This window comes from Saccopteryx bilineata, chromosome 8 (assembly GCF_036850765.1).
Source record: "Saccopteryx bilineata isolate mSacBil1 chromosome 8, mSacBil1_pri_phased_curated, whole genome shotgun sequence".
Taxonomy (NCBI): domain Eukaryota; kingdom Metazoa; phylum Chordata; class Mammalia; order Chiroptera; family Emballonuridae; genus Saccopteryx; species Saccopteryx bilineata.
The window spans coordinates 10,661,257-10,733,345 of NC_089497.1; the positions used below are offsets into that span (position 1 = coordinate 10,661,257).

Sequence of the window (72,089 nt, forward strand, 5' to 3'; positions counted from 1 at the left end):
TTAAGTAGTATCTTATTTTTAATTAAAATGAATGTAGTCTGACAATTTTTTTGTTGTTGTTTTCATCTTTTTGTGTGGAAAGAAAATTTCTGAAGCTTATATTTAGTATTTGGTATTGAATTTGATAAATGTATAGTTTTAGAAAACTATCCTTAAGCTTTTTATTACTAATTTGATTTAACTTATAGAATTGTGTTTAGTAGTTATTTTAAGTGTTTTGAATAATACTTCACCTTTTAACAAATGCACAACACTTTTAAATAGTTTAAAATTTTTAATAAAATTATATAACTTATTTTGTTTTGAAATGCTTCAACTTTCTGACAGCAAAAATCTTTAGGTATCTAAATAACTTCTAATAAGTAAATTAAATATATTGAAACAAAATTTCTTGTAGGTATTTTAAAAATCATATAAACAGTAAGATATCAACTATGCCTAAATCAAGCAATTAATTGCATGGTTTGACTTTGAAGTTATGAAGCTATTCTAATTTCCTGGCATTTCTAAATGTAATATAGCCTATTTTATTTTTTAATTTTTCTATGTCAATAAACTAAAATTTCCTGATAATTTTATTCTTATAGAAACAATCCATATGGTGAACCCAAAAAAATTTGCCAATGTTCCAATACTATTCTTGATAGTTAAGAAATTTAAAATCAAATATCTATATCAAGTACTCAACTGTGCATTTGATATTCCACCTTTAAATTGTTATTCTCATGGCTAAGATCTCTTAAATACTGCAAATATATAAATTTTCAAATACACATTGGCTCTTTTATAATGCAAAACTATGTTCTATTATTTTAAATCTTTACATCGTTTTATATTTATTATAAAATATTCTTGTGTGGAAGGAAGGACATGCCCACTAAGAATGTAATCACCATCCCGGTAACTGGAACTACTCAACATACCCTGTATTGAATTCTAAATCTTTCTGCTGAGGAAGATAATGTCATGCTATATGACTGTGATTTATTAGGCCTAGTGACCCTGACCAAGATATTGACTATTTTTTTTTCTTTTGTATTTTTCTGAAGCTGGAAACGGGGAGAGACAGCCAGACAGACTCCCGCATGTGCCCAACCGGGATCCACCCGGCACGCCCACCAGGGGGCGATGCCCTGCCCCTCCGGGCGCCGCTCCACCGCGACCAGAGCCACTCCAGCGCCTGGGGCAGAGGCCAAGGAGCCATCCCCAGCGCCCCGGCCATCTTTGTCCAATGGAGCCCCGGCTGCAGGAGAGGAAGAGAGAGACAGAGAGGAAGGAGGGAGTGGGGGTGGAGAAGCAAATGGGCGCCTCACCTATGTGCCCTGGCCGGGAATCGAACCCGGGTCCCCTGCACGCCAGGCCGACGCTCCATCGCTGAGCCAACCGGCCAGGGCCGACTATTTTTTTTTTGAGCTACTAATAGAAACCTATTTACAGTTGATGTCAGGGAATCCAAACCTCAGTGAGGAAGTTAAATAGCTTACAACCCTGGGACTCCATGGGCCCAGATTTCCTGATTCTCCTGGCGAATCCTAGAACTCTGCCTTCCTCCCACATGGTTCCCTTGTTTCTATATTGAACGTGTTACTATAGGTCTTAGAAAATGTTTATGTACATTCTGAATAAATTTTAAAACCTGTTGAAATCTCAAGGACATTCTTTTTCATCTAACTTGAAAGAACTTTCAACTGGATGGAATTTTCTATTCTTCCATACCACAGACCACAGATGGTAATATCATATGAATTGACATCTGCATATATCGTATAGCTTTTTCTGATTTGGGCTTAAGATGATAAGGTCATTCAGTTGACATTTATTTAATTGTTGCTTCTGACATTTTTTTATGGATTGAGCCCTACATTATTGGTTTTTAGAAATAAAGAATGCTGTAATTTTTTCTGTAATAACCAAAACACTGTCGTTTATTGACATGAGTGTTCATCAACTTGAAAAGATGTCCAGCTAATGCTTTCATGTTTCTTAATCATCTGAAACCTCAGAGTTGTCAGCATTGGGTGTGGTGTGTTTGTATGTTTGTCTGACACACGTACACACGCACACACAGAACAAGAGCAAACCTGAATTTTTCTGAGATTTTAAAACCTTAAGAAAACCAGAAAATCTTCCCTGGCTGGTTGGCTCAGTGGCAGAGCGTCGGCCTGGCGTGCAGAAGTCCCGGGTTTGATTCCTGGCCAGGGCACACAGGAGAAGCGCCCATCTGCTTCTCCACCCCTCCCCCTCTCCTTCCTCTCTGTCTCTCTCTTCCCCTCCCGCAGCCAAGGCTCCATTGGAGCAAGGATGGCCTAGGCGCTGGGGATGGCTCTGTGGCCTCTGCCCCAGGCGCTAGAGTGGCTCTGGTCGCAACAGAGCGACGCCCGGATGGGCAGAGCATCGCCCCCTGGTGGGCGTGCCGGGTGGAACTGGTCGGGCGCATACGGTAGTCTGTCTGACTGTCTCTCCCTGTTTCCAGCTTCAGAAAAATACAAAAAAAAAAAAAGAAAACCAGAAAATCTTTGGCAGGCAAAGACTGATGAATATCTTCTACAGCTAATTAACCTGGAAGAAAGTGTGCATGTGCACACACGCATGCACACACATACATGCACACACACGCACACACACATGCACGCACACACATGCACACACACGCACACACATGCACACACACACAATAAGAAAGAAAAAACAAAACCCCCAGAATATAGTAACATGGCAGAAATAAATTAAGATATTAAAGATGAGTTACTTTCATACGAACTTTAAGTACAGTCATTTCTTGTTTTTGAAAACTTGGGTAAAGGCGTCTGAAAAGACAAAAGAATGGAGTATCTGATTAGTATAGAAATGTCTTTAAAGAGCTAAAATAAGCAAAAGACTTGATTTTTAATGCATGTCACACAGGTGTATAATAAAAACTGTGATGAAAATTGTCTTCTAAAAAATAGTACCAGATGTTTCCAGGTGTGAAGAGGGGTATATGAATATCAAAAATTAAAATGGAAAATGAACAGAAGTGCTACTATGGAAAATTATTTGTTTCAAGATTTATTAGTTCTATTGAGGAGGTATTTTGATGTTGCATTGTACAGTTTTTCACGTGCTTAAGTGTTTTTATTTGACTTTCACAAAATTTGTTTTTATTGCTGTCTTGTTTTTTTTACCTTTAATATACAGTTTCTGAATCTTGGAAGTGAGAAAGGATGGAATATCCAAATATCTAAAAGAATGTCATCGACTTTTAAGAAGTTATTAAAATTTTACACATAAAAGTGTTTAAAGAACACTGATAATTCTAGCCTGCTGCATTTGTCCTAAGAGACTATAGTCCCATAGATTTTGTCCATTAATATGCAGCCCTGATACGAAACCAAATGATGCCTTTATACTTTTAGGTATCTTTTTGTCTTTTCTCCCATTGTTTCCTGGAATATTCTTTCCCTTTTCCATTGGGTAGTGTGTTAGCTTGGGCTCAAGTTTTATTGGCCTTCTTCTAACACTGCTTTGTTCTTTCTCCACTTCTGCATCTTGCGGGCTCCACTGTAATTGAAGAAGTGGCCACAGCCCCAATGCTACTGAATTACGGGGGCCTAAAATCATCCTTTAGGTCGTAGAATTTTCCTTAGTCCTTATGAAGCTCTATCCTCTATTCTCCAAAGACACGGCCGTGGAAGAGATTACATTCCCTGCAGCCGGCTGGATGGCTCAGCCTTTGAGGACAGGGTTTCGAGATGGAACCCTTGTACTCCAGTTGGTTCTGCAGTGATAGAAAACATAGCAATACCTGGGACCGTGTGGAGCCTGCCCCTGGGTCACGTGACCCTGCGGTGGCATCCACGGCATCCTGGGACCATGTGGAGCCTGCCCCTGGGTCACGTGACCCTGCGGTGGCATCCACGGCATCCTGGGACCGTGTGGAGCCTGCCCCTGGGTCACGTGACCCTGCGGTGGCATCCACGGCATCCTGGGACCGTGTGGAGCCTGCCCCTAGGTCACGTGACCCTGCGGTGGCATCCATGGCATCCTGGGACCGTGTGGAGCCTGCCCCTGGGTCACGTGACCCTGCGGTGGCATCCATGGCATCCTAGGACCGTGTGGAGCCTGCCTCTGGGTCACGTGACCCTGCGGTGGCTCCTGTCCACCCCACACAGCTTTTCTATCTCCCACCCTGTTGCTTCTTAAAGCTGCATCATGTTACTGAGTACATAGGTTTAAAATGTGATTCTCCATAAATACCTTTAATATCCCTCTATTAGTATTGATGATACTTATAAGTAAATTTTGTATTTAGCCTATAATGTTGGGGAAAAAAATAAAGGAACAGCCTGTTGTTCCTATCATAGGTGGGGATAGAAAGCATTAAACTCCTTTAGGATCTCTTTTCTGCATTTCTACCTTAACAAGGGTAAGCACAGAGCAAGGCAGCAAAGATGCGGGGTCTAGAGCAAGGACTAAAAGCTATGACAAAGGTATAAATAAGTAGACAAGTGTCACAGCCTGCCTTAAATGATCTGTTTTCTTCCTAAGCCTCGACCCCACCCTCTCTAAAAAAAGGACAGGTTACTTTATTTTTTTCCCTTTTCCAAGTGAGAGGAGGGGAGATAGTGAGAAAGAATCTTCCATGCGCCCTGACCAGGCTCCGCCCTGCAACCCTGTCTGGGGCCAATGCTCTGTCCATCTGGGGCCACTCGCCATTGAACCCGAGGTGGAGGCTCCATGGCATCATCCTCATCACCCGGGGCTGATGTGCTCAAATCAATTGAGCCATGGCTGTGGGAGGAGGAGAAGAAGAAGAGGAAGCAGAAGAGGAGGAGGAGGAGGAGGAGGGAGAGGAGGAGGAAGAAGAAGAAAGAGAGAGAGAATAAGGAGGGTGTGTGTGGGGGAAGCCAGTGGTCGCCTCTCCTGTGTACCCTGACCAGGAATCGAATCTGAGACTTCCACACGCCTAGTTGATGCTCTACTGCTGAGCCAACTGTCCAGGGCCTGGACAGGTTTCTAAACAAAAGAGAAGCAGTGTTGTAGTCAAGAGTGCACCAGGTCTACACTTAATGCTACAACCTCTGGACCAGTTCTCAGGTCTGCTCTTATTATTTCTGTAGAGATTTACACAGGTGTAGAAATTGGTTGAACTTGTGGGTGAGGGAAAATAAGCAACAATCATAGGGATTCACATTCATTCATTCATTCATTCATTCAGTTATTCAGTACGTAGTATTGAGATTCTACTATACTTGGCTCTGGGAATTAAAAACAGCCGGAAAGATAGGGTTTTAGCCTCAAGGAGTTCAAAGCACGTGTAGAAAATAGGCAAACTTCACTAGAAAAACGCATAAATAAAATACTTACAAATTGGTATAAGTGGCATGACTGAAATACACAGGCTAAAAAAGCAGTATAAAAAGTTGTATGTTGTGTGAGAGAGTCTTTCTTGTGTTAGAAAGGGTGGCGAGGTAAGCTGCCTCTAACGAAACTGCATTTGAACCAGGACCTGGCACACTAAGGTGGGGTCACCGGAGCGTCCTTGGCAAAGATAAACAGGATGTGCAAAAGCCTTTACATGAGAACATTTCGACACCATTTGAAATCTTGATAGGGGCTAGGCTGGAGGTAGAGAATGTGAGAGCAAGTCAAACAAGCTGTCAGTTTCATTACAGGCTAAATAAGGAGTCTGTCGATATTTAGGAAGTTAGATTCTTGGTCATCTTTGAGAGAACATCATTTTGTTTTCAACAAAATCTTGCTTTCATGAACTCCTTTCGCATTTTATTTTCATGTAAGAAAGCTATCTATTGCCCCCGTGTGGCCTATCGCTGAATTTCGTGTCATGCTTTTATGCTGTGAAGTCTTGCTTCCAAAGCATGCTTTTAGTCTAGCAAAACCCGTGCAGACCTCTCCAATCTGAGTCACCTCTACCTTCTATTAGTCAGGTCTAATATATAAAAATCCTCTTTTATTCCTTTAGTCGTTGAGTTTCTATTTCACCACTTTCCCACATCTCACCAGGTAACAGACATGCACAGGGGGCAGGAATTTAATGGTTTCAGGACCCAAGGGGCTTAAGAAGAAGTGAGGGAGGCCAGACCAGGTCTGATACAATAGGGTGAAGTAATAAGGTCCGCGGGAAGTTTGAAGACATAAGCTCTAGACAAAGACGTTCCCCAAATTTCTACTTTAAGCCAGGGTACGTGATTAATTTCTCTGTCAACACAACAAATGCTTCAGGTCCTTCACTTGAATAGTCTCTAACGGAGCGTTTCATGTATCTAATTCCAAGTTCAACATTTTGCCGCACGTTTATTTTGGAATGTATTTCAGGAAGTTTTCTTTTGCTCAAGTTTAGGTACCCTCTAATTCAGGGGTAGTCAACCTTTTTATACCTACCGCCCACTTTTGTATCTCTGTTAGTAGTAAAACTTTCTAACCGCTCACTGGTTCCACAGTCATGGTGATTTATAAAGTAGGGAAGTAATTTACTTTATAAAATTTATAAAGTAGCGTTACAGCAAGTTAAAGCATATAATAATAATTACTTACCAAGTACTTTATGTCAGATTTTTGTTAAGTGTGACAGAATAAATCCTTTTTTTTTGTATTTTTCTGAAGTTGGAAATGGGGAGGCAGTCAGACAGACTCCCGCATGCGCCCGACCGGGATCCACCCAGCATGCCCACCAGGGGGCGATGCTCTGCCCATCTGGGGCGTTGCTCTGTTGCATCCTGAGCCATTCTAGTGCCTGAGGCAGAGGCTATGGAGCCATCCTCAGCACGCAGGCCAACCTTGCTCCAATGGAGCCTTGGCTGCGGGAGGGGAAGAGAGAGACAGAGAAGAAGGAGAGGGGGACAGGTGGAGAAGCAGATGGGTGCTTCTCCTGAGTGCCCTGGCTGGGAATCGAACCCGGGACCCCTGCATGCCAGGCCGACATTCTACCACTGAGCCAAGTGGCCAGGGCCAGAATAAATCTTTATAAAACAACTTACTATAGTTAAATCTATCTTTTTATTTATACTTTGGTTGCTCCGCTACTGCCTACCATGAAAGCTGGAATGTCCACTAGTGGGCGGTAGAGACCAGGTTGACTACCACTGCACTAGATAATCGTTCCTTCACCTCTACCCTGATTCCCCCATCTTTTCCTTGTTCTTCGGGTGGCCGTCTCTACCTTGTGTGTCTCAGCAAAACCATTCACCTCCATGTTTATGGAGTGTGGCTCTGGGACTCGACCTCCCCTGTCTCTCTGCATTGGAGGAGCCCCTCCCACATGTTGTTTCCGAGGAGACCCTTCGCTCTGACTGCTGGTTCTGCCGGAACACAATTTTAGTCAGAAATAGAGTGGTCTTCTCATGCTTGTCCAGTTCCACTTAACGATTCATACAACTGACTTGACTTTTACAGTGTGTGGTTCTCTTTGCAAATGGAAACAAAATGACAGTTTTCCTGGTGCCTGACAGGGACCATCGTCTCAAATTCCCTGCCGCTCAGTATCGTTCAGTTACTTGGCTAGGAGAAATAATATTTATGGAAGATGGCCTGGAGGAAATGCAGTCACCCATTTTTCCTTATAATCTAAAATCTATTTCAGGATTAAGGGAGACAGACCTTCAGAGAACTGCCTCACTGGACCACACACTGGGCCCAGCACAATTGCTTTTTTCTGAGCTGGGCTTTAGCTAGCGTGACAGAATATTCTCTACACGGGCCCCTCGGAAAATATTTTCTCCTACATCGTGTTGGCATTTGTCCCACATAACTGGTATGTTTTATGCACGTTCTTGTTACTGGTTATGTTTTTTTACATTCTACATGTCAATTACAAGTTCATTGTCACATTTGTGTTCTGCCTCGACTCAGTGCATAATTTGTCACGACATGCGCTTGTTCAGTAACCACTTTCCTGGCCCCATTTTGCTTTCTCACTTTTATTTTCCATAGCATCCTTTAAAAGAGTTTAAATATAAATATTTTATCTCACTAGATTGCATGCATCTATAAGCAACTGAAAGCACTTTGGACCAAAGTGATGTATAAATAACCAGACAGTCTGTATCGATAGTATACTTAATTACAAAAATATTTTGTGGCTGAACAATCTGTTAAGTAAGTAGGAATTAGAGAAAACTCCATGGTCCTGGCTGGTGGCTCAGTGACCAGAGTGCAGCCCGGTGTATCTGACACCCTGGGTTTGATTCCCAGTCAGGGCACAAAGGAGAATGACCATCTGCATCTGCCCCTCCCTCGCTCTCCCCTTTCTCTCCTTCTTCCCCTTCCACAGCCAGTGGCTCAGTTGGGTTGAGCATGGCCCCAGATGCTAAGGACAGCTTTATTGGAGTGGATCAGCCTCAGGCACTAAAATTAACTCTGTACTCAAATACTGGCCCCAGATGGGGTTGCCAGGTGGTTCCCAGTCAGGGCACCTGCAGGAGTCTGTTTATCTTTCCGCCTCCTACCTAAAAAAATGAACAAAATACACTGTAATTCCACAAGAACTGAAGCTTCCCCACAAATAACATGGATTTAGAAACCATGCTAATTGAACTGCTCAGAGTAAATTTTTTTTTTACTTATTCATTTTTATGGGGGGGGGAAGAGAGAGACATAAAGAGAGAAAAGGAGGAGGAGCAGGAAGCATTAACTTCCATATGTGCTTTGACCAGGCAAGCCCAGGGTTTTGTACCGGTGACCTTAGCTTCCTGGTCGACACTTTATCCACTGCGCCAGCACAGGTCAGGCAGTTTTATTTCTTAATATAGAAAGACTGAACTTGTAGACTATTTTTTTGTGTGTGTGACAGAGACAGAGAGACAGAGAGAGGGACAGACAGGAAGGGAGAGAGATGAGAAGCATCAATTCTTTGTTGCAGCACCTTAGTTATTCATTGATTGCTTTCTCATATGTGCCTTGATGGGGGCTTCAGCAGAGCAAGTGACCCCTTGCTCAAGCCAGTGACCATGGGGTCATGTCCATGATCCCACACTCAAGCTGGTTGAGCCCATCCATATTCAAGCCAGTGACTTCGGGATTTTGAACCTGGGCCCTCTGTGTCCCAGCCCAATGCTCTATCCACTGCACCACTGCCTGGTCAGGTTGAACTTGTCGACTCTTGATGCATTAGTTTTTCTCATAAAAAATATTGCTAACTGAAGGGAAGGATGAAGAATAAATTGAAAAGGGCCCAAAGTATCATTTGTTCAACAGCATTTGATCCAGTACCTCTCTTAGATAAAGCTGGTATACCTCCCATCCAACTCCCTCTCAGTTTTGTAATGGAAGGATCCAGACCTCACTAAGTATATATTTATGACATCAGTGCATGTTTATGACATAAAGATTTTCACCAGTGATGACTGGCACCCACACTGTGTGGTGATACATACCAGGGTTTCATACCAGCGACCTCAGCGTTCTGGTTCGACACTGGTGATGACCTGGTGATGACGTAGGTCAATATGGGTGAAAATGCGTTTGCTTATCACTTGGGATCTGCATCTGTGGTCTAGTTCATCACCCAACCCACTCATTGTAGGATTTTGACTGATGATGAGCTTCAGAGATAATTATATTAAAATGCTTTATCTTCATATAAACATAATTGAATAAAACCTAGATGTTGTAGTTGTCCAACATTCTAACCTGGAATTTATTCTTGAGCCCAGAGGAAGGATGCCTTGTGTGTGACGTCTGGAAGGTATGTGCGTTCTCAGACCTCAGTTTATTGCTGCTGAGAAGTGTGCTCTTTTTGTCCTTGACCTAATCATCATTTTTGCAGATCCTTATTCTCTTATTACACCAAAGCATTCTTGAGGTTTTTCAATACCAATAAGATTATCTTACTTGAAATATTAAATACTATTGAAGTCAACATAAAAAGGACTGTGCTTGTTTCATGAACATGGCTGTTGACTATTTACTAAAATGACCCTAAAACAGTGCTTTATCAATGAGTGGCTTTTGAGTAACAATAGCAAAAATGTATTGACTGTCCATTTTATGATGAGCATTTTAAAATGCTCATCTATTACCTCATTTAATTCCCATAAAACATGTGATGGAACGCATCATCAACAGGATATAGAGGAAACACTGAGAAACGTGTTTGTATCCCCAGCAGGTTTTTGATGATTATGAAGGGTTGCCTTTCACATCTCTTCACCGGTGTGCACACTGCCTCGGGACAGGGGGATTTTAGAAAGTTCTTTCTTCTGCGAGTCCTAGCGCAATTCTGATGGAAAACATGGCATTTTAGGTAAATGAAACCAAAATTACACTTGTATCTGTGTGACTTGAAAAATGTGAATCTTTTATACAGCGGAAGAGAGGCACGATTTATGATTGGCACTCAGGTTTATGTTACAGAGTAGGCAACAGCCAGTATTAAATCACGAGAGTGGGTTTGTCTGTGAACTGCAGAGTTTCACCTGATGTGGTCAACAATGAGGAATGAGTAAATGTGCTTGTTCCAGTGAACAACAATTGGAGCATAAGAAAGACGCAGGTCTTACATTCTGCTGGTGCGATCGTCCGTTGTCACAGCAGGCTTGGAAAACAATTTGGGATTATAAATGTGAAGATGCATCTATCCTTTAACCCAGGATTTCACTCCCAGGCACGAAGCGAGGAAGCTCGTGAACACGGCGTGGGGATACGTGTCCGACTGTGCTCATAGTGGCTGTGCTTTTGCTGGAAGAACACTGGGCACTGAGTAACCAGTGCATGTAAGTGCTCGCTGCCCTGTCACAAAACTAGCGGAACCATCGGTTATTTGATAGAAATAAAGAGTTAAGTGTTTATGGTATCTCATCATAATAACCATTGTAATGAAACGAGGAATGAAACAGTGTTCTTTGAGGACCTGCTATGTTTACAAAATGAAATACTACTCAATAGTGTGAATGAGTAAACCAACTTGCAAAAGCCAGCAGGATGAATCTCAGAAACAGAATATTGAGTGGAAATAGCACATCGCAGAAAGATGTATACTTCTCGAAGTCCAGTTGAATAAAGTGCAAAAACATACAACACTAAACAACTTACCAGTCAGGGGTAGATAGTATGGTGAGTTATTAAAGAATAAAGAATAAAGAAACACAAGATGCAGAGTAATGGTCACCGCTGTAGGGGCGGACAATGTGACCGTGTGCCTGTCACCTGCAGAAAGCTTCGTGGGTTCTGGAAGTGTCTTAGCTTGTGCTGGATGGTGGATACATGGGAACGCTATTTCAGTTGAATCTTATACCTTACACATTTATCATGTGTGTGTGTGCATTCAACACCCTAAAAGGAAAAGAAAAGGAAATTATTTTGACCTTAAATAGTTAAATATCTAGTCCTGGGCTTTTCTTTCTACATATTCTTCTCTGAACTTCATTAATCGAAGGTCACTGCCCGGTGCCTTTTGTTTTTTATTCTTGTCACCTTTTCACCGAACAAGGGAGACAGTGTAGTAGTGTGTGTCTCCGGCCAGGGGCCGATGTGTTGCTCACACCTTACTCCTGGCAGCCTCTAGTCTCTCTCTGGAAACAAGGCCAAGTGGCAGAGTTCTTTCCTTCTGCTTCCTGCCTGAATTTATTAAAACTGAAAGAGAGTTGTACCTCTTTTTCTTGGCTCTGTGATGCTAGCCAAGCACGGCAGAGCGCTGATTGAGTGGGCACAGGCGTTTCCGGACTGTGGTCGGCAGCTGACAGTGGGCGTTTCCTGGGTACAGGACGGTCATGGCTACACCTGCAGCAACAGGCGCCCGCAGGTCCTTGTTGCCATGGCAGCTCTCACAGGGCCCGTCTCCCACCAGGTCCTGCAAAGTCCGCCTCCGCCTGGCCTCTCCCTCTTCCCTGGGGACGCCTAACGGCTCCAGTTGCTTCCAGATCTTGACCCTGGAGTGTTCTTTCTTTTCTCCCACAGCTAAAACTTTCCAACAGAACTCAGCAGGCGAGGGGGAAGTCACAAAAGCGTTCTCTAATGAATGCAGCTAGGTTCTGTTTTGAAATTCCTGACATTTTTATAATTTTCATTACACAGTGGAGCTACAAGAACAAAGTGGCCGTTTCTACTGAAGAGTTCTCCCTCGTCCATTGTGCATACTTTAAATGTGCAAACTTAGTGAGATATTAATATCCTGTGATTAGCTGACCCAACATTATTTGTTGAGTATTCTTATTTTCTTTCTTATTTATATGTTGAAAGGCAGAAACCATGGGCCAAACCGCTACTGTGTTCCAAGAGGCAAGTTTATTGTCAAAGTGCCTGGGTGCAAGCCGGCCGAGACCAGCAAAGGAAGTCAGCCCCGGGCTGTGGCAGAGAGCGCGTTAGATTTAGGGGTTACTGCCGGCATTTGCTGGCGTGGGGTTGCCTGCGCCTGGACATGTCCAGATTAGCATATCTTGGTTTGTTGCCTTTGGTCACAGATTGTTTCCCTTTCCCAACCCTCAGGTCCCTCCTGATGGCCTTGTTTCAAGGACATGTTTCAGAACTTCCCAGGGTGGGGGGAATTGCTTAAGTGGAAGGGGCGGTTGGGCAAGGGCGATGGTTAAAGAAGTTTCCATAGTGGGAGGTTGAGCGAGGGAGATTTGAGTTTTAGAGGGGCTTTGGATTTAAAGGAGTCCTGAACCCCAACCTAACATATGTGTATATATTATATAATTTCTCTATAGATGAACTTTATATTGTTACATCTAACTTGTTATAATTTAAAAGAGCCACTGTATAAACACAAGAACAATATATTCATGTATTTAGTGTTCAGTCTGAAAAATAAATTTAAGTTCCTTGAAACTCTAAAATATATTTTCATCATGCCTATTTTATTTATTTTCATATTGAATTACTTGGCTGTGAAGCTGTGTACGTATCACAACAATTATAAGAAGTTGCAATACACAGCCCATCTTAGGGCGAAATTACCTATGAGTCTCTAGGAATTTAGCTGAATTTAGTTCTTTATGTGTGTGTGTGTGTGTGTGTGTGTGTGTGTCTGTGACAGAGACAGAGAGAGGGACAGGTAGGGACAGACAGACAGGAAGGGAGAGGGATGAGAAGCATCAGTTCTTCGTTGTGGCACCTTAGTTGTTCATTGATTGGTTTCTCATATGTGTTTTGATGGGGAGGCTACAGCAGACCGAGTGACCCCTGGCTCAAGCCAGCAACCTTTGGTTCAAGCTGGTGAGCCTTGCTCAAACCAGATAAGCCTGCGTTCAAGCTGGCAACCTTGGGGTATCGAACCTGGGCCCTCCGCATCCCAGTCCAACACTCTATCCGCTGCGCCACTGCCTGGTCAGGCTGAATTTAGTTTGGTAGAACAGGTAGGGAAGCATAAAAATGACTCTAGGTGAGTTTTAACAGGTACTGGGTAATTCCCAGGTGTAGCTGTGCATAACTCAGATGCATTCAACCCACTTTTATAATCTAAAGTTATCTCCACATAGCAGGCAGTGTGGCCCAGCAAATCGTAGCACTTACAGTGAGATAACCCTGGTATCCAGAAATTGGTAGACCGACTTAGTACATCGGTGTTACCATTACAATAACCTCCAAATTAAATCCTGAACCACAGGAGCAGATAGTGCCCAGGGGCAGGTCTGAAGCTAGCTTGTGAGGCAAGCTCTTATTTGAAGCATTCATTTTCCCTGAAATATTTCCAGAACTCTTCTCTAAAGGAAACATTGATGAAGGTGAGAGTCACCACAACGGAGAATACTGTGGAAAACCTATTACAGCAAATGGTCTGTTACCGGCAATGGTTACAATTTCCAAAATTGACACACCAGAGGTTGTCCTTATTGAGTATCCCGTTTTTGAAAGTTGCATTTAAAAAATGTAACACACAATTCCTGTCTGCCAACCGTAGAAAGAATTGCATTGGACATGATGCCATCTTCACCGGTGTTAGCTGTGATCTTTCTTTACCCCCTAAGATAGAATTTTTCCAAAAAAAAAAAATGTTTAAATGCTTTTTCCCAGTGCTACGAAACCAAATGCACAGCACTTCACATATCTGAGGGTTCTCTTCTGCCCACCCCCATCTTTAGTAATGGAAAAGTCTGCTTACCAACATGGCAAGTCACTTCTCGTGAAGAAAAAAACAGTTGTATACACAGAGGGAATTTAGACAGAAATGCAGAGGCAGTCATCTGTTACTTATACCTCCGACACTCATGTTACCAGTATGCTTTCATATCTCTATCAAAATTAATTCTGATATTTTCGCTGAGATTAATTTCCTCCTATTTTTAGTTTAAGTTCCTAGGAGTCTTTCACTGGTAGACCCATACTATTAACTTTTTTCTTCTTTTCCAAGTGAGAGGAGGGGAGTTACAGAGACAGATTCCTGTATGTGCCTTGATTGGATTCTATCCGGCAGCCCCCATTTGGGGCCGATGCTCTACCCATCTGGGGCCATGCTTGCAACTGAGCTATTTATAGTGACTGAGGTGGAAGCTCCATGCAGCCATCCTCAGTGCCCAGGGCCATTGAGCTCGAACCAATCAGTCCATAGCTGCAGGAGAGAGAGAGAGAGAGAGAGAGAGAGAGAGAGAGAGAGAAGGTGGTGCAGGGGTGGAGGAAACAGATGGTCGCTTCTCCTGTGTGCCCTGACCAGGAATTGAACCCAGGACTTCCACACACTGGGCCAATGCTTTACCACTGAGCCAGCCAGCCAGGGCCCCATAGTAACTATTTTGAAATTAATTGCAAACATGGACTTTTGAAAATATGTTTTTTGTGTGTGCAGATTTCAGGATGGAATGTGTGGGGGAGCTTACCTGTCATTGGCAGTTACCTTGCTGCACTTCCTTATGCATGAGCTTGCTATTTCTCTATGTCCTGGGTCCTTCACTTCCTTATCCATGAGCTTGCTATTTCTCTATGTCCTGGGTCCTTCACTTCTTGAGCCAAAGATTGGGCAACTGAGGAGCCTGGGAACTTATTCTTAAGTTGATTATCGATTTCAAATGGACTACCTCATTTATTGTCACCACCAGCCTTTTAAAACGAACTTGATGGGCTTTTCCTGAGTTCCAGGTTTTGGTGACTCATTCAACATTTTGGGATTAACAACACTGTCTATACTTTAGACAGTCTGAGACAAAAAGTATTGTTAGGCAAACATCATCAGCACGTATCTTATAGGTCTCATACTGAGCCTGCACTATAAAACCTATATTCTTTAAATTATACGGTATTTTCTTTAAACATTTGTCTTTTTACTCTTTATTGAATGTATTGGGATGACACTGCTTAGAAAAAATTACGGAGGCTTCATTCAAGTGCACAATTCCACAACACACCATCTGTACACTGTATTGTGTGTTCACCACCCCAAGTGTTTGTCCATCACCAAAAATTTGTGTTACTTTCAAAGGAAGAATCATATCAGGTATAGTTAGATTAACTGTGTGTGTGCTTTAGAGGGGTCTCGAAAATAAAATAGAAAAAAAAGCACATACAATGTTAAAATATTGAAGCTTTGTGACCTCTTTCTAGGAGTGGTTAGAAAGAAGAAGAAAACACTCCTTAAATGTATCTCTGGCACTGAGGCAGTTAGTTGTTTAACAAACACTAAGTTCGCTTTTTTGTTGATATGTCTGATAATGTAAGGAGTAAAAATCCTAAACATATAGAAGTAAAATAAAAATGAGGAGGTGGTAATGGGAACAATTTACAAGTTGCAAATTGATTTACTTAAAGCTGACCTAAGGTGGAAGAAAGCATAATGTCACATGCAGGAAATAACAATTTTTGGATATATACTACATTAAAAGGGCATAGTTTTAACACTCCCCCCATTAAAACAAGATAAAAAAATAAGTTTATTCTTCGTAATGATGTGTGTAAGCTATGTTATAGATATGACTGTTCTGCCTACTGGTACTTTTTTTGGGTTTCCCCTAATTTTCTAAACATCAATTAGAATCAAGGTGAGATCTTCAAATAATCTATCAGGAAACTGATTTCCTTTTCATTCTATGTAAGATGTTAAGTGACCATCACCTCTCCGCTACTATAATCTTCGTCTTCTCAAATTCACCTCCATCTGATCCAGGTTTAGATCTACGCAGGCACCTTCCCTGGCGTGCCCCTCACGCTGTGCGTCGTATGGGACACGGCGGGAGTTTCTTAAATGCGTGGGGACCTCCCACCCTCAGGTTCCTGCTCCGTGATTTTTGCTTCAGTAACCCAGTCCCTGTCATACTGGTCCCCTAGGGAAACAGACTGGTTCTTAGAAGTGAGAGCATATGGAAGCTTCGGAAGTTAACAATTCTTTTACGAAGACAGACATTCTCCTTAAAATACTTACCTACTTCTTATTCACGGGATAACCCTTTTCTGGGTTGATCGTTGAGTCGTCGCTGGCTTGCTGGAAAAGCGGAGGCTGCACTCGTCTGCACTGGGGATGATCCTCAACGTTGCCAGCGGCATTTAGATGGAACTCTCAGCCATCTATCACTTCCCCAGGAGAGGACTGTGCAGTAGACCAGATGGATGGGACTGGAGGTCTATTATGCAGAGCTGTAGATCACTGCTGTCGACCAATGAGACGACCTGTTTTACAAAAATACCCACCAAATGCCCTTTATCTTGTCTTTCCTTGTTGAAGTAACAATTCAATTTAATTTTCCTGTCTGAACATTCAGATGGTTCTCTATTCTAAATCATTTTTTCCCTTCTTTTTTTTTTTTTTTTGTTCCCAATCTCCTACCTTAAACAAATGACTCTGTTTAGCTGTATTTGTCTAGAATGATAGATTTGGCAGCGAAACATAAATGGAGACAGGTAGTTAAAAATCCAGTACAGTAAATCATTGCATTTACCACGTGTTTGTGAAGGGATATGATTAAAAAGGAAACATGTGTGAGGTAGAAAAATAAATCTAATAAGGTTATTTTGTGAGGGCAGTATAGGAAAGTTCAGAATTGTATGGGATTTTTTCTTTTTTAAAGGAAAACATATCTTGTAGTCATTGTTTCCTAATGTATTTAAAGCTTCTAATAGTTTATACTATAAATGTAACATTGTCTTTTTGAATAAAGCACCTAGTTTATAACTTAAAATGTATTCTAACCTACTTGTTGACATTCTCATTTGTTGGAGAACATTACATGTAAAAAACCACAGATGAAAAAACAGCAACACTCTACTGTTACATTGTATGTGGTTAAAACATTACTTTACCATGTCCAAGTACTTTGTGTTTTTTCCCCCCGAAAAGATAAGCTAAGAAAACATATTTTCTTGTAAGACCATATGATTTGAATATTTAATATTGTCGTTTACTATAACTATAAATCCTTTCCATGATCTTGCATTCTGAAAACTCTCTTTGGGATGGTTATTAGTAATCACATTCATGCTGAATGTTCATTCATATGTAAATAAAATAGCTTTTGTTTTTCACAGAGTCAAATCTATTTTTGTGTACATGAGAAATAGAGAAAAAAAGCAATATGGATATTTTGTTAATACAGACACAGTGCAGGAACACATAAGCACATTTATAGCCACAGCCTTAACAGATACCTTACTTTTCAGTATAAGATAAAACTTTCCTTCTGTTGTAGCTCTCTAAATTTTATAAAATTATACAACAGTGTGTTATTTTGATCAGCACTGGACATTTTGCTTTGAAGTCTTCTGTTTTCTTGGAAAAAATTGGCTTCTCAGCAGGTGGCCATTCTGAAGGCTGGTAGCTATTTCTGGCTTGTGACTAACACTCAGGATTTTCATCCCTATTGACAAAAGTAAAAAATAAAAGTTGACTTCTACTTGTAGGAATATGCTGTGAAGACATGCGGTTAGGAAGGCAATTACAGACAGCACAGAGCCTTGGGGCAGAAGCCCTGAGCAGACGAGAGTCCAGGGCCTCTCTGACCCCGTGCTGCAAACAGCACATCAGCAGGATGAGATTCAGGAACAGAAATGTTTAGATTCTCAGAACAGAGATTAGGAGTCAGCATGTTTCTTGTCCTTTACTTCACCTTCTTAAAACTTCCTTCTGATTCCTTGACTCATTTGTACTGGCTAATAAATACCTGAGTGAGGCCGGGGATGGGGTTCAGTCCGTGGGTCTGCTGACTGGGACTGTTGTCTCCCCTTGGCCCCTTGGGGCATTTCATCTGGTCTCCAGGTGGCAAGTGGTACCCTCATGTGAGGATAGGGAATCGAACGACAGGTTTGCTACTTCGAGTACTTCATTGTCACCGTGACACTACTGGCTGGTTTTGGTTTCTTTACAACTTTAAATAACAACTCAGATGTTTGCTTAAAGTGTCACATCTATAGTATGACTAGTTCACTTTTTTTTTTTAAAGTTAGAAATAGGCATTTTTCTTATGGTTTTTATAGAAAAATAATGAAAAGATCTTATCTGTGATTCCTGGCTTGGGAAACTGATTTTTTATGAACAGAATAAGAAAGTTTGAGAGGCACTGTCTCATGACCATTCCTGTTCCCCTGCACTGAGTTTGATTGAATAGGCTCATCTTAGCCATCACCTAATACCAGTAGTTCTAGAAGTATGGCTTTGCTACAGGTTTACCCCTAGGAATGGATTACTGAAACACTTCACTGTTTTTTTTGTGTTTTTTTTTCTGTATTTTTCTGAAGCCTGAAACCGGGAGAGACAGTCAGACAGACTCCCGCATGCGCCCGACGGGGATCCACCCGGCACGCCCAGCAGGGGGCGATGCTCTGCCCACCAGGGGGCGATGCTCCGCCCCTCCAGGGCGTCGCTCTGTCGCGACCAGAGCCACTCTAGTGCCTGAGGCAGAGGCCGAGGAGCCATCCCCAGCGCCCGGGCCATCTTTTGCTCCAGTGGAGCCTCGAATGCAGGAGGGGAAGAGAGAGACAGAGAGGAAGGAGGGGGGGAGGGGTGGAGAAGCAGATGGGCGCTTCTTCTGTGTGCCCTGGCCGGGAATCGAACCCGGGACTCCTGCATGCCAGGCCAATGCTCTACCACTGAGCCAACCGGCCAGGGCCTTCACTGTTTTTGTTTGTTTGTTTGTTTTTTAGAGAGTCAGGGAGGGAGAGAGAGAGAGAGAGGGAGGAACCTTCTGCCTATGCCCTGATAGGGAAGTTGACCCGGCAACCTGCGTGCTCTGGGACGACGCCCCAACCGCCCGGGCTCTCTAGCCAGGGCTTAATTGCTTTTATTGTTTCAGAGAGACACAGAGAGGAGGGGGGGCACTTCACTATTTTTGATGATTTTATTTTCCCTAGTACGTTCTGCAGACAGCTACAAAATGCCATGATTATTTTTTATGTTTTTCTCCATATGTTTTCTTCATAACAAAGTTATGAAGACTCAACGTCAAGGCAAAGAAACGTGTAAATCCTCATCAACGGGATAAGTTAATGTCAGACTATTAACATTTCACCATTATTGATTGTTGCTAAGACTAGTTTTATGAACTTGAATTGTTTCATTGATTAATTTCAGGTAATTTGTACACTTCCTTTTAACACTTTCATCCTTCAAGGTCATCAACCAAGTTAATGTTTAAGGAATATGTTACATTTCAATCTGCATTTCCTATATGTGTTTATAGCCTCATTGTTCACATTGGGAGTTGGTTTTTGTAAAACTTATAATTTACTTTTAACTGAGTCTGTAGTCATTGTTGACCACGTGACCAATTGCGAACACAGAAATAAAATAGGTCATTGATTGCTTTTATTTTCCATTATTTAACTCAGAATTATTGTTTACCGGAATCATTTAATACTAAAAGTGTGTGCTGATAAAATTGGTAAAACACATATTTATTTAGATGATCTTTAAGTCCCCAGATTTTCAATATACAAACTGAAGCATCAATAACTTTTTTTTCTTAGGCAAAACAAAATCACACTGAAAAGTTGTGTTAGTTCCCCATAGCTGCTGAATGAAACAAATTAGCACTAGGGGCTGGGTGGCTAAGAGAAGAACACCAAAGTTGTATGATCTTTAGTTCCAGAGGTTAGAACTCCAGTACGGTCTCCCTGGGCTGGCATTAACGTATCCACAGGGCTGCCGGTGGTTACTCTTCACCACCCCCCATGCCTTGGGCCATGAGCCTGTATCATCTTCAAAGCCAGCAACTCTGCATATCTCTGTGCCTTTCTTCTAAGGTCCCAACTCTCTTGGACTCTAATTCAGCTTCTCTCCTCCATTCTGAAGGATCCTTATGATGACATTGGACCCGCTAGGATAATTCGAGGTAACCTTCCCATTTTGAGATCACTGGTTAGCAACCTTTTTTCTCTTTTGCTATGATATGTAACCTAACATGTCACCGATTTGAGGATTGACTAGGATTAAGGGCATCACGGAGCATGGGAAAGGGGGGCGGATTATGGCCTCATTCTTACTACAGCAAGAATGGAGCCAACTTTTAAAATAATATCATGCGAAGTTTAAACCAAAATATATATGACAGCCATTAATATACTGACGGCCATAAGCTATTTATCTCTCCATTGTCAAAATTAAATAAATTTCCTCAAGAAGTGTTGTAAATACCATATTATGTTTGCTCACCTTAGAAATATAAAAATACTTAGTATTGTTTAATTGTAAAATAATCATTAAATTTATTCTTGAATATTATAAGTAATATGAGGTAAATTGACAATGATGACTACGTAGTAGTTTTAAGAAATTCTATAGTAATATATTATTTTCATTATTATTTTTAAAGGTATAAACATTTTGTTGAATAACATGTTTACTTTTGATTTGTATAAAGGTCATTAACCACTAATTTTGTCATATTCTCAACTATAAAAAAATCTTTAGCTAATTGTATGTACAAAAGCATCAAAAACCTAATAAGCATCCATTTAGGCAATGACATTTTTCTAAATAATAATCTTTTCTTCAAAGTGATATATTTATGTTTTCCATAGTATGAGGACATGAATGGAAATTATTTAACAAAGAAATATTTTAAATTGCATACAAATATGACCTGATGCTAATTTTTATGTACAATTTTTAAAATTCAAACGTGTTTGTCCGTATGTAGGATTCATATTGGAGACTTTACTTAGACACGTTGATTCATTCAAAGAGTTATTCCAATGTTGTTTGTATTTGACTGACGATTCAAGGAATAGTTTTTATAATGAAAAATTGTTCATCACATGAAAGCCCAGGTATGAACATTTTATATTTCTGTATTAGTCTCTGCTCTTAACAGGTGGTCTTAGTCAGTGTTTTGAATTAAATTCTAAATTATATTTAGGATTGTTTTTCTTGCTTTGTGCTCCTTTAGAGCCTTTAAGGTTATAAGAGCTTTATAAGAAGGCACAGTTTATCACTTAGCTTTCATATAAATGTGACATGATCTTATTATATATCTGCCACTGGATTTTATTGCCTTAATAATCCACTGCAATATTTATAGAATGGCATGATGAATCATGTTATATTTATCCTATCATACAACACATAGCATGACATACCAATAAATCACTTCATTTTAGAGACTGTTGAAATCGTTCTTTGGCAACATGCATCAAAATGATGAGTCAGCATATAGTCTCTTAACCACGTCTGTAGTCGTGTACAAAGTTTTACCTGAGAATGGTTAATGTAGACGTAAACTCAAAATTATTTATCTTATAATCTTTTACCAAAGTAAACTGACTTAAGTGTACAAAATGTCAAATTTCAAAACCAAATAATCATAAATATCTCTTGTATTAAGAGTAATACAATTAATGTTCAAGCAGCAGGGGAACCTAGACAGCAGGTTTATTGCTAGTTATTTTTCTTTTTTTGTATTTTTCTGAAGTTGGAAACGGGGAGGCAGTCAGACAGGCTCCCACATGCGCCCGACCGGGATCCACCCAGCACGCCCACCAGGGGGCGATGCTCTGCCCATCTGGGGCGTCGCTCTGCTGCAACCGGAGCCATTCTAGTGCCTGAGGCAGAGGCCACAGAGCCATCCTCAGCGCCCGGGCCATCTTTGCTCCAATGGAGCCTTGGCTGCAGGAGGGGAAGAGAGAGACAGAGAGGAAGGAGAGGGGGAGGGGTGGAGAAGCAGATGGGCGCTTCTGTGTGCCCTGGCTGGGAATCGAACCCGGGACTCCTGCACGCCAGGCCGACGCTCTATCACTGAGCCAACCGGCCAGGGCGCTAGTTATTTTTCTTTTTGAAAACATGTTATAATTTGGTGGGTCTTATATAATTATCTTATAAATTATGTTATCTCATTGAAAGTACCTGTACTGTGCCCTTTATGATCATGACAAGCATCATAAAATCTTGAGAGAAATGTCTCAACATGGATGATTTTCAATGGTGAGCTCTTAAGAAAAAAGGACACATTCAGAGGTGCTGGCCTGGCTAAGAGAATGTCTAAGCTGAATTCACAGAGAAGAGAGGGCAATTGGCTGTATTTGGACTCACAATTCTTTGAGAGTCTTACTAACACAAAACAAGTGGATTCTGCATAAAGGGAACCTTGTAAGTATCTCAGCCCCCGGTTTTCCTAATTGACCTAATTAAGTGTTGTAATTCCTGAGTCAAAGGTAGCACAATGGTTTATAATTTCTGCATTGCTAAAAATTTTAATTTAGTCATACCATCTGACTAGTTTTCATTCATATTTGCATTTTTAGGACATGTAATCTGCCGGAGTTGATTATAATTTAATCTTTCCTAAATCTCCAGATAAATGCCAACAGATTCTAATACTGTAATTCACTGTTGCTTTTTATTTCAAGTGGCTTCATCATAAATGCTCCCTTAAGATCTCGTATTTGTCAAAATTTGTTCTTCAGGTTCGCATAAACACCCTTTTGTAACTGGAATATTCCTCCATCCCTTTTAGAGCTAGATGGAAGAACTCTGAAATGAACTTGACCTCTGCTGCTTTGGCATCTTAATGAATTACTACAGAGTTTCCTATAAAAGCCATTACCTCATCATTGGTAACAATCTCATTTATACTATATTAAATATAAAGTATATATTATAAATTACTTATCTAGCTTCATGTGACGTAATTGCCCTTTTCAATTTATATTTCCGTTGGGTTTACGTGCTTTGTGATATTTAGGATGTATTTGTGTTTTTCTGTTACCTTATTTTAGTCAAGTTTTGATGTTCTTTAAACACAAGTTCTTGCTTTGACTTACATCCACTTTGTAAGCAATTTACTATGTTCTAATGGAATTTGAGATCACAGATATAAGTTAAGGAATTATCTTGCCATTTAAGTTCACTAACAGAGTTGGAAGACCCTGATAATGACACTAGTAATAATTTACTGGATTAGAAAAAAAAAACCCAAAATGCTTTAATAAAACCAGAACACAATGTATTTTTAATGATGATAATTTTTTTGATAATTTTTTATTATTAGTGAAAAACTATTTTTTTAAAATGGAAATAAATGCCCTAGCCAGCTAGCTCAGTTGGTTAGAGCATTGCCCCAAAGCAACAGAGGTTGCTGGTTTGATCCCTAGTCAGGGCCCAAACAGAAACTGCTTGATGTTCCTATCTCTCTCTCTCTCTCTTTCTCTCCACCCCCTTCCTCTCTTTTTAAAATCAATAATAAAAACTTTCTTTAAAAATTGAAATGAATATAGATTTTAGATGTTAATGTCAAACTAACTGCTACTACACTCTGATAGTTGTTTAGTTTTGTCTGTTTTCTCCAAGCAAACAAACAAACAATAAGAACAAACTTTTAGGAAAAGTTCTTCATTGTCAAAGACAACCTGTTAATGTTCATCTCCTCAATATATATTCTCAAATCCATATTGAACCACATTCTTTCATATTTTATAAGCCATTGTTTTAGGACATAGAAAAATGATTTAAAAAATTGATGTTTCACACATCACTTGAGATTTTTTTACACACCTTGTATTTTAGCATTCTAGGGAAGTTTTGTGTATTTCAAGATTGATTTGCTTTTTAACACTATGGTCTAAGTTTTTCTTGGCTTTTAAATCTCACTTCTGAGGCTGGATAATCATCTTTCTTTCTAAGAAAAGTCTAGCTTTCCAAAAAAAAAAAAAAGTTTTTTTTTGGATTTTTTTTCCCCCTTGGGTCTCATCAAATATAAAGAAAAAAGATTTAAAACATTGTGTGAAAACTATTTAATTTTCTCCTTTTGGTAGAACAGTGTGTCAAAGGGTAGCTGATACTGCATTTCTCAACCGATTTGTTTTTTATGTTAGAATTTATATAAAACAAAACTTAAAGATACATTAACCAGTGTATTATAAGATATTTCTTTATACTTTTAGATAATTTTATATTAATAAAAGCATAAAGACAGCTTAGAAATTTGTATCATAACCTAGGAAGTTGATACATTTCTATAATATATTTACTTACAATCTGGACTAAATGCAGGTTTATTATTTTTTTCTGGACCCTACAATCAAAACCTTCAAATTATGATTTAAACTGTTATTTAGAGAAAAATGCTCTATAGTATCATATACTTTTCTTAAACTAAAAACAATATAATATAACTAAATATTTATTAGAACCTTCACTGGTAAGAGCTAAGGAAACATAAAAGGTGACTGGCATATGGCCAGTGGTCCCTAGTCTGTGTACCATTGCCATTGGTGTAGAGCTGTGAGTGGGCCTCAGCGGCAATTAGAGCTAAGAAGCAGAGAATTGATCATTGTCTCTTTATGTATGCAGACCTCAGTTTCCTCATTTGTCATGCAAAATCCATAACAGAATCCATATCGTAGGGCTAATGATGTGAGAAAGTATACCTGACTTAGCACCAGAGACTTTGTAACATTATTATATTTAAGAATGATAATAACACTATGTGGCAAATGTTCTTTATCATTTAAAGATAAAGATAGTTGGTAAAACAGAATCATAAAGGTTAAGTAAGTTACCTTGGATATTACATAAGAAGATTCAAATTTAAAGCTAATTTTAAATTCTGACTCCTTTGTCATTAAGAAATTATTGTAAGAAATACCTCATGATGAAAAAGTTTCACAAAGCAAAAAAGGTTATTGAGTTAATGGTTACCTGTATATTTTAACAATAACATATTGTCTTTCGATGAGACTACAGTTTCACCTACTGAGATGTTTTTCCAATATTGGTGTAAGTATGGTTTCCTTGTCCTTTAGTCTCATCCAGCTCCCTTTGAGATCAATGATTAATGTGGGGGATGTACGTTCATATCTAGAGTATATAGGTCGATACTTATGTATTAGATTTTTTTTCCATCTGAATTGCTTTCCAAAAATAACTAACCTGTGAGGGAAGTGCTGAGGGCTTTTACTAGCACAGTTGTTTTCAGTCATGACCTGCCAGCTGGTAAATCCTTTGTCCTTGTGACCAAAGAAAGCCATATTAGCCCACTGTTGACTGTGGCCGACGATTTAGCAAAAAACAAAGCACTGAAATTAGAAAGACACCTGTGACATTTTATAGCACATGCCTTCTTTTTATGAAGGGTGGAGGCACTTCATTTATGCATTCATTCTAAGGAACAAAATTTAGCTTGTAATTAAAACTATTTAACCCACATAAAGCCTTTTATGCAGGCTATAAAATTACTTTTATTACAGAAATTGCATTATACTTAACAGCTGATGACCTTATCTTACTGCAGTAACATACTTTTCATTAAAATGAAACATTGTGTTTCAGAAGCAGGAGCCAAGAATCAGGCCTTGAATTGGAAAGGACCCCATGTATTATGTACAACTGCTGTCTTCCTTAAGAGAATATAACCTGGTGTTTCTCAGTTTATTACTGCATCTAGATGAACAGATTTAAACTTTAATTAAAAAGATGCCATACATTGTCTTTTTACAGCTAGGGTGACTTGAACTGTTGTACTGTCGAACTAGCCTTGGTCAAGTTATAACTGTTGTTTTGGGCTTTTATGTAAGCTCTGACATCTGAGTTGAATTTATCATGAAGTTGGAGTATTGACTATATTTTCCTGCCCAATATTTCTCTGTGCAATTCCGGCCAGACCAACGTACTATAATGTTTTATTTCCTGGCCGTGCAAATGAACTTTGATTTAATTTTAGTTGTTGCTGATTGGCCAAGAGACATAGTTTTCCACAGTGGCTGTACCAGGCTGCATTCCCATCAGCAAAAATGGCTTCACCAAAAACGTTGTCATTGGGAAAATGAGATAATAGAAATAAGGCCAGTACATACATGATTGTCACCCTCAAATGTTTCATATCAGGAATGCAGTAGAATGAGGTCACATCACTTGATCATCAGACAGATGAAATGGTTTCTCTTTGGTGTAGAATCAGGCACATTTGGATTTCTCATGTTCAAGGTGAGATAACCTCTAGTCAGAGGAAAGCAGGTGATTCATCTGTTAGCTCACAAGCAGTTCAATGAGAACCAACCATTGTACTTGGGATTGGCAGGACTTGGCCAGAATGCTGGTGAATACACCTTCTAGGCATGTGTCTCATGCCCAGTGAGTTCGAACCATCAGAAAATGGCATCTCTTTCTGATGTCAACACTATTCCTGTTTGCTATCAAATATCCTAACATAGCTAGACCTTGAGGACATTTACCACTGAGTCCTGATCTCAAATTCAGGCGTGGTTGTTTCTAACGCTCTCTAAAACCAGCTCCTGCAGAGCCTTCGGGTGCAAAGAACTGGAGGCCGGCTTATATTACAAACAAACAGACAAATCCCGGTATGTCAGCCTCTGTGGTGGAGCTCACTTTTCTTTAAAATATATCACATTCTCTCTTTTTTTTTATTTCTACAAAATATGCTAATTAATATCTTCCATTGTTGGGTATCGTATCTACCCTGTTTGCTAATCAGGTTACCATAGAATTGCTCTGAGATGTTGCCTGGAGAGTTTTTGATTATATATGTTTACTTACTGTCTATTCAGATATCACATTTATAAAGTGAAAGTGTCTTAAGAAGGAATGTCAGTCTGTATTTTCATCACTTTTACCTATTTGAGGGGCAAGTTATCTGTTAAATTTTCATTTTAGCCATCTAGAATAGATCTAAATGTGCCAAGGATCTGTAGGTAAGATATATAACTCTATATGCAAATAAAGCAGAAAAAGCACATAATTTGTTTTCTTTGGATTACTGAAAATGCCATATTTAAAGTATCCTTAGACAGTATTTCTAATTCCTTGATTTTGTCAATATTATATGTAATCATACTTTAGTTCCACTACTTACATTTCTTTTTAAAAATATTCTCTAGGGCTGGAGGGATTGGTTTGTTTGTGGAAAAGAATAGTAATTCATAGAGATTTACAGCTTCTTTTTAAAGATGAAAGCCACTTCAGGACTATGTGGCAGGGGAACAATATGCATTAGCTGTCCCTTTCAAAACACTCGATAAGTGTGAAATCATAAGAATTATTAAAATACTGTTTTATACTTTTCATAGAATGAGATAAATAAATTACAGATGCACTTTATAATATGTATATACAAATGTTCAAACTACATTCTTTCTTAAGCAGGTATTACTCAGATTCCTATTCAGCAGAAATTAACAAGCTCTGTTTCCAAAACTTAATGTAGATACATAAATTTTATTGCAGCCTTGCTTCTTAATACATATATGACCTTATATGTATTATATACATATATAAGACCTTATATGAATACATATATGAACTGAACCTTGTGAACATGTTTTTCTTTTCTTTTTTTTAGTGAGAGACAGACAGGAAGGGAGAGAGATGAGAAGCATTAAATCATAGTTGTGGTTCCTTAGTTGTTCATTGTTTGCTTTCTCATATGTGCCTTGACTGGGGGCTCTAGCCAAGCCAGTGACTCTTTGCTCAAACCAGCAACCATGGGATCATGTCTATGATCCCATGTTCAAGCGAGCGACCCTGCACTCAAGCTGGTGACTCTATGCTCAGGCCTTAAGCCGGCAACCACATGGGTTTGAATCAGGGTCCTTGGAGTCTCAGGTGGACACTCCTATCTACTGCGCCACCACCTTGTCAGGCGAAAGAAACTAATTTAAATATAAAAACATGGATTAAAGGTAAATGAATGGAGACATATATATTGTACTAACACTAATCAAAACAAACCATAAGTAGCTATATCAATTTCAGGTAGAATAGATTTCAAAACAAGGAAATTACCTGAGATAAGAGGAGACATTATATAAATTAAAGGGGCCAGTACTCCAAGAAAACATAAACATTCTTAATGAGTATGTGTCTAAGAGAAAGGGTCAAAATACATAAGAAAAAGATTGGTAGAACTGCAAGGAGACCTACATGAACCCACTATTATAGCTGCTGTCTTTAAAGTCCCTCTATCAGAAATGGATGTGCACAACAGCCAAAAAATTAGTAAGAATGTAATAAACTTAATAGTTCCTACCATCTTCTTACTGATCTTTCCAAAAAACCAGCTTTGAAAAGATAAAAAACCTTTATGCTGGTCATCTAAGAAAAAAGAGAGAGGACACAGATTACTGATCATTAGAAATAAAAGAGAGGGCATCACCACAGATTCTATTAACAATAAAACAATCATTTAAGACTATATGAAACAACTTTATGCCCACAAATTTGATAACCTTGATGAAATGAATTAATTCCCTGAAAGACCTAAGGTGCTAAAATTCACAATAGAATAAATAACTTGAATAGGGCTATATCTATTAAAGAAAATAAATCAATAATTAGTAAGCTTCCAAAACACAAAGCATCAGGCCAAGATGGGTTCAGAGTGAATTTTAACAACATTTAAAGAAGAAATTACAACAATTCTCTGTCGTTTAAGTAAGAGGAGTGGAGATAGTGAGACAGACTCCCGCAATCCCCCGACTGACCGGGATTCACCTGGCCCTAGAGACGATGCTCAAATCAACTGAGCTATGCTCAGCACCTGGGGCTGACGCTGAGCCAATCCAGCCACTGGCTGCGGGAGAGGAAGACAAACAGAAAGGGGAGACGGTGGGGTAGAGAAGCAGATAGTTGCTTCTCTTGTGTGCCCTGACCAGGAATTGAAACTGGGTCATCCATATGCCGGGCTGATGCTCTGTCCACAGAGGCAAGAGGCCAGGGCCAATTCACTGTCTGTCAAAAGGTAGAAACAGAGGCAATAATACTTTCTTACTCATTCTGTGATGCCAACATTACCCTGATACCAAAGCCAGGAATCCTACAATGTACAAAAAACTACTTGACCCTAGAGATGAGTAAGTAAAAATATTCAACTCCTCTTTTCTTTCTGTCGTTTAAATATTTTTCTAATCATTATTGAGTCTGATAAATCTTTTTCTTTAATAGCTGTGCAATTTGATATTTCAGATAAAAAGTAATGGCTAGTTGCATAGGTTCAGGACCCTAAGTTAAAGAATTAAAATATCTATGATTTGTACACTCTGAACGCATCAGCTCTTCTCTACTTGGGTCTCTGGGTACCCCAGGTAAGTTATACTACCCAGATGCATACCCGTTAAACTGTGTAACATTGGGACCATTCTCTTTGCTCTTAGTAAATCTATCTCTTCAGCTACTTACTTTATGAAATTTCATCTTAGTGATCATTCTTGCTTAACAATGATTATTAGGTCTTATTTAATCCATAAGGCTATTTACACATGATTTTGCAGTTCTTTGCCCATTTTGAGAATGAGCTGAAAAATGCAAACTTGTTCAGTGACTCAGACAACCTTGACAAAAGAGCAATTTAAAGTATTTTCTTGACAGAAATCACTGAAGACTTTCACATTTGCATTCATAAAAACTTATTTTGCAAATCACTTTTTATTTAGCATGCTACATACGAAGAAGGTATTTTGCATTAGAGCCCAAATGTAGATAGGAAACTTATCCTCTCTTTTCTGTTGAGTAAAACATGGTTGATTATGTCTGTTTTGGGACACTTTTGAGATGTAAATTTGTTTTGAACAAAGGAAGCTGATTTGAGATTTCTAGTCTGTCTATTTGTCTTCTTGTGTAATCATCATTGTGTTTCTACTGCCTTTATGTAAATAACATAGACTCTGTACATCACAAAATTTAGTGCAGGAAAAGTTCCTGATGTCATCAGATTGCATCCTCGTTCAGTCTGCCATGTGCTCAACCTTGGATTACATGATCTGTGTCCTGTGTGCTCTTTCTTCTCTATAAATGGATGTTAAAATAGTATTTGAAAATAAATTTTCTTTGTCCCACAAGAAGAGATTTTGAAATTGTTTATTCATAAGACATTTATGTGGCAAATACTTACTGATAGGTAAGTATCAAATATAAATGTTATAATATAGGTTATATTACATATGTTATAGAAATATGATCTATATTATATTACATATTTATATTTACAGAGTGATTATATTTGATGAGAGTAATAATCTAGTCCTAGACAAGGTTTCAGATAATGGGTCCATTGAGTATCAAAATTTATGGGATATAAACAAAACTCTACCTAGAATATAATGTATAGTATCCATGCTACAGTTCATGTTTTAGTATGACATATAGACTGTGAGTGATGTCCTAGATATATTAGTAGGCTTTGTCTTTTTTTTTTTTTTTTTTTTGTATTTTTCTGAAGCTGGAAACGGGGAGAGACAGTCAGACAGACTCCGCATGTGCCCGACCGGGATCCACCCGGCACGCCCACCAGGGGCGATGCTCTGCCCACCAGGGGGCGATGCTCTGCCCCTCCGGGGCGTCGCTTTGCCACGACCAGAGCCACTCTAGCGCCTGGGGCAGAGGCCAAGGAGCCATCCCCAGCGCCCAGGCTATCTTTGCTCCAATGGAGCCTTGGCTGCAGGAGGGGAAGAGAGAGACAGAGAGGAAGGAGGGGGGGGGGTGGAGAAGCAAATGGGCACTTCTATGTGTCCTGGCCGGGAATTGAACCCGGGTTCCCCGCACACCAGGCCGACGCTCTACCGCTGAGCCAACCGGCCAGGGCCAGTAGGCTTTGTCTTAAGCACTGATATCCACACACAATCATATACACACAGAGATCAGATAATCATCAGTTAAATTTAATGAGAAAAACACAAAAAAGCAAAATTAGGAAAGAAGACTTCATAAACAAGAATGCATAAAATAGAAAAGACTTCTAAGTGTAATACTAAGCTAACAAATTTGAAGATATTGATGGAATTAATGATTTTATAGAGTAACTTATCAAATATTGAGCTGAACAAACAAATTATAATACTTAACTGAAGTTTTAAAAGATGTTAAAAAGCCTGACCAGGTGATAGTGCAGTGGATAGAGTGTCGGACTGAGACGCAAAGGACCCAGGTTTGAAACCCCGAGGTTGCTGCTTGAGCATGCGATCATGAACATGACCCCATAGTTGCTGGCTTGAGCCCAAAGGTCACTGGCTTGAAGCCCAAAGTGCTGGCTTGAGCAAGGGGTCCCATGTTCCGCTTAAGTCCTCCCAAGGCACATATGAGAATGAAATCAATGAACAACTAAGGTGCAGCAGTGAAGAACTGAAGTTTCTCATCTCCCTTCCTGCCTCTCTCTCTCTCTCTCTCTCTCTCTCTCTCTCTCTCACACACACACACACACACACACACACACACACACACTCACACTGTGTTTCCAGGGAGCTGACCAACCTTCAGCAGTAACTATTTCCGCAGGTGTGCAATGCAGTGGCTTCAGCGTCACAGGCTGTCCTCAGGCGCCGAGAGTCTTGTGCCTGAGCTATCTTCTTTTACAGACGTCAGGTTTACTGAGGTCATCTGACGACCAAGTATGTTTTAAGAAGATCCTCCTGACGCACGTTTTCAGGCTGAATGACTCATGATTATCTTTCAGATCTCAAAGTGCTGACACACATGAGTGAGGAGACTATTCAACAAAAAAGTCTTTTAAAGGTAAAGACTCCTTAGTCTAATCTTTTAAAAATCTCTTCTCAAAACGATATATTTTATAGGGAAAGTAACCTCTTCTTGTAGAAGGAGATCATGTTATCTTGTTTAAATTACCTGCAGCGAAAAAGTTAGTAACCTATATGAGCATTTTCAGTATAGAAACTCAGTGACTCAGTATAGAAACCAATGTACCTGGGTGAATTTATTTCTTTACCATGGTTCAGTTTATTGGTTTGATTTTGTCTATTTGAATTTCCAGAGGTTACTGTTAGTAATTGTAACAATCATAACATTTTGACACTTATTGAACATTGGCAATATGCTAAGTGTCTTATAAATATTGTCTCAGTTAATCCTTAAAATAACTCCAGTAGCGAGGTACTGTTATTGTCTTCATTTATAGAAATGAGAACTGGAACTTATTCATTTATATGACAATTTGCATATGTCTCAGGCTTATTATAGATACTGGTTAATCTGTGTTCAGCGTGAACAAAACAAATGAACATCCATGCCTTTGTGATGCTTACATTCTAGTACGAAGCTCATTAGAATAAAATATATAATAAATGTGGTCAGCCAATAAATACAACTTTGTGCTGCTACATAGGAACCTGATCTTTGGTTAACACACCAGTTTTGTTCTCTCAGAAACCTGATTACCATAGACTATCAACTTCATAATTCTACAGCATTAATTACAATAAAAAATAATCCCAGGGCGCACCATTGCATCTGGATTTGTAGGAAATATTTTAAAAAGTGTAAACTCGCCCTGGCCGGTTGGCTCAGCGGTAGAGCGTCGGCCTAGCGTGCGGAGGACCAGGGTTCGATTCCCGGCCAGGGCACATAGGAGAAGCGCCCATTTGCTTCTCCACCCCTCCGCCGCGCCTTCCTCTCTGTCTCTCTCTTCCCCTCCCGCAGCCAAGGCTCCATTGGAGCAAAGATGGCCCGGGCGCTGGGGATGGCTCTGTGGCCTCTGCCCCAGGCGCTAGAGTGGCTCTGGTCGCAACATGGCGACACCCAGGAGGGTCGCAACATGGCGACGCCCAGGATGGGCAGAGCATCGCCCCCTGGTGGGCAGAGCGTCGCCCCCTGGTGGGCGTGCCGAGTGGATCCCGGTCGGGCGCATGCGGGAGTCTGTCTGACTGTCTCTCCCTGTTTCCAGCTTCAGAAAAATGCAAAAAAAAAAAAAAATAATTAAAAAAAAATAAAAATAAAAATAAAAAGTGTAAACTCTGGGGGACGTTTTGGGGGTATAATGAGTCTTGTAAGGGAATGTGTACTTTATGGGAATCCCGTGTTCTGCACCCGCAGAGTTACTGAAGCAATTCTGTTTTTTATGGGATAAAAGGCTATCAATCTAGGAAAACCCGGTACCTCAGTTCCTTCCATCTGAATGGCCCCTGGGCAGCTGCGTGGACTGTTCTAGGAACTGCTGCAAGGCCTCCCGTGGAGGAGCTTTGGATGTTGTCTTGCTGGCCAGCTGGGTGCCCAGTGTGCCATGTGTGGTCTGCACGCCCAGTGAAGCCCAAGGAGTCTCTAATGAGTATTAAAACAGGTAAAGGTGTGCATGGCAGATGATGTAAGTATTCTGATTAGGAAGGAAAGATAGAAAATCCTGAAGAGTGCAGGTGTAATGGTGACAATTAAAACAATGAGTAATGTAATCCAGTGCTAGAGAGGCTCTCTTAAAGAAGGTGGCCTTTTCTAAAATACCTGAAAAAGGGGTAGAGGACAACAGATCAGATACAGAGCACGGTGAGTGCTGGAACTCCGGTTTGAAATTAATAATGCAATTGCTTTGCTTTATTTTTAAGTGAAAGCTTATATTCTAGTAACCACTAATAAAATATTAAATGAAGTCATTTTACAAGCCAATTTATATAGATCCTTATATACTTAAAGATCCGTGTTGGGCTCAAGATAGGTGTCCTTAGAAGACTAGTGAACTCATTTTAGTCTTTTTGGTAAAATGGCCGTCACATAAATATAAACAAATAATAATTCCTGTCATGACGAACTCACAGGTTTTACACTGTTTGATTGATATGTGTGTACAAGAAGTTGTCACTTAAGACATCTAATGTGGAAGAAAAACAGCGTACTTTTAATTTGAGAAATACTGGATTTTAGCAAAGTAAACCCCATGACCAAGAGGTGATGACTACAAATGAGGACTTTAAATGCCATGGCGGTGGGTGTGTTATTTTTTGTACATTAAGTAATGATTTTAATATAACTCTGGAGTTCATATTCTGAAAGCTATTACCTTCCAGCCACCGCACAGACCTCTTTGTCTAGAGGGCAAAGGGAACAGCGTCTCATATTTTTCTTGGGCACCATGTGGATGCATTAATTTCTTTCCGTTGCTTTGATAGAACACAATGCTCTGGGGCAAATCAATGCAAAATAATCACATTTTCACTCCTAATCAATAGAGCTGGCTGACAGCGGGCATCTGTTCTTTATTCCAACACCCAGGAAAGTAAAATGATACGTGGATTTTCCTCTCAATGAGGGACTTTTAAGAAGCGGAGATGAAAGTGGCATTTTTTAATTTTTTTATTTTAGCAAGCCACTGAGAAGAGTTGGTTGTTCCTGCAGCTTCTTGTGTGTGGAAACGGATGTGAGTTTGGCCTTTTGTTTTCTCCTCTTCTGTCTCTCTCAGTGACATCATGTGAAAACCTGTAACTTGACTGAAGGAGTTGGCTATGACTCATAAATGACAGAATTTGTTTTTGAGGATAATATATTTCGTTCTTGTAGTGTCTCTGTGGAGTCCTTGACTTCTAAACACCCACTTTATGTTTTAAGTGAACACCATAGATCTGCATTTTCAGCTGAAAAAAAGTGGAATTACCAAATCGCTGCACATCTATTTATTTTTTCTGAGTCACATATTTCCTACTTGTGAGAATTTCTAAACCATGAATACGTTAAGTTACAGACAGTGTCTCAGGTTGCAGTTGGCTGACTTTGACTGAAGAACACTGGATATTTGATATTGAAGTTGAAATGTTGTACATGAATACAACATTTCATGTTGAATAACAATAAAAAACTTTTATAAACTCTATATTATAGGATTTTGTGCATTTCATATTCATGCCAAAAAAGTGTATTTCATGTGTTGAAATTGTATAATATTTGATTGCCTTTTTATAAATAGATTTTTGCCTTTGCTCAAATAGTTAGAAAAATGACTCCCTAGAAGCAGAAAAGAAGGAAGGGAGGAAGAGAGGGAGGGAGGGAAGGGAAGGAGGAAGGAAGGAAGGAAGGAAGGAAGGAAGGAAGGAAGGAAGGAAGGAAGGGAGGAAGGAAGGAAGGAAGGATAAAAGGAAGGAAGGAAGGAAAGAAAGAAGGAAGGTACTCTTAGGACTGGCTGATTTTAGTGCAGAAATTTTTACCTTTTATAGACTTTTGGTCAGGTTGCCATAACTCCTCTCACTGGTACATTGTCCAAATTTTCAACAGTCTTGTTAGGGTAGTTTTAATTTGTAGGTGAAAGGAAGAATGAAAGATGATGGTTCTTATTTTGTCTTCTAAGTGTTCAGATTATGTAGGTTCACAAACAGCACTGGGCTCATGGGGCCATGAGTGTCTATTCACCACTGGAAAGAATACTGTGAAGGTGAATTGGAACAGATTTCTGTAATTGTCTACCATTCAGTTACTTGAAATGCCTAAATCCCTGGGCAATTCTTTCCATTTGATTTTTTTTTTTTTAGTGTCTGTGTTCTGCCTGGTGATATTGTATGCCTTGATTGATTTTACAATACAATTTTGAAAGAGATCGTGATTGATTTCTCATTTAATGGAATCACCACATTTTAAAATACTATCTTTTGTATTTTGCACATGATGCGTACATACATTGTGCTGATAAAAGAGTCAGCCAGTAAATGTCTACACCACTGTTTAACCATGCCCTGCAACTTCCAGATGCTCTGGAGTTACATATTTTCTCAATATTTTGTTTGCCTTTTCAGTTCTAACTCTTCACTTACAAATTCTAATTGCATGCAGAGCTAGTGTAATTTATGGAAAAACACAAGATTATATATATTGCATATTATATTAATTTTCTATTGCTGCTTATAACAGATTACCACAAATGTAGTGGCTTATAATAGCACACTTATTAACTCACAGTCACCTAGATGTGAGATCTGACGTGGTTCCACTGGGTCCTCTCTTTTGGCTCTCACCACGGTGGAACCAAGGTATTGACTAGAGTTAGTTCTTCTTATTTTTTTTACAGAGACAAAGAGAGAGTGACAGACAGGAACGGAGAGAGATGAGAAGCATCAATCATTAGTTTTTTGTTGTGCGTTGCAACACCTTAGTTGTTCATAGATTGCTTTCTCATATGTGCCTTGACCGCGGGCCTTCAGCAGACCGAGTAACCCCTTGCTCGAGCCAGCGACCTTGGGTCCAAGCTGGTGAGCTTGTGCTCAAACCAGATGAGCCTGTGCTCAAGCTGGCAACCTTGGAGTCTCGAACCTGGGTCCTCCGCATCCCAGTCCGATGCTCTATCCACAGCGCCACCGCCTGGTCAGGCCAGAGTTAGTTCTTAAATGGGGGCTTGGAGGATGAATCTGTTTTTAAGCTCATTTTGTTAGCAGAATCCAGCTCCTTGCAGTGGCATATCTGTGACCTGGTGGCCAAGGGCTTCCTGTAGCTACTGAAGGCCACCCACATCTTTTGACATGGTTCCCTCTAACTTCAAAGCAGCAATGGTCAGTCCAGTTCTCATGCTTCAAATAGCTCTGACTTCCCTTCTGCCTTCAGCCAGGAGAAAACGCTGCTTTTAGGGGTTTATGTGATTGGATTGGACCCACCCACCTGGATGAAATGGAATAATCATTTCATTTGAAGGGCAACGGATTAGTAGCACTAATTAAATCTGCACGGTCTTTTTTCCATGTCAGGAAACATCTTCATGGTAGTAACACCAGTGGGAGCCGATCTTGGAGATCAAACGTCTGCCTCTACTTTTCAGTTCTTGTGCAACTTACTTTTTTTTAAAAAAATTAATAACATGTCTTTGAAATATTTCTGTAAACTTAATGTTTTTATTCTTTGCAGTTTTTTCTTAAATTATGACATTTCTATCTTTGTTCCATGGCATGACTATGGCATACAATGTTGAGTTATTACTCGTTAATTTTCAGTTGGAAAATATTTAGCTATTAAATATTATATGAAGCAATGTAGATTGATGGCTAAAAATAAGATTTTCTGGCTTCTGGTCCCAGGAACTTTGGGGGTCATGGGCTTGGGTGCTGACGTGGCCAAGTCCAAAAACGTCACCATACACCAGTCCCGAGAATGTCATGAAAACAGCATCAAACAGCCCCATCATGAAGATACAAATCTCTTAAGGGAGTAGACCTCAAGTTCCTTTGCCAAGAAGCACAGCAAGAACCTGAAGATGCCGAGGCCGTGAGTGCAGTGCGAGGCGATGGAGGCCCTTGGAAAGCCCAAGGAGGTCGGCCCTACCTCCCAAACAACAGCAATCATAAGCTCAATCGACTGGCCTATACTGCGCACCCCACACGTGGGAATCATGCTCGCGTCTGTGTTGTCAGGGCGCTGCTGGCCGGAGTCCGAGGTCAGAGTTCACCCCAAGGCCTGAGCTGTGGTTGCGGCTTTGGTTCAGGCTCCAGCTCCGGCTCTGGCTCCCCCAAATGCCTAGGTCCCCCCAGAGGCTCCAGTGTAAAGGCCTCTGTGTGGCAACGTGAGGATGGAAATACAGGTGTGGCCCCTGGCCTGCTGTCCTTCTGGAGCTGCTGTCCTGCTGTGTTACTTGTACAAATAAACCTGGGATAGTAGCCATAAGAATCTTTTTTTCTGTCCTGGCTGGTTGGGTCAGCAGCAGAGTGTTGGCCAGTGTGTGGAAATCCCAGGTTCAGTTCCTGGTCAGGGCACATAGAAGCGCCTATCTGCTTCTCCCTTCCCCCTCTCCTTTCTCTCTCTCTCTCTCTTCCCCTCCCGCAGCCAAGGCTCCATTGGAGCAAAGTTGGCCCGGGCGCTGAGGATGGCTCCATGGCCTCTGCCTCAGGCACTAGAATGGCTCCGGTTGTGATGGAGCAAAGCCCCAGATGGGCAGAGCATCACCCCCTGGTGGGCATGCTGGGTGGATTCTGGATGGGTGCATGTGGGAATCTGTCTCTCTGCCTCCCGCTTCTCACTTCAGAAAATGCAAAAAAGAGAAAAAAAAAGAAAAAAATTTTTTTTCCTGAAGTCTAATTGCCTCTTATCAATTAATGGCTTCACGACTCAGTATACAAATTGAGTCAGCTATTTAAACTCTTTGAAAATTACTTTTCCTTGTGTGTATGTGGTGAAAAAATATTTATTTTGTAAGATCAATAGGGAGATTAAGTAAAATAATAAAAGTAAAATGATTTTTCTGGCAAAAGAATGCCCTGAAACAACATGAGTCAGGACTATTCCTAGAAGTGACATTTGGATCAAATACAAAGAGGCACTTTGAACTTAGAAAGATAAGACTGGTACCTCATGGAAAACCCATCCCAGAAAAGAAGCCATTGCTTTCTGACTGTCCCGGCCCCTCCATTACGGGGCTAGATGTTCCTCACTGAACAAGTGTTTATTAAGTGCCTATGATATGCCAAGTACCTGCTAACGAGCCAGGGGATAACAAAGGTGAGCCCAACAGGCACGATTCTTGCTTACTGCATTTACAATTCTGTAATTTGTCAGTCAGTTAACAAAATGTAATTATAACTTGTAATTAGTGCTATTTATAAAAGAACAGGACATCAAGGAAAATGTACAGGGAACCAGATTTTGTTGAGAGAGTGGCCATTTTATCCTTGAAAGAAAATTAACTTGAGTTAGGATGGAGGAAAGCTGTGAGATTACTTTGCACAGGAATTATAGTTATCAAGGTCTACTGTTAAATTGGGTAGAGACCTAATAATAAAAAATCGTAATCATAGATGTGAAAGGAATTTATCAAGGCAACAACTAGGTTTTCACCTTGCAAGACTTTATCGCTAGTGGCAATTATTAGGGTAAGGGAGAGCTAAAGAAGTTCCAGGTGCCAGTTGAAGATCATGCGTTTGGTCATAGGTACGTGGAATTTAAGGAGAATCTGAGACAAGTAGGGGAGGATACTAAATGTACAGAACTCAGAAGAGGTCTGGGCTGAAGACAGATACCTTTTAATCTTGGTTCTGAAATAGTAATAAAAGCCATGTATCATAGATGGACGGTATTACATAGATTTAAAAGGACTAGAGCTGCACCATTTAATACAGGGACTACTAGCTGCATGGTGTAACTGCGCATCTGAAATGTGGCTATTCCCAAGATGGGATTATATTAGATTTTTTAGTGGGAAACAAAGAATGTAAATGCTTCATTAATAATTGGTTCTATTCATTGAATGTTAAAATGATAATATTTGGGGTTTATTGAGTTATTAAAGTTAACCTCTAGTGTTTCTCTTTACATTTTTGATAGAGCTACCAGAAACTTAAAAATTATACATGTATCATTTGTAATTTATACTACAGTGTGTCCGTAAAGTCATGGTGCACTTTTGACTGGTCACAGGAAAGCAACAAAAGACGACAGAAATCTGCACCAAGTAAAAGGAAAACTCTCCCAGTTTCATACCTATTCAGTGCAGTTCGATGTGGGCTCATGAACAGATTTTTTAGGGCTCCTTAGGTAGCTATCCCGTATAGCCTCTACAGACTCGTCACTGACTGATGGCCTACCAGAACGGGGTTTCTCCACCAAATTGCCGGTTTCCTTCAGCTGCTTATCCCACCGAATAATGTTATTCCTATGTGGTGGCGCTTCATTATAAACGCGCTGATATTCACGTTGCACTTTAGTCACGGATTCGAATTTAGCGAGCCACAGAACACACTGAACTTTCCTCTGTGCCGTCCACATCTCGACTGGCATGGCTGTGGGCTGCTCCGCTGTATACATGATGTTACGTCATCATCTGCGCATGCGTACATGCTGCCACATCATCTAACAGAAACTGGGAGGGTCTTCCTTTTATTTGGTGCAGATTTCACATTTCTATCGTCCTTTGTTGCTTTCCTGTGACTGGTCAAAAGTGTACCATGACTTTACGGACACACTGTACATTATGATTACAATGAACAGTTCTTAATTGTGAGCTGTTTGTTAACGAGAAGAGTTTTTTGGAGTTTCTACAGCACAATGGGAAGAAAAAAGAGGGACGTTAATACTAGTTTGTTTATACACTGATTTCATATATACATGCTATACTGTAGACACCGTCGGAGCGAAGAAGCTTAGTGGGGCTATGTTAGCACCAGGGCAGAACCTGCCATAAGCTTAATCAAAGGAAATGAACACAGCCTGAGCTGACTTCGCTCTGCACTCCAAGTCTAGGCAGTTGTTATTATGGGTTTCTTGATAGCTATGATAACTTTATGCTAGACCCTATCTAGGTTAAATAATTTTGTAACTTCCCATTTTAATAGGGTGCCCTCGTCAAGCTGCTGCTTTTGAAATCTTGTAAATGCTACTGTTGTCTGCCAGGACCAAGCTCTCTATCAGCCTGAGAGAATTCCAGACAGGCCAATGTTTAGAAATGACTGAGTGGTTGGACTTGGCTCATTTCCGTCTTCCCCTACTCAGTGCCTGTTCCACTTTCCCTGCTGATGCCTCTTCTCTGCTGGTCTCAGGCAGACACGGTGGGATACTCCAAGTGCAGAAACTGTGTGGTCTGAACAGTGTTCTCACTCCATTATAGATAAGTACACTCATTGTCTTCTAGAAAATGAATTGGAAGGAAATAGGGAGAAAGTTTGAGAGATGACAAATTCTGAATAGATAACAGTGAATGAGCTCTTGAATTTTCTATAGACAGATCTAATCATTTCGGGGCATTGCTTTATTTAATCCAGAAACCAATTTTTGGGTTATATACTCTCGTTATCATCATCAAAAACAGTGTCATTATCAACTAAATTTCAGGAATGAGAAAGAAAAGGCACAGAGACTAAGAAACTGACTTAAATTCTCACATTTTTTTTTCTTCTTTTCCAAGTGAGAGTAGGGGAGACAGAGAGACAGACTCCTGCTTGTGCCCTAAAAGGGATTCACCTAGCAACTCCCATCTGGGGCCCATGATCCCAGCCAAGCTATTTTTAGCGCCTGAGGTGGAGGCTCCATGAAGCCACCCTCTGCACCTGGCTGATGCACTTGGACCAGAGCCATGACTGCAGGAGGGGAAGAGTAGCAGATGATCAGGGAGGGGGGGATGGGGGAGGGGGAGGGGAAGAGTAGCAGATGGTCAGGGATGGGGGGATGGGGGAGGGGGAAGGGGAGAGTAGTAGATGGTCAGGGAGGGGGTTCAAGGAGGGGGAGGGGGAGAGTAGCAGATGGTCAGGGAGGGGGGTCAGGGAGGGGGACGGGGAGAGTAGCAGATGGTCAGGGAGGGGGGTCAGGGAGGGGGAGGGAAGGAGTAGCAGATGGCCAGAGAGGGGGGGATGGGGGAGGGGGAGGGGTAGAGTAGCAGATGGTTGTTTCTTCTGTGTGCCTTGACTAGGAATTGAACCTGGGAAATCCACATGTCAGGCCGACGTTCTATCACTGAGCCAACCAGCGAGGGAACATTCTCATATTTACTAAGTGCCGACACTGGGATTGGAACCCAGATATACTGACTCGAGATCCCTAGCTTGTACCTACTAAGTTATTCTTACTTGCTAAGGGCAGATGGAATATAGAAGACAGTTGTTCGTTGTTACACTCATATAGTAACAGGAACAGGTAACTCAGTGATATTACGAAGTAGATAGAAAACATTAAAATGTTCTTTCAAAGCTATACTGGAAGGAAGGGTGGGAAGATGGAACATTGCCTTGGGACATAGTCTTTCATCGTGTCCCCTCTGCTAGGAAACTGGCTTTTTCAGTAAGTTACATCCCCAGTAGTATCAGTGCCCTCCGCTATAAAATCAGTTGGTTGGACTAATTGTCGATACAGCCATTTGGGGATGTAAAATGAGGGCATTCTTGAATATTACTGGAATATTCCAATCAGTAGGTTTCATAATTTAAAAAGTCATCCTCCCAAGGAGGCTACGAGAGAGCAAACAATGAGTGAGGAAGTGGAGATGGACGTGCTCACACATTTTCAGTGAACTCTTTATGAGAAAATTCTCCAATTTCCCTTTTAAAATATTGTTAGCAGGGATGATGGATGACTAATTAGATGTTAATTGTTCCTGTCTACTTATTAGGAAACTGATTAGGAAGGGTTTTTAGAACATTGATTTAATAAGGAATGACACTTGAATCTTACCCATAATTAGCTTATTACATTTGGCTGCTGTTTGAATCTGTGCTATGGGAATGATTTAAAGAGATTAATCTTTTTCAAGGACCCAGTAAGTGCTCAACATTACCTTAGAACACCTTCCAGCTTACTGAGACAATGATGACCCTAATTCTATGTGATATATTGGTATGGTTCTTAGACTAAGGGGAGAGTCAAAAGTCTAGCTTTTAGGTAGAACACAAACTCTGAGAAACCAGTTGTTAAAAGGTTACAAAATTAACAGCCTGTGCCTCTATAAGTAGGAGAAGTTTGATAATGCTGAGCAAAGAAAAATTCATTTTTCAGTGTGTACATCAAACAAGAATCTATTCTTTTTGTTTGTCAGCATTTGTTGGATATAAACCCTTCTTACACTTCAGCTAGACAGAGAACTGCCAAAAGCAAAGACAAGAGAATCAAGCTACAGTGCTCAAATTAGAAAAAGAAATTGCACGAATATATTGAAGAATAACTTAACAAATCCTTGTGTATCTGATACACAGTTGGGTATCTCACAGGAAAGCATATATGTGCATTCCTCGTAGCAAAAGCAATTCCACAAATCTAAAAGCAAAATAATCTTAACCTGTTTGAAACTATTAATTTGTATATTAATTCAGAATAAAAGTATATGTATTTATATAGATATATTATACATTTGTTCAATAGAAATATATATATACATAAATAAATATATGTTCTAAATTTACCTATGCATAACTTTGTGTGTGTGTGGTGTGTTTGTGTGAGAGAGAGAGAGACAGAGAGAGAGAGGCACACAGGGACAGGAAGGGAGATGAGAAGCCTCAATTCTTTGTTGTGGCTCCTTAGTTGTTCATTGATTTTTTTCATATGTGCCTTGACTGGGGGAGTTCAGCCAAGCCAGTGACCCCTTGCTCATGCCAGTGACCTTGGGTTGAAGCCAGTGCCCTTGAAGCAGTATTTGTGACCTCACATGCATGCTGGCAATCCTGTGCTCAAGCTAGTGAGTCCGTGCTCAAACCAGATGGGCCCGCACTTAAGCTGGTGACCTCAAGGTTTTGAACCTGGGTCCTCAGGTCGATGCTTTGTCTTGGTCAGGCTCATGCATAATTTCTGAATATTTGCTTAAACTTGAATAAAAAGTCTCTTTCCCACAGTTTCCACATCACTTCTAGTTTAATTGGGATGCTGAAGGGTTTTTATTTTTTATTTTGTATTTTTTCCAAAGTTAGAAGTGGGGAGGCAGTCAAATTCCCACATTTGCCCAACCTGGATCCACCGGGCATGCCCACTAGGGGGCGATGCTCTGCCCATCTGGGGCGCTGCTGCATTGCAGGCCGGAGCCATTCTAGCACCTGAGTCAGAGGCCATGGAGCCATCTTTAATGCCCAGGCCAACTTTGCTCCAGTGGAGCCTTGACTGTGGGAAGGGAAGAGAGAGACAGAGAGAAAGGAGAGGGGGAGGAGTGGAGAAGCAAATGGGCGCTTCTCCTGTGTGCCCTGGCCAGGAATCAAACCCGGGACTTCCACATGCTGGGCCGACACTCTACCACTGAGCCAACCGGCTGCAGCAGGGTTCTTTTTTAATTGAATTTATTGGGGTGACACTGGTCAACACAATTATACAGGGTTTCAGTTGCACAATTTTACAGCACATCTCTGTGCACCATATTCCAAGCTCACCACCCCAAGTCAAGCCTCTGTCCATCACCATGTATCCCCATACCCTCCTCCACCTCCCCCATTTCCCCGGCAGTCACCACACTGTTCTCCATGTCCCTGAGTTTTCCCTCGCTCTTTTCTTTTGTTCGGTTTTTGTTCAATGCCTCCACCCTGTCACAAAATCGTACCCTCACCCTGATAGCTGTGACAGCTTATTTACCTTCATATAAACCAAATAAACTGACTCTCTTCCATGACCTCAAGTAATACCTTACACTTCAAAACCCATTTCAAATCATAATATGAATGGGAAAGCACAAGATGTCCCAAACAAATCTGTAACGTGAGAAAAAAAGTACAACGTTTACGTTTCGGAAACAGGATACTTGGATAACGACAGAATTGCGAACTATTTATGATGATTTCTAACTTACTTTTAGTGGAAGGCTACAGCAAAGATCACTTGTCTGAAAAATGAGGAAAAGACCAAAGGATTTGCTGTGTTCCAGGTATGGTTCATCCCTGAAGCGTTGGCTGCCACAGGGAATTTCCGATGCTAACTGAAGCCTGTCCGTGGATGTGGTATCTGGGAATTATCCAATTAGATATCCTCGCTGGGTGGGGGAAAATAGGCCTGGCTATGTGCTCTGCATTTTAAGACAACAGGGGTAACAGAATTAATAAAAAAAACAAAGTGGAAATACCAGTCAATGGCTCTAGTTGGGTGGCTCTGTGGATAGAGCGTCATTCTGGAGAGCCAAGGCCTTCAGTTCAATCCTTGGTCAGGACACGTAGGAGAAACAACCAGAGAATGCACAACTAAGTGGAAGAACGAGTTGATGCTTCTCTCTCTCTCTCTCTCTCTCTCTCTCTCCTTCCTTCCCTCCTTCTTTCTTCCTTCCTCTTTCTGTCTCAAAGCAGTCCATGGAAAAGCCACCACATTATGTCTGTATAGCGTTTGCCTACATTCTCTCACTTGAAGTTCACGATACAATGAGGGTTATCTCCACTCTGCAGAGGATGAAGTGATGCCCCCCCAGGTTGAGGTAGTTGCTGTTATTCCCCAGTTCAGAGCGATGAACAAGCGTGGCCCACAGATGTGAGGGACTTACTCAAGGCTGCGCAGCTGGAGTGTGAGTTATAAACCCCGGTGGGCTGACCCTGGAGTCGATGGGCATGGCCACTGCGCAGTATAACGGAAGCAATGGGAAGGCAATTCTTCCTCCAGGTCAAATATAGATTTGCCATTTTATTCAAGATGCACTTTTGCGGCATGCTGCAGGAGAACACGCATTCCATATGTTGGGTTCAGGTCCCTGGCTCTCCGCTTTCCGCAGTGAGCTGCCCCCTGGTGGAGAGGAAGCGCGGTGCTCCGCGTCCGCAGGAACACGAAAATGAGTGCTGAAAATAAGGCGGAGATCAGCCTGGTGGGCACGAAGCCCGTGCCTGGGCCAGGCTGCAGCTTCCAAGGCGGGGAATACCCTGAATACCCTGAGGAGACGTCGCTAACAAAGTCAGTGTACAGCCACGGGCCAGATTGCTTCTGAAAAAGGAGGAAAAAATTTAAGCTGCGGGAAAAGTTATCGCTTTTTAAAAACTACCCACACCTCTTGGAAAGGCACTCCAACCTGGGCCTGCGCCTGGGAAAGAAGGAAGCTTCCTTCCGAGCCTGTTCGGGTTGCCGCTTCCTCTCCAAGCCTGGTGGGAACGCCTGGCGGTGCCCCTGCGGAAGAACATGTGTGAGGCTTTCTCTGCTGTAATTCCTGCCGGGAACGGTGTGGATGCAGAGGATGGAGTGGACCCAAACTTTGAGGTCAATGTATGAAAGGTATCCATGCTTATCTGAGACAAGCTGAGGAGGAACAAGCAGTCAGAACAGTGCCTCCTGGGTCCTGATGTCGCTGGAAACATGGGAGCCACCTAACAGATTCTAACTGACTGGCCGGGGCAGGTTCAGATAGAATTCAGTCTAATGCAGGAGACCAGGTATCTGATTATTTCCATTAGTGGGTAGTTCATGCAGAATAATCCTGTGCCCAAGAAGATGCTGCAGCTGGTCGAGGTCAGTGCCATGTTTATTGCAAACAAATATGAAAAAACGTACCCTCCAGAAGTCAGTGACTGTGCCTTTGTGACTGACAGCACTTCCACTAAGCTCCAGCTCAGACAGCTGAAAGTGAAGATTCTGAGAGCTTTTTGACCCCTGCGTTTCCTTCGGAGTGCATCTAAGGGTGGAGGGTTGGTGCGGAGCAACACACTTTGGCCAGATGTGATGGAACTAAAGATGTTAGATTACGATATGGTGCACTTTCCTCCTTAGATTGTAGCAAGAGTTTTTTGATTATCACTGAGAATTCTCTGTAATGGTGAATGGAAACCAATTCTGCAGCATTACCTGTCATTCACTGAAAAATCCCTTCTTCTTTTTTTTCCCCCCTGAAGTGAGAAACAGGGATGCAGTGAAACAGACTCCTGCATGTGCCCGACCGGGATCCACCCGGCATGCCCACCAGGGGGCAATGTTCTGCCCATCTGAGGTGTTGCTCTGTTGCAACCAGAGTCATTCTAGCACCTGTGGTGGAAGCCATGGAGCCAGCCTTAGTGCCTAGACCAACTTTTCTCCAATAGAGCCTTGGCTGTGGGAGGGGAAGAGGGAGATAGAGAGATAGGAGAGAGGGGAGAGGGGAGAAGTAGGTGGGTGCTTCTCCTGTGTGCCCTGGCCAGGAATCAAACCTGGGACTTCCACATGCCAGGCTGACACTCTACCAATGAGCCAACAGGCCAAGGCCGAATTCCTTCTTCTTGTTATGCAACACCTTGCTAAGATAGTCATGGTGAATCGTGTGCTTACAAAGCACGTGACTATCAAGAACATGTATGCCACGTCTAAGCGTGCTAAGATCAGGACTCTAGCACAGCTGAATTGTGCACTAGTTCAAGGGTTAGTCAAGACGGTGGCAAAGGAGTAACTTGTGAACTTGAGTTGGAGTACTGTAATATCTGCAAATAACAATTGGCACCATGTGTTATCTCTATATATTATGTTACATTTACTTAAATTAAAGTTGTGGCCTTTTTTACTTCTTAAAGAAAAAAATATACTCTCAATTCCAAAAGCACTAAATCTAAAAAATAAAAAATATAAAAGCATTAAATCTAGTTACTTTTCTTCTAGGCTTTATTTTATTTAATTTCACTAAAGCATTTGATACTTTTGGACAAATAATCTTAAAACTCCCTGCCTTTGCTGTCTGTATTGAAGACAATAGTCATATTTGCATAGTATTTTAAAGTTACTTTTATGTGCTCTATTTTATTTTGTTTATTCATTATAGGGGGGGGGAGAGAGAGAGACAGAGAGAGAGAGAGAGAGAAGGGGGGGAGCAGGAAGCTTCAACTCCCATATGTGCCTTGACCAGGCAAGCCCAGGGTTTCGAACCGGCAACCTCAGTGTTTCCAGGTCGACACTTTATCCACTGCGCCAATACAGGTCAACTATTTTATTTTGTGTATATAAAGCTTGAGCTAAATGAATAAGAGATCTTAAAGTTAATATTTAGTTATATTGAACAATTTTTTAAACTATGGTTGTATTTTACTGAGATTGAGTTTGGAGTAACTGTCATCTAATGTGAGAAAAGTATTATGTACGTATTTGCGTATTTAGGAATATATAAATTACCACCACAAAAAAGGGTATATATATATATATATATATATATATATATATATATATATATAATACATTCAGAGATATGCTATCTATATTATATTAGGAAGGACATATAATTTACTCATTCAATTATCTCTGTACAGATGTAATATTGGCAATGTGTAATTCATTTTTTAGTCTTACTGATAACTTTATAATAGCCTACTGCCACCTGCTGGGCTCTGTTCAGAACTGCCAGGCCAGTTACCAAATTAGAACTATAAATTAATTGGTTTGGAATCTCATTGCTTGATATTGAGACTTCAGTGACTTTTCATATGACTTTTCAGCCATTCTTCATATTATATATTTTGAAATTACTTAATGGAAAACTGGTATAGTTCTAATTTCATATAATTTATCACTGTATCTCAGAAAAAAATTGAAATTCAGATCTCACCAATGGATTACGTAAATATTATCTCTATGTTTCTTGTATTTATATCAATATTTTGTGTTATTTAGACCTTAGTTTTTATTCTATAAATTTTTTGTCATAATGTTTTTATCATTCTGTGTTTTGAACTATGTATGTATAACATGACTATTCCCCTTATTTAAAATGTGAGGTAAAGTCTTAAAATAGCCCAGATTTCCAAAAATCTTTCAAAGTCAGTGAAGCAATGACTTCATATAATATTACTTTATTCATAAATAAATACAATTATAAATGGAATTTTAAATTATTTGTATAGAAACATAAATCATTCATTGGATATAAATGTCTATTTCTAATCAAATTCTGTTGATAGAATTTAACTAATTTTAAGGTTGGAATTTTCTATTTATATTTTTCAAGTCTTATTTTGTTTTGAAAATAAGATTATAAGTCTGGTAAGGTAATATATAGATATGTATTCAGTTCATTGATTTTAGTTATGTTAGATAATAGAGTAGCAATTGTTACTACTTGTATGTGTTATGATTCAATGCACTTTTTACTATCTTTTCTTCATAAGTAATAACTGACATGGAGCAAATGTTCTCCAAAATAATTAATAATGCTGACACAGATTTTCAAATAACTGGCAATATTGAAATTAATTGCTATAGGGTTTTCTTACTACTCATAGTAAGCATAACAGAGCCCACAGTGTAATAAAAGTTGATACAGACAACCGCTTCATAGATGGGTTTTATAACAATATCTTCTCTGATGAAATGCTTTTTCACAGTTATATTAGAATGCTTCTCTTAAGTGGCAGAGGAAACCATGACTGCTTGTTAGGAACACAATTAGGAGTGATAAGAGAATAAAATTAAAGAAAAAAGTTACAACTCTAGCAGTGTGAGGTCTGAAGAGTCAGAAGGGTAGGAAAAAGCAATATTTCAGGTACTATAATAATATGATGTGTGACTTGTGCGATAAAATATGCACAGCAAAGTGGCGTCGCCCTAAAGAACTTTGGCTGACACCTTTGTATCACCACCCAGCCTCCCTCTAGTCATTTACCAAGAATGTGTGGACTGCGTCCTACTTTCTGTGCTTTCTGTTTCTCCACGCTCTTGACTCAGTCAGTCTCTTCTCGTGTTACTACCAATATTGCAGCAGCATTTTAATCTCGCTAGTCTCCTAGTTTTCTCTTTTCCCAGTTCATTGTTCTCACTACCCAAAGCTGAACTTAAAGGAAGAGAGGAGGAGTTAGGATTAAAAGTTTGTCATTTATTTGCCAAATACTTCTCTGAGCCTTTAATCCAATTTTTTCCACCCTAGTGAAACAGATGAATCCTAGTTTGCAGGGCATGAAATTGAGTAAGGACTGTAGAATTTCCATAGCTAGCCTAAATTCACATAGTTAGTAAGTATCAGAGACAGGATCCACCCCCAGGTTCCTATCCCAGCTATTCTAAACTAGATAGATAGGAAGCTTCTTTTTTTTATATTAAAGGCTTTATTTTTTATTTATTTTATTTATTGTGTTTACATAGATTCTAGGGTCACCCCAAATGCATCCCCTCCCCTGTATTCTCCTCAACATCTCCCTTGTCCCCTTCCCAACATCTCCCTCCCCCCTTCCCTTCAGGTTTATCCCATCCTGTCATCCCCTTTCCCTCTGTCCTCTTTTCCTCTGCTCCCTTTGATTCCTCCTCTGTCTCAATTTCATTCTTCAGTTCACACTGTTTCTTGGATTCCTCAAATGAGTGAGGTTATATGATATTTTTCTTTCTCTGTCTGGCTTATTTCACTTAACATAATAGTTTCTGAGTCCATCCATGTTGTTGCAAAAGGTAATATTTCCTTCTTTTTCACAGCCCCATAGTATTCCATTATATATATGTACCACTACTTTTTTTTTTTGTACCACTACTTTTTAATCCACTCGTCCACTGATGGACACTTGGGCTGTTTCCAGATCTTTGCTATTGTGAACAATGCTGTCATAAACATGGGGGTGCATTTCTTTTTTTGAGTCAGTGATATGGTGTTCATGGGATATATTCCTAAAAGTGGGATGGCTGGGTCAAAAGGCAGTTCGATTTTTAATTTTTTGAGGAATCTCCATACTGTTTTCCACAGTGGCTGCACCAGTCTGCATTCCCACCAGCAGTGCAAGAGGGTTCCCCTTTCTCCACATCCTCGCCAGCACCTATCATGTGTTGTTTTGTTAATGAGCGCCATTCTGACTGATGTGAGGTGATATCTCATTGTGGTTTTAATTTGCATTTCTCGGATGACGTCAGAGTAATGGCGGATTAGGAAGCGATACCGATAAATCTCCCCCAAAACTCAACAAGATCTTCAACCAGAAACAGAAAAACCTATACTTGGAGCCTCCAGATGCTTCACAATACACCCGAAGGTAGGGTCGAGTGAAAAATTGGCTAAATATATAACCAAATCCTGAAGGAAATAGGGAGTAAGAAATGCTCCGCCTTCCTCACTAACCTAAACAGGGCGGCTTTCTCTGGTAACTGTGAATATAGAAACTAAGGCGGGCAAAGGGAGTGAATACATCCAGGCCGCGCACAAAAGGCTGAACCAGGCTGTGGCACGGAGATCCTAGCGGAGGAAAAACTGTTCCTGTGGCAAGCCGGGCAATACAAGCTAACACTTGCGCCAAACCCAAAGAAAGAAAGACAAGCGGGGCAGCCATTTTACCTGTTCTCCTGGTTGGTGCGCAGTTAGTGGGCGAGAGATCTCTTCCTAAGCCCCAGAAGTGGGTGTCCAGTGTTGCCCCACAGAGAGGCAGGGTCAGAGGCCTTTCTGTGGGCCGAAAGCAGAATCTCTGGGCAGCCCCAGTGCCCTGGGAAAGCCGCGCACGGGAGGGAGTGAGAACTAATTCCAACGGTGGAAATTTTCCGTGCTGGTGAGGGTTTCACTCAGGGAAACGCGGCCGGCCTCATATCCTGGTGTGCGCGCGCAGATAGGTAGTGAGCGATTCCTCCGAGTGCCTCGGCAGGGCGCGCCCGTGTTATCGCACAGAGGGGCAGAGTTAGGGGCCTTTGTGTGGGCAAAAGCGGAATCTCGGGCCGCCCCAGCGCCTTGCAAAAGCCGCGCACGGGGACGGAGCGAGAGCGAATTCCAGCGCTGCAAATTTCCATGCGGTTGGGGGTTTCACTCAGAGCGTGAGACTACTGGCCGGATATCCTGCTCTGCGCGCGCAGATAGTGAATGAGAGTTTCCTCCAAGCACCCCGGAAGTGGGTGCCCGCCTGTGTTACCGGACAGAGTGGCAGAGCCAGAGGTCTTTGAGTGGGCGGAAAGCCCGCCTGATTATGCTAGCAGCTCTGACTGACTGAGCCTTACCCAGAGCCCTGTGCTGAGTGGAAATAGAGTGGGGAGTTGCCAGCTCTTTGAACCTCTTACTATCCAGGCAGAGGCAGCAACAACCCCATAGCTGGATTATCAGGCTACTAATTGAGGAAGGAAAGACTAGGAGAAAGGCTCCAGGAACACGGACTCTCTCACTGTCGGAGCCTATAAATGCTAATGAGCCTTGACTCCCAATGAGACTAAAGCACAATACATGACATTGCCATAGAGACTTATCAACTGCAAACCTCTACCTGAGCATGCCAAAGGGGCAGAACCTGGGGTACAGAGTCACCGACCAGGAAGAGGGAGAGAAAAGAAAAAACAAGAAGATAACCTCTCAAAATCAAGAATAATCTGCAGACTTTATAACCTATCCCATTTTATTATATTTGTTCGTTTGTTTCTCTTATCTTCATTCTTGATACTTTTTTTCCTCCTCCAATTTGGCCGATTAACTCTCTGCCGGTCTTACTCTCTCCTCTCCTTGAACTACACTACCCATAAGTGTTACATCTCCCATTATCTTTTTTCTCCTCTTCCTTTCTCTCTATGAGGGTTGCACTCCAAAACCCTTAACTCTCTCTCTCTCCTTTCTTTTTTCTTCTTTTACTGGTTCCCTCTTTTTTTCTCTCTCTCTCTTTCTTTTCTCCCTCTATATTAGTTTCTTCCTTTCTCCTTTACATCTCCTCTCATTCAAACCTCAATAACAAACAAATTATCTTATCTGGGACTCAAACTTATGTTTGTGGCATTTTGGAGGTTTTTTACTTCACCTTTTTAACTCACTAGCAGTGCTCCCATCCCTGGCTCTCCATTTTATCTAGTTCTTGTTCAACTAAATACAATAGTATTTTTTTAATTTGTCCCCCCATTTTTCTGTTCTCTTATTCCTTTCATCATAACTCTTAGACCACACCAACACCTAAAAGCAAATCATTTTATTCTTGACCCAAATTTTTTCCTTATTTGCTTTTTGTGGGTCCATACCGCCCCCCCTTTTTTTTTTCCTTTTTTTTTCTTTTTTTTTTTTTGCCCCTTTATTACTTTTCCCCAATTCAGGACCTCCATCACAGGCATTGTTTGTTACAATTCACAGTTCACCACAAGATCTTCTCAAGAAAAAGGGAAGAGGAGAGGAAAAAAGGAGGGGGGGAATAATTTCCTTTTTTAAAAAATTATTATTTTATTTTTCTTTATTTCATTATTAATTTTTTTAAAAAAAACAACAACTCTTTTTTATTTTTTATTTTTTTTAACTTTTTATTCTTTATTAAATCTCATTAATACTATCAACAAAACCACCCTCAGATGCCATTAAGGAAGAGAAAATCGAATATCATGGATACAAAAGAAAGAGAGGTAACACAGCTAGATGAGGAAAAATCTATGGAGAAAAAATTTAATATATTGGAAACCTTGGAGCTAAATGACAGAGAATTCAAGATGGAAATCCTAAAAATCCTCCGAGATATATGAGAAAACACAGAAAGGCAATTTAGGGAGCTCAGAAAACAACTCAATGAACACAAAGAATATATGTCCAAAGAAATTGAAACTATAAAAACAAATCAAACAGAGATGAAAAACTCAATTCACGAGCTGAAAAACGAAGTAACAAGGTTAGCTAATAGAACAGGTCAGATAGAAGAGAGGATTAGTGAAATAGAAGACAAGCAACTTGAGGCACAACAGAGAGAAGAAGAAAGAGACTCAAAAATTAAAAAAAATGAGATAGCCCTACAAGAATTATCTGACTCCATCAAAAAGAATAACATAAGAATAATAGGTATATCAGAGGGAGAAGAGAGAGAAAATGGAATGGAGAACATACTCAAACAAATAATAGATGAGAACTTCCCAAGCCTGTGGAAAGAACTAAAGCCTCAAATTCAAGAAGCAAACAGAACACCAAGTTTTCTTAACCCCAACAAACCTACTCCAAGGCATATCGTAATGAAATTGACACAAACCAACAGCAAAGAAAAAATTCTCAAGGCAGCCAGGGAAAAGAAGAATACAACATATAAAGGAAGGCCCATTAGATTATCATCAGATTTCTCAGCAGAAACTCTACAAGCTAGAAGAGAGTGGACCCCAATATTTAAAGTCCTGAAAGAGAGAAACTTTCAGCCATGAATACTATACCCATCAAAGCTATCCTTCAAATATGAAGGAGAAATAAAAACATTCACAGATACAGAAAAGATGAGGGAATTTATCATCAGAAAACCCCCACTCCAGGAATTACTAAAGGGGGTTCTCCAATCAGATACAAAGAACAAAAAAAAAAACAGAGCCACAAGTAAAAGCTCCAAGAAGAACACAATAAAACCAAATTTAAACTGTGACAACAACAAAAAGAAAGAGGGGGAGAAGATGGAGAGTAACAGTAGCAAAGGACGATGGAGTGCAAAAGTACTCACAAAATAGTTCACTACAATGAACAGAGTAGGGACCCTTTTCATTACTCAAAGGTAACCACCATTGAAAAAACCACCACAGAAGCACATGAGATAAAAAAGATAGCAACAGAGGAAAGATGTATGGAATACAACCAAATAAAAACAAAAGATAGAAAAACGAAAGAGAAGGATCAAACAAGACACAAAACTAACAGAAAGCAAGATATAAAATGGCAATAGGGAACTCACAAGTATCAATAATTACACTAAATGTAAACGGATTAAACTCACCAATAAAAAGGCACAGAGTAGCAGAATGGATTAAAAAAGAAAATCCAACTGTATGCTGCCTACAGGAAACTCATCTAAGTAACAAGGATAAAAACAAATTTAAAGTGAAAGGCTGGAATACAATACTCCAAGCAAATAACATCCAAAAAAAAGCAGGTGTAGCAATACTCATATCGGATAACGCTGACTACAAGACAGGAAAAGTACTCAGAGATAAAAATGGCCATTTCATAATGGCTAAGGGGACACTGAATCAAGAAGACATAACAATTCTTAATATATATGCACCAAACCAAGGAGCACCAAAATATATAAGACAGCTACTTATTGACCTTAAAACAAAAACTGACAAAAATACAATCATACTTGGAGACCTCAATACACTGCTGACGGCTCTAGATCGGTCATCCAAACAGAGAATCAACAAAGACATAGTGGCCTTAAACAAAACACTAGAGCACCTGGATATGATAGACATCTACAGGACATTTCATCCCAAAGTGACTGAGTATACATTTTTCTCCAGTGTACATGGATCATTCTCAAGAATTGACCATATGTTGGGCCACAAAAACAACATCAGCAAATTCAGAAAAATTGAAGTTGTACCAAGCATATTTTCTGATCATAAAGCCTTGAAACTAGAATTCAACTGCAAAAAAGAGGAAAAAAATCCCACAAAAATGTGGAAACTAAACAACATACTTTTAAAAAATGAATGGGTCAAAGAAGAAATAAGTGCAGAGATCAAAAGATTTATACAGACTAATGAAAATGACAATACGACATATCAGAATCTATGGGATGCAGCAAAAGCAGTGATAAGAGGGAAGTTCATATCACTTCAGGCATATATGAACAAACAAGAGAGAGCCCAAGTGAACCACTTAACTTCCCACCTTAAGGAACTAGAAAAAGAAGAACAAAGACAACCCAAAAGCAGCCGAAGAAAGGAGATAATAAAAATCAGAGCAGAAATAAATGAATTAGAGAACAGAAAAACTATAGAAAAAATTAATAGAACAAGGAGCTGGTTCTTTGAAAAGATCAATAAAATTGACAAACCATTGGCAAGACTTACCAAGGAAAAAAGAGAAAGAACTCATATAAACAAAATCCAAAATGAAAGAGGAGAAATCACCACAGACACCGTAGATATACAAAGAATTATTGTAGAATACTATGAAAAACTTTATGCCACTAAATTCAACAACCTAGAAGAAATGGATAAATTCCTAGAACAATACAACCTTCCTAGACTGAGTCAAGAAGAAGCAGAAAGCCTAAACAGACCTATCAGTAGAGAAGAAATAGAAAAAACCATTAAAAACCTCCCCAAAAATAAAAGTCCAGGCCCTGACGGCTATACCAGCGAATTTTATCAAACATTCAAAGAAGACTTGGTTCCTATTCTACTCAAAGTCTTCCAAAAAATTGAAGAAGAAGCAATACTTCCAAACACATTTTATGAGGCCAACATAACCCTCATACCAAAACCAGGCAAGGATGGCACAAAAAAAGAAAACTACAGACCAATATCTCTAATGAATACAGATGCTAAAATACTAAACAAAATACTAGCAAATCGAATACAACAACATATTAAAAAAATAATACATCATGATCAAGTGGGATTCATCCCAGAATCTCAAGGATGGTTCAACATACGTAAAACGGTTAACGTAATACACCATATCAACAAAACAAAGAACAAAAACCACATGATCTTATCAATAGATGCAGAAAAGGCTTTCGATAAAATACAACACAATTTTATGTTTAAGACTCTCAACAAAATGGGTATAGAAGGAAAATATCTCAACATGATAAAGGCCATATATGATAAACCATCAGCTAACATCATATTAAATGGCACTAAACTGAAGGCTTTCCCCCTTAAATCAGGAACAAGACAGGGTTGTCCACTCTCTCCACTCTTATTTAATGTGGTACTAGAGGTTCTCGCCACAGCAATCAGACAAGACAAAGAAATAAAAGGCATCCATATCGGAAAAGAAGAAGTAAAGGTATCACTTTTTGCAGATAATATGATCCTATACATCGAAAACCCCAAAGAATCCACAAAAAGACTACTAGAAACAATAAGCCAATACAGTAAGGTTGCAGGATACAAAATTAACATTCAGAAGTCAATAGCCTTTCTATATGCCAACAATGAAACAACTGAGAAGGAACTCAAAAGAATAATCCCCTTCACGATTGTAACAAAAAAAATAAAATACTTAGGAATAAACATAACAAAGAATGTAAAGGACTTATATAATGAAAACTATAAACCATTGTTAAGGGAAATTGAAAAAGATATAATGAGATGGAAGAATATACCTTGTTCTTGGCTAGGAAGAATAAATATAATCAAGATGGCTATATTACCCAAAGCAATATACAAATTCAATGCAATTCCCATCAAACTTTCAATGACGTTTTTTAAAGAAATAGAGCAAAAAATCATCAGATTTATATGGAACTATAAAAAACCCCGAATAGCCAAAGCAATCCTAAAGAAAAAGAATGAAGCTGGGGGCATTACAATACCTGACTTCAAACTCTATTATAGGGCCACGACAATCAAAACAGCATGGTATTGGCAGAAAAATAGACACTCAGACCAATGGAACAGAATAGAAAGTCCAGAAATAAAACCACATATATATAGTCAAATAATTTTTGATAAAGGGGCCAACAACACACAATGGAGAAAAGAAAGCCTCTTCAATAAATGGTGCTGGGAAAACTGGAAAGCCACATGCAAAAGAATGAAACTGGACTACAGTTTGTCCCCCTGTACTAAAATTAACTCAAAATGGATCAAAGATCTAAACATAAGACCTGAAACAATTAAGTACATAGAAGAAGACATAGGTACTCAACTCATGGACCTGGGTTTTAAAGAGCATTTTATGAATTTGACTCCAATGGCAAGAGAAGTGAAGGCAAAAATTAATGAATGGTACTACATCAGACTAAGAAGTTTTTGCTCAGCAAGAGAAACTGATAACAAAATAAACAGAAAGCCAACTAAATGGGAAATGATATTTTCAAACAACAGCTCAGATAAGGGCCTAATATCCAAAATATACAAAGAACTCATAAAACTCAACAACAAACAAACAAACAATCCCATAAAAAAATGGGAAGAGGATATGAACAGACACTTCTCCCAGGAAGAAATACAAATGGCCAACAGATATATGAAAAGATGCTCATCTTCTTTAGCTATTAGAGAAATGCAAATCAAAACAGCAATGAGATACCACCTCACACCTGTTCGATTAGCTATTATTAGCAAGACAGGTAATAGCAAATGTTGGAGAGGCTGTGGAGAAAAAGGAACCCTCATCCACTGTTGGTGGGAATGTAAAGTAGTACAACCATTATGGAAGAAAGTATGGTGGTTCCTCAAAAAACTGAAAATAGAACTACCTTATGACCCCGCAATCCCTCTACTGGGTATATACCCCAAAAACTCAGAAACATTGATACGTAAAGACACATGCAGCCCCATGTTTATTGCAGCATTGTTCACAGTGGCCAGGACATGGAAACAACCAAAAAGCCCCTCAATAGATGACTGGATAAAGAAGATGTGGCACATATACACTATGGAATATTACTCAGCCATAAGAAATGATGACATCGGAACATTTACAGCAAAATGGTGGGATCTAGATAACATGATACGAAGCGAAATAAGTAAATCAGAAAAAAACAGGAACTGCATTATTCCATACGTAGGTGGGACATAAAAGTGAAACTAAGAGACATTGATAAGAGTGTGGTGGTTACGGGGGGGAGGGGGGAATGGGAGAGGGAAAGGGGGAGGGGGAGGGGCACAAAGAAAACAAGATAGAAGGTGACAGAGGACAATCTGACTTTGGGTGACGGGTATGCATCATAATTGAATGACAAGATACCCTGGTCTTGTTATCTTTGAATATATGTATCCTGATTTATTGATGTCACCCCATTAAAAAAATAAAATTATTAAAAAAAAAAAAAAAGAAATAAAAAAAAATTTGCATTTCTTTAATGATTAGTGATGTCGAACATTTTTTTATCTGTCTATGACCATCCTCTTTGGAGAAGTGTCTATTCATTTCTTGTGCCCACTTTTTGATTAGATTGTTTACCTTCCTAGTGTTGAGTTTTACAAGTTCTTTATAAATTTTGGTTATTAATCCCTTATCAGACATATTGTTGAATATGTTCTCCCATTATGTGATAGGAAGCTTCTTAACGTCATCCTGCCATGTCAGTTTATATATTAATAATAATATTTTATTCCTACACAACACTTTCTTCTTGCTACACGTTCTTCTTGATACTGACCCCTTTAGTCTTAAGAATAAGTCTACCAGGTAGGCATTAAGTTTTTTTTTATTTTGTTTATTCATTTTTAGAGAGGAGAGAGACAGAGAGGGAGAGAGAGGAGATAGACAGAGAGAGAGAAGGAGGAGGAGCTGGAAGCATCAACTCCCATATGTGCCTTGACCAGGCAAGCCCACGGTTTCGAACTGGCGACCTCAGCATTTCCAGGTCGATGGTTTATCCACTGCGCCACCACAGGTCAGGCCTTATTATTAAATTTTTGTTGACAATAAAATGGGACACAGAAAGTTAAATATTATGATCAGTATTACAGAGCAAGGATATAAATAGAGCAGGGATTTGAACCCATGCATTTTAGTTTCAGACACGTTCTTAACCACAGGGCCTGATTTCTGCTTAGTACATTTATTTTTAAACTTTAAATAAAACTTAAATAGAAATGTAAAGTTGAAATAAAAATTACATTGATGCCTTATAATTAAAGGCCAAACAAAAAATAAATTTTACCAGTTATATGTTTATGAACTATGGAAAATTGAGGGAGTGAGCCACTTTTTAAGTCTGTCTACAGTGTGAAATTAGGATGAAGAAATACTTTGAAAATATAAAGGGAAAGGGAATTGGAGCCTAGCTTAGGTACTCAAAGTTAAAATTTATCTCTAAATTTGTTAATTATGATTGGATGTTTTTGAGATTGAGTTTATTGGAATTGAGTTGTTTATTTAGGCTTATTTACTAAATTAAAATTCATGGAAATATTTTCAAATAAAAGGTAGCATTTAACTTTCTCAGGCCATATTTTTGTGAACTATATATCATGGCAATAAGCCACTCATAAATGATATAAAATTTCTTAATATTTGCTATGTTCTGGTATAATGTTTTCGGTCATAAGTACAGCTGTTATCTTAAAATATTGTATATAACAAAAATAACTAATTATACTTGAAAATGTTGCATGCTTAAGAAAACTGAAAAAAAAGAGATGAAATTTAATAAATTTATAAGAACTGATCATTTTTTTAGTTTGAAAATATTCTTAATTATAAAAATGCTGTGTTTAAACCATGCCCACTTTGATAAACATTAAAATATCACCTTGTTTTTTGACATTTTAACCTTCAATGAAGAAAGTGTTACTGTTAATCTAACCTGTATGAGTTGAATGTTTATGTCCCTGCCTAAATTTATATGTTGAAATCTTAATTCCCAATGTGATGGCACTGGGTGTGAGGTCATGAGTGTGGAGACTTGATAACGCCCTTATAAAAAAGAGACACAAGGAGGTTGCTTTTTCTCTCTCTGTCTAAGCACATGAGACCTACCAAGATGAGGGCCCCCACCAGACAGAATCCGTTGGCATCTTGGAGTTCCCTGCCTCCCAATCTGGTGAGACATAAATTCCTCTTGTTTGAGTCTGCCGGCCTATGATATTTTTGTTACAGCATCCTGAAGTAGCTAAGAAATACTCTTCTAGTCTAGTAAACAGTGAAATAAGTAAAGACAGTCTTGGTTTTGCTAAATTTTTGGTTTACCTACTGTTATGGTTCACTGTCTTACAAAATCATATATTGAAATTTTGACCCCAGTACCTCAGAATGTGACCTTATTTGGAAATAGGATTATTGAAGATATAATTAGCTAAGATGAGGTACATTGGAGTAAGGTAGGACCTTAATTCAATATCACTATGTTCTTATCAGAAGAAAAGACAGAAAGACAGAGGGTAGACAGCCCTGTAAAGACCCCATTACACAGGGAGGAGACTGTGACAGCTCAGGTAATGACTGGAGTGTACGTGACTCTGGTTTTCGGGCTGTACTGGCATCCAAGTCCAGAGACAGCGGAGCAGCAGTGGGTGCAGGGGCCATATCTCAAGTCCCTCCATCTGCAGTGGTGCCTGTGACCGTGAATCTCACCCCCTCGACACTTCCCCCACGACCACAATGGTGCTAGCCACTGCAAAGGCGGTTGCCGTCCGTCCTGTGGACACCAGTGGTGATGCCCATGGCCACTGGGACAGCAGCAGTAGCAAGACAGCAGGGACCATGGAAGCCCAGGCATTCACCTCTGGCAGAGGCAGCAAAGGGTTGAAATTGTGGGCTCTGAAATACAAGTAGAGGAACTCAGATAAGTGAAACCAAAAGCATGTGCTATAGTGCCAGCTGCTGGAGACCAAGAGAAAGGCTTCTAATTACCAACCTGTTGAACTGTTAGAATCAGTACACGTAGCCTTACTTAAAAGAGATGTTTGCTACATCAGATGTGCTGACAGAGGAGCAAGTCAGTAAACACCAGGAAAAATCCTGGTAATACAGTATCAAAAAAGAAATGGACAGTTCTCCAGAAACTAAACATAAAGTCATGGAAGATTGAGATCTAATTGAAAAAGAATTCAAAAAGCCATCATGAAGAAACCCAATGAGCTACAAGAAAACTGAGAAAGACAGGTCAATAAATTCAGGTGTAAAAGTAATGGACAGTAAGCTTACTTTATTATTATTTTTATTATTTTTTGTGACAGGGAAAAAGAAAGACAGAGGGGCAGATAGGGACATATAGACAGGAAAGGAGATGAGAAGCTGAATTCTTTGTCAGCACCTTAGTTGTTCATTGATTGCTTTCTTCTATGTGCCTTTACCGATGGGCTACAGCAGACCGAGTGACCCCTTGCTCAAGCCAGCAACATTTGGCTCAAGCTGGTGAGCCTTGCTCAAACCAGATGAGCCCACACTCAAGCCGGCGACCTTGGGGTTTTGAACCTGGGTCCTCTGTGTCCCAGTTCGACGCTCTATCCACTGCGCCACTGCCTGGTTAGGCAGTAGGTGTACTTTTCCAAAGAGACTGAAACTCTGAAAAAACAAACAAATTCTGAAACTGAAGTACTCAATAAATAAGATGAAGAATGCATTAGAAAATACTGGAAATAAAACAGAGTATATGAAAGAAAGAATTAGCAAGCTCAAAGATAGAAATCTAGAAATAATTCATGTGGTAGAGGAGAGAGAATTAAGATTTTTTTTAAAGTGAAGAAACTCTACAAGATCTATTTGACTTCATTTGAAAAGGCAATATAAGTAGAATGGGTATTCCAGAAGGAGAATAAAGGGTTAAAGGAACAGAGAGCAGACGCAAAGAACGAATATGTAGGTGGGAACTTCCCAAGCTTGAGGAAGAAACTACACACAAGCACAAGAGGCTAACAGAATATTTGATTTTCTCAATACAAAAAGACCTGCTTCAAGACACAGTATATACATATATATTGTCAAAAGTCAATGATTAAAAAGAAAAAGGCAATGACAAAAAAAAAAAAAAAAAGAAAAAAAAAAAAAAGAATTTGCCCCAGGGAGGGCAAAGGCAGTAATCTACAAAGGTACTATTAGCAGGTTTCTGAGCAGAAATTCTACAAAGCCAGGAGATTAGAACGACATAGTCAAAATATTGAGAGTGAAGTATGCCAGCCAAGAGTATTCTATCTGGTTAAGTTATCCTTCAGCTATGAAGGACATAAAATGAAGAAAGAAAAGTTTCTTCAAGAAATGGTTGTGGTAAAACTAGACAGCCACATACAAAAGAAGGAAACTAGATCGTCTTACACCTACACAAAAATGAACTCAAAATGGATTAAATTCTTAAATGTGTGACCTGAAACCATAAAGTATCTAAAAGGAACTATGAGCAGTAGGTTCCCTGACATTGGTCTTAGCAATATTTTTTGAGGATTTGTCTCCCCCCAAAAAAGGAAACACAAAAGTAAAAGAGTAAACAACAAATGGGACTACATCAAGCAAAAGCTTCTGAACAGCCAAGGAAACCAAGATTGAGAAACATGATGAATGTAATTTTGGAAAAATAATTACCCACATAGTATCAATTTTAATAAAACGATACCATGATCATTTGTGAGTGCTGCCACAGATATTTAAATATCTAAAGGCAAATTGGGCTAAAGGGAGGAGGAAGAGGGTAAGGGGGATAAATGTTGAAGGAAGAAGACTTGACTTGGGGCTGTAAACACGCAGTACCGTGCACCGATGATGTATGAGAGAACTGTACACCTCAAACACGTATGATTTTGTCAACCAACATCACCCCAATAAATTCGATAAAAAAATAAAGACAAATCGCTTGAGCACCTCTGAGCGTGACTATACTCCTAGGTGAGTTTGCTGTCCTGTGACTAATCAAGATAACTCAGTTCAATAAGGTTATGATCTATGATAGTTCCTGGATTTTATTCCAATGCATTTTTAAATGACTTGTTCTCTCAATGTGATACATGCTTGCGCATTAACACGTCGTGCCTCCAGCAAAGGAACAGCATCCATCTTTGGAGACTGTTGTTCCTGAAAGGATAACAATGTATTCCCCCATGTGTGGACATTCTCTGCCCCTGTGTTATGAGCAGCCTCCATATTAGAAACGGGTTATTGGGGTTGTCTGCTGTATATGATAGGTTACTACAAAACTACTAATATTGGAAGCTGTAAATGTGATCTGTTCTTGCGATTTTTGTTATCCAGTAGTCCTTACAAGTAGATGTACAGTACAAAAGATTTTGAGAATCCTATTTTGAAAGAAGAAGTTTCCTTGCAGTAGCAGTAAACTAGATTTTTAATAGAAGTTTTTATGGTTAGAAATCTCCACTTTGCGTAAGTCATTCCTGGATGTAAAGGATAAGAACACTAAGTTTTAATTAAGTTGCTTTCTCAGAAATGCTATGAGTGGGGCAGGTATAATCTGTTTTGCTTTGAGCCCCTGACTTTAGCATTTTTATTTGAAGGAGTCTCCTCCAGTATAATTTTAAGTACCAATCAAAGGGGAAAGAAATGAGTGTGAAAACAAGAGGTGAGAACAATTCAAATCCCCTTTACATAATACAACAAATAGTTCTGCTTTTTAGTTCTTACATTTTTAAAAATATTTTGTTTAGAAAATTAAATATAATGGGGTGACATTGATCATTAAGAGTACATAAGCCCTGGCCGGTTGGCTCAGTGGTAGAGCGTCGGCCTGGCGTGCAGGAGTCCCGGGTTCGATTCCTGGCCAGGGCACACAGGAGAAGGGCCCATCTGCTTCTCCACCCTCCCCCTCTCCTTCCTCTCTGTCTCTCTCTTCCCCTCCCGCAGCCGAGGCTCCATTGGAGCAAAGATGGCCCGGGCACTGGGGATGGCTCCTTGGCCTCTGCCCCAGGTGCTATAATGGCTCTGGATGCAACAGAGTGACGCCCCAGAGGGGCAGAACATCACCCCCTGGTGGGCATGCCGGGTGGATCCCGGTCGGGCGCATGCGGGAGTCTGTCTGACTGCCTCCCTGTTTCCAGCTTCGGAAAAATGAAAAAAAAAAAAAAGAGTACATAGGTTTTTGGCCCTGTGTGGTTGGCCTCAGTGGTAGAGCATCAGCCTGGAATGTGGAAGTCCCAGGTTCGATTCCCAGCCAGGGCACACAGGAGAAGCACCCATCTATTTCTCCACCCTTCCCCCTCTCCTTTCTCTCTCTCTCTCTCTCTTCCCCTCTCACAGCCAAGGCTCCATTGGAGCAAAGTTGGCCTGGGTGCTGAGGACAGCTCCTTGGCCTCCCTCTGCCTCAGGCACTAGAATGGCTCCAATTGCAATGGAGCAATGCCCCAGATGGGCAGAGCATCACCCCCTGGTGGGCATGCCGGGTGGATCCTGGTTGGGTGCATGTGGGAGTTTCTCTGCCTCCCCACTTCTTACTTCAGAAAAATACCAAAAAAAAAAAAAAAAGAATACATAGGTTTTATCCCTGGCCAGTTAGCTCAATCGGTTAAGAGCATCATCCTGAAATACAAGGTTGTTGGTTTGATCCTGGTTCAGGGTGCACACGTAAAGCAACAAAAAAATGCTTGACTGAGTGAATCAACAAATGCTTCCTTTACTTACCCCCCACTCTGTGTCTCTAAAAATCAACAGAAATTAAGCCCAGACAGATAGCTCACTTGGTTGGGGTGTCGTCCGGGAGCGCAGAGGTTTTTATATTTGTGTGTCTCTCTCTTGCTCAAAAAACAAACAAACAAACAAACAAAAAACACACATAGGTTTTAGGTAAACATTTTCATAGCATTTGAATTGTTAATTGTGTTGTGTGCCTCAATCACCCAAAAAGCCAGATCATTTTCTGTCACCTTATATTTGTCCCTCTTTACTCCCTCTCAACCCCTTCCTCCTGGTAATGACGTCACTTTTATCTATATTCATGAGTCTCAGTTTTATATCTCACCTATGTGTGAAATCATATGGTTCTTAGCTTTTTCTGATTTACTTATTTCACACAATATAATGTTCTAAAGGTTCATCTATGTTGTTGTAAATGATCCGATGTCATCATTTCTTATGGCTGAGTAGTATTCCATAGTATATATGTACCACATCTTCTTTATCCAATCTTCTATCAAGGGGCAGTTTTGTTTGTTTTTAAGGGAGAGAGAGAGAAGCATCAATTTATTGCTCCACTGTGGTTGTGCATTCATTGATTGCTTCTCACCTGTGCCTTGACCTTGGCTTAAGCCAGCAACCTCAGGTTTCAAGCCCATGACCTTGGCACTGCAGGTAGATGCTCTGTCCCCTGTGCCACAAGCAGTCAAGCAGTTCTTACATTTTAATTCTCTGAAATGTTTTCAACCTTATCATCTTGAAAGGCATATCAAATAGTCTGGACAAGTCCTGCCTGGCGTGAGGATGACGGAGACACAAAGACCTGACTCTGGGGACCAGGTTCAGTGACGCAGATCCACTTTATTCAGGAAGTAAGCTAGCTTATATACACAGGTTCAGCCTATAGGGTGTTACAGCGTGTCCTTCATAGCCAATGGCTGAAAAGATCAGGGAGCTGAGTGGTTGGCACTGAGTCACTTCCTTATAGTGGGCGAGCTTCCTTCCTGGGTGTGCCCAGGAGGGTTCTGGGAACTGGAGTCTTCTCAGAGCATTGCATCAGCCACAGCTGCTAGGAATGCGCTCTGCGCTCCACCCACAAAATAGACTTTGTGAATTAAAATCCAGACTCTAATGTTTATTACCTGTGTGAGTTGGAAAATCCATGTTTTCATCCCCAGCTGTGTGGTGTGTAAAAATGGTATAAAAATAGATCACTCGATATGCTAATTCTGAGGTGCAAATGGAAGCATGCATGTAAAGCATGTAGCCAAGTAAATATGACTATTAGTATCATTAATGTTATTATATCTCACATTGCTCTAGAGAATTTAAATACATAAACAAACCTTGATTGCTTCCCTAATGGCTCTTTGCAGCATTAGCCGTGAGTGGGAGCTCTAATACAATTCAGTATTTGGCTTTTGTTTTCTGATTCAGTAACATGCAAGCTCAGAGCTCAGTATCGGCAGCTACAGCGGATGATACTCCATCTCTCCGCGGTGCCCTCGGCGAGCACACCGTCGGATTGCAAGTGTGGTTGGTCACACAGATTTCAGTTTGTGCCGTCTCAGTGACTTCAAATGTGCTGGGAACTCACAGACAAGTTTAATGTAGACATTTTAAAGATCATGTATGTTTATTTCACTTAAATGAGAATACTGTTAACTGGTTTTAACCAAGTCCTCAAATAACCCAGTCAGAACCACTAGGTTTTAGAGAAGTAGAAACGAATGGCCTCTGGTACTGGCAGCTTTAGCTCAAATCCTGGCCCTGCCCCTCATGTACTGTGTGACCGTGGGCAAGTTACTTAACTTCTCTGCGCCTGCACCCCCTTATAATAGTTACTCAGACAACTGTCGCTGGGATTAAATGAATAGAGTTAGTGTTAAACATGTAGGACAAGACAGCCAGGTGTAATGCAAGCACTCTATGTGTGTTTACTATTATTTGTGATCTTCAATTAAATATTCCTTCTATTTCCTTGTCCTTCTGATGGTCTTAATGGAACCCTCAAACACTCAGAGGGATGGGATGAATTCACGTGCATACCTCTGCACCTGTTACTCTGTCACGCCCTTTCTACATATTATCCCACTGAATGCTAGCGAACTCCTGCAGAGAGATGCACATCCCACTTTATTCTGATGTAGACTTGGAGGGTTAGAGCCAGGGGGTAAACCCAGATGCCTTCAGTTTCTAAATTCATCCTATTTTCTTGCATTTATCTAAGCCTTGCCATGCAGAAGATTTTGGACACCACTGTTTTCATAAATGTCTCAATTTCTCAGATCTTAATCCTTCTGTCACCAGATTTGAGCACTTATAAAATAAATAATATGCTCATATTGACTTGACCTTCAATTTCTTTGACGTTACAGGCATTTAAGCAAGGTTTGTGAACTCTTTAAACTAGTTTTGCAAATGTCATTACTGCTCCCAGCCAGAAGTTTCTACTAAGTTCTGTGTGTGTGTGTGTGTGTGTACATGAGCACAGGCACTTTATTCACCCTTAATTTGGCTGCCACTTTGTTTTTTGTTTTTTTTTTTACTTTAGTTACATGTGAGGTTAGTGAAAACTTAAAAAGCAGAATCTTCTTTTGTAGATATTAAAATATTTCCCTCGAGAAATCATCCTAGCCGGTAGATTTCTTCTACAGGTCTCTGGGGTTGATGCCAGCCCTCAAATAATTAAAGAGAAATCTGTAATAAAATAGCACATGTTAATGAACTATAACATGCTGCTTTGAAAATATACTTATTTTTAATGTTTTAGAATAACTGGCTGTAAATCAAAACTGAAAATCTGGCATAGAATGGAAATAAAGTGAGGTGTTTGACATTGAGATGAATTCTTAAAACGAATGAAGAGGATCCCCAGGTGTGATCCGGTGTCACAGCACATTTCGTGTGTAGTAGAATTCAGTTCTGGTTGTATTTGTCTTGGTGATAATGCCGTGCAATTTTCTAGTCCATAATTATAACTATTTTAACAAACAATGAGATTGAAAGAACCGCCTGAAAGAATTGACCTCTTTCAAGTCTGACCTTACTTTAGATATTTAAAATCTGTCTTAACTAGGGTAAAACCTATGCAGCGAGTACAGATTGTTTATAGTTTATGATTCCAAGCAGATGTTAGGTGACACCGAACTCAATAGAAATAACTCCATGGCTGTGCCCCTGAAAATCCACCTGGTTTGTATTTATGTAAACTCAGATAACAGTCCAGTACTTTGTTCCAGTAGCATAACTATTCTTAGTTCACACGACAAATTTTGTGTTTGATAGTTAAGGGACTTTGTTTTCCTCTTTTACTAGTTTGAACATAGTCATCATTTAGCAAATAATAGATGTACTAGATTTTGCAATTTAATGCAATAGTAAGCAGACTCTATGTTCCTTGTGTGGGGAAAATGGATGGCAACAAGAAAGGACTCTGATGAATTATGTTTATTTTAAAAAATTATCACATTTATTAATTTTAAAGAGAAACAAAGGGAGAGAAGGAGGGAGGGAGAGAGAGACTCTGAGAGAGAAACATTGATTTATTGTTTCACTTGTTTATGTATTCATTGGTTGATACTTTTATGTGCCCTGATTGGGGAATTGAACCCATAACTTTGGCATGTTGGGATGGCGCTATCAACTGAGCTACCCAAGCAGGTTTATACATTTTAAATGAAAACTATAATATAAGATGTTTTATCAACTTCATAAGTATGTATATTAAATATTAAGAACTGACATAGTCTCAATAGCCAGAGAAAGTTTACCTGGGACCTAGAAGAAGAGCATGAGAAAGTAAATTTTTTATTTTCATAAAAATAAATACATAGAAATAAGGATGACATTATTCTTCACATTCTACTGACTATGCTGGAGTGGGGAGTGGGTGTAATAAAGGAAGGGATCAAGAGGAGAAAGAGAGACAGAGAGAGAAAGAGAAAGAGAAAGAGTTTTCAACTGCAGGTCCAATGGAATATTGCTTGGCAAACACCACAGCAAACTTGATCAGTTATTTGTAACAATGGTTCCCAAGTGTTATCTCCTGTATCCCCTATGTTAATAATAGAAATAGTTCACTAGAGAATTTTACTCAGTTGGGGGCTTTAAGAAGACGTGTATCAAAATTCATGTTTATTTGTTAGTATTCGAGTTGGATTCTGTCTGTAGCTTGAGAGAGACTCTTTAGAAATTTACTGTGGAAAAATCATGCTCTGTTTCCCCAGATGAAAAAGACTAATTAAAACCTGATGGAAATGAGATTTCCAGGCTCTTTTAAAATCAGCTATTTAGAGATGAGGAAGTATGATAAAACTTGAAAACACCAAAGACTGTGGTAGAACGTCTCATTATCGGATCACAGGCGGCCCCGACAGATAAGATTATAGCAAAGAAGGAAACATTCCATGTGTTCCTCTCTAGGAAGATGATCAGCCTCTTCCTTTTCACTTGCCCCACATTTAAACTATATGTGTTTCTGAAACGTGTAACTATTTCCTAATCTTAGTAAGAAGAATTTATAATTAATGTAAAGAGTTGTCAAGTACAAATACTGTTATCATTATCGTCATGAATATTTCTGTTCAAATACTCTTCGTTCAATTCAAAAATCTGTGCCATGTATAGAATGCCAGGGTTCTTTGATCTTTTAAAATATAGGGCAAAAGCTGTTTGTGCTAGCATCTCTTTTTGCTTGGAAAATCATCTGGCTATAAGAAAAAATGAAGAAGAATACGGGGAAATGAATGAAATATGGGAACGTAGCCTCTACAGAGAGAAAGATAATGTATATAAATTGTTTCTCTCCATGTACACCTGAGCAAAATGAACTGTGTCAAATTGCTTATGTAAAGTAGAAGAGTTTTCATTCATGAATAAATAGTATTTATAACATTGTTTTTCTAAAGTAATAAATGAGTTCACTGTTGGTTCATGCACCAAATCAATTTTGGATGGGTCAAATGAACTAGATATTGCACTATTACAATGCCTTGTTCACCCTTCTATTTAAACAGAAACAATAGATAACACATTATTTTGCTCTGTGAATAACTTTTCATGAAATATTTTTAAGATAGTTTACTTAGTCAACAAAATTGTTTTGTCTTTATGGCCAGAATGCCAATATTATTACAAATACATATAATTCTTTTTTACCAAACTTGTCCAAAATAATGTACGTTAGGATTATCTTGTCAGAATTATTGATTAGTTAACATACGTAATGTTTTGCAACCCAATAGAATATTACAGCTTTTATGTAATTATTCCGTGAAGATCATTTATAGGAATTTAGAGGCAAACTTAAGGTTAACTTTCTAACAGCAGTTGTACTTTTAACATTTGGAAAATGTCATATTATCATGAGAATAAGACGACATTCAAAATTAGAGCCCACTATATACCAGCATAATCTGAGAGTCTTCAGTAGATATCATCAGACATAGTCTCAGAACAGAGAGGATTTTAAAAGACCATGCATGTCCCACATATTTTTCTCTCTTTCTTTTGTTATTCTAATTTTTATGTTTATCACTTTGATTACTGTCTTTAACATACATACTTAGATTTACGTCTTCTTGTTTAATGGTTCAGGTTCATCATAATAAAGAAATAATATTGCATGGTCAGAAAGAAGGAGGAAAATAATTTTTAACTGCAAATAGCAAAGAAACTGTGCAATTCATTTCGAGATTCATTATAAGGACAAATAATTACAGTACTCCGTTCTAAAAACGGTACAAAAACGATTATTAAGCAGATGTACGGTTATTTGTTCTTGAGGTTGGACAATTTCATTTATAAACTAATGTGTTTATGTAACAACTCTAGATCAAATCTACAACATCTGCATTTATAAAAAAAAAAATAAAAGCCTATTTGGGACATGTGCTTGCCCACAGTATTGAAAAGATCCCTTTGTTTTGCTAACAATCAGAGATGTTTTTCTTTCTGTGTGATTGGACCCTGGCAGTTTGTTTTTCATTCACCTTGTGGAAAAACTCATCTGAACAGTTATCCGTTAGCCGCGGGTAATTCACTGAGCGCTGTGCAACGTTCTGTGATACTTTATTTGAAACTTCATGTCATCAGTACTGAGTTTTATAGAACTCCTGAAGAAGAGGTTACCTTACAGATGACAAAGGGCCTCTATAATGTCACCAACTCTATAACCAGCCATCCTGTCTGGGTTCGGGTACTGACCCGGTGTTTAGTAGCTAAGTAGATTGGAGAAGTTCCTCAACCCTCTGCGCCTGCACTTATTTCTTCATACAGGGTGGAGCAAAAATAGGTTTACAGTTGTGAGTACGCAAAACGGTTTATTTTTTTATATTATGTGTCAATTATTATATCAGTTTCCATACAGTTAAGTGTAAACCTACTTTTGCCCCACCTTGCACTAGGCATAATAATATTTACCTCAAAGAATTGATATGAGTACTAAATATTAATGCATGGATAACACCAATAACAATATATAACCTATTGTAAGCAATACATAACTAGCTTTGGTTTTTCTAATTCTACTTCCTCATTTTCAGATAAAGGAAGAAAGACTCTCTGCTTTGAAAGGCATTGGTGACTAAAGTAAAAGAAAACATTTGTAATTAAGAGTTTAAATTCTAGTTGTATGGCTATGTGGATTTTATACCTGAAATGTTACAAGATATAAAACACGGGAAACAATACCATATTCTAGGAGATGATTTGTAGATTATGTGTAAAGATATTTTAGATTTTATTTGGGTATATTTCAATTTTAAGCAGATTGTGTGCTGTTCTTGTTTTCAAGATATAGAGCTTGGTATATATACACTATTGGCTTTTTATTAGTTATCTAGGTATTCTAAGTTCTTACTTATTTTTGTATCTTCAATTTTCATTTCAAGAAAGACAAGACTAATGCATTTTTCCCCTTTACGTTCTAATTTGCTTTATGCCTATTGATGCCGTAACATTATGGACAGAGATATTCATTGAGCTACAACTTAAACAATAAAAAATATGCTTCTCCAATTTCTCTAATAGTTTGTTGCCTGATAAATATTTTAATCCTATATTTCTTTTTGTATTATTTTTTTGTATACTTTATCATCTCAGTTTTCACTTTCCTAAATTATGTTGTCTGAGGTATATTTCTCATAGAGCCTTACTTTGAGAAAACAAACAGGGCAGCCTTGATCAATCATGTGGCAGTTATGTTTGATCTCAACACCAACGTGTTATTGTATGTTTTGTAGTGTTTGTGTGTGTGTGTGTGTGTGTGTGTGTGACAGAGACAGAGAGAGAGAGACAGATAGGGACAGACAGACAGGAAGGGAGAGAGATGGGAAGCATCTATTCTTCATTGTGGCATCTTAGTTGTTCATTGATGGGTTTCTCCTATGTACCTTGACTGGGGGGTTACAGCAGAGTGACTAACTCCTTGCTCAAGCCAGTGACGATGGGGTCATGTCTGTGATCCCAAGGATCCCAAGCTTAAGCCAGCGACCCCATGCTCAAGCTGATGAGCCCACACTCAAGCCTGTGACCACGGGGTTTCAAACCTGAGCCCTCTGCAGCCCAGTCCGATGCTCCATCCACTGCACCACTGGTCTGGCCAATTTATGGTATTTTTTTCATTATCTAGATTTTCGTTTTTCTACATATGGTTGTTAGTTTGTTATATTGTTTCTTTGTAACTTTGTTTAGCCCTATCAGTATAATTTTATAAAACTATATGGAAATTGTTAATTTTTTATTTTTAGAGTATGTCTTTTCTTACTGGAGCATGGATAAATATTAGATTATCTCTCCTTTTCCCCTTTCTCCTTTTCTATCACCTGATTTTGGTCACTATTATTAGCTTACTTTTCTCATTTATAACATTGTGTATACTTACGCATCTAT

General features: G+C 39.7%; 1 pseudogene; it reads left to right on the forward strand.

Annotated features, from left to right (window-relative positions):
* Positions 1-12,183: 12,183 nt before the first annotated feature.
* On the forward strand, positions 12,184-46,757 carry LOC136311637 (G2/mitotic-specific cyclin-B1-like; annotated as a pseudogene).
* The last annotated feature ends 25,332 nt before the right edge of the window (positions 46,758-72,089 follow it).